This window comes from Manduca sexta, chromosome 7, assembly GCF_014839805.1.
Source record: "Manduca sexta isolate Smith_Timp_Sample1 chromosome 7, JHU_Msex_v1.0, whole genome shotgun sequence".
NCBI classification, from domain to species: domain Eukaryota; kingdom Metazoa; phylum Arthropoda; class Insecta; order Lepidoptera; family Sphingidae; genus Manduca; species Manduca sexta.
In genome coordinates, this window is record NC_051121.1 from 10,529,374 (window position 1) to 10,601,069 (window position 71,696).

The window sequence follows — 71,696 nt, forward strand, 5'->3', positions numbered from 1 at the left end:
TATGTCTCACTGTCGGAAAGCATAGTTAATATACACAGTGTAATAATATTAAAATAATATATAAATTAAAAATAGTAATATAATTAAATATAGTAATCTATAATATAAAAATGAATCGCTAAGTGTGTTGGTAAGCGCATAACTCAAGAACGCCTGGACCAATTTGGCCAATTCTTTTTTTTTAATATTCGTCGAAGCTCGAGGATGGTTTTTACGGCGACAAAATATCAAATAATTGCCGGAAAAACCCTAAAAACAGTCCTTTTCTTTATCCCATACAAACGTTTTCTAACTAATACGTAGTCAATTTGAGCTTTATTGCTATTGTATAAAGTTCACTGTTGCGTAAGCAATTTAGGTGTGTTCCTAACATCAAAGCAGTGTGCGTTGGAGCACAGAATATAATGTAATGTCGCGTTCTGAAACTCAACAAAAGTGATATCGCATTGTGACTAATAAAATAGATAGGAACAAAAAACTGTCATATTACAAATCTTTTTGACAGGACGAAGTCTGTCGGGTCCGCTAGTATATAAATAAAATTAATTAAATGATGCGGAGAAAAATATAAACTATAAATATTCTGAATACTCTGCACCACCTACCAGCTGACAAACACAAGTACAAAAACAAAAGTAATAATTTATAAAAAATCACAGATACTAAAGTAAATACGAGACAAATTTAGGAAGAAAAAACAAAAACAAAACATTATATATGTATATTGTATACATAGTTTCCGAAAGGAGCAAAACCAGAAGTGACAGCTGACAGTTGACACTAAAGAGATTATATAAGACTACGTTAGAAAAAAACGGCTGACGGTTGACGTTGGATAGATGTGTGATTGATATGTTATTAAATAATTATAGGAAAAAATATTGGAAAACCTTTAATATTTTTGGACATCAGGAATTTTGCTCAGGAAAGTTACGTGTTCTTATTTATTTGGCTATTAAAAAATAAAAATAAACATCGTCTGTACTGTTGGGCGGTGTCTTTCTTTAACCGCTGACCACGTTACGTAAGATACTCTCAATCCATCATTATAATAAAGATATGAGTTCCGTAGACCCTCCAGACGGAGGAGGAGGGAAACCCCCTGACTTAGCTGTGTTCATTGATTGCACATCGAATCCAAATAATACAAGTAATAGGTCAGTCCTGAAACGTTCGGCTGATCATGTTCACATTAGTGAAATAAAAAAAAATAGACAACCATCGGAATCAATTCAATCCCTTTTTTCTGTTCCCGGTTTTGATATCAATTCAAAACTCTTATATTCTGCTTCTGACAGAGGACCTTTTATGGTTTTCATATCAACGTCTATGTCGGATCCTTCTTCAGGAGTGTTGTTAAAAGCTCTTAAATTTGCACAATTCATGTATAGACATGATATTAAAGGTGTTATAGATGGTGGTATTAAGTCTCTTGGCCGTAATAAATTATCTGTCCAATTTAGTTCTGCGGAAGAAGCAAATAATTTTGTAGGGAATATCGTATTATCCGAAAATAATTTCGATGTTACTATCCCTCGTTTTCAAGTCACTCGCATGGGTGTCGTTAGAAACATTCCGACAGATTGGTCTTTGGAAGAATTCGTCTCAGATTTTGTAACTCCACCTTATTGTGGACAAATCCTCAGAGTTAGGAGACTAAACTTTAAAATTAAAAAAGATGACACAGTCACCCGGGCCCCTTCCTCTACGGTAGTTTTGACTTTCTCAGGGCAAGTTCTCCCGGAGAGGGCTTTTGCTATCACGCATCGCTTTCTATGTCCTGTTATCAGCTGCCAACTATTCAATGTCTGAATTGTTTGCGTGTTGGGCATGTCCGTGCTCAATGCAGATCAAATTCCCGATGCTTTCGGTGCTCCTGAGAGCCCCACCATGGCGATAATTGTGACGTTCCCGAGACTAATGCAACTTGCCATTTGTGCAGAGGTGGTAATCATAAGGCTACTGACCTGAAGTTCTCTGAACATGCTAGACAACAAATTATTAAGCAAGAAATGTCTCAGGATAACATCAGTTATCGTGAGGCTTCATCCAGATATCCCTCTTCCAAATTGTTTTATGCGGATGTCACATCAAACCACTCACAACTTTGAAATAGCCAGTTTTTCTCCACTCAAAAATCTCAAATCCTTCCTTCGTCTTCTGTCATTCATCATTCGCCTATAAACTCCTCCCATGTCAAAGCTGTTTTTTGCTCCAATAGAAATAAGGTGTAATCGGAAAATCGTTTGATGCAGTGGCTCATACTTCCATTGTGAACCCCCCTTCATCATCCCAACCTAACGGTTGCGCTATTCAAAATCCTCATAATGAAACAACTCCCTGTGACTCTCCGGATGATAACCTGATTCAAGAATGGTGTACCGCCCAAAGTCTTATTTTTATTAGAACAACTATTAAACTCTGTCTAACCATGGACCTCACAATTCTTCAATGGAATAGTTTTTTTTAATGTATGTACAACGATAGAGGACTATTCACTCATAGCGTCTATTAAATTTTCATTGTGGAAATAAACTCTAATTTTAAAAAATCCGTGTATTTGTTTTTTCATTTACAATTTCGCGTTAAAACACGGTGTCACGTGACATTATCCCTGAGTGACGTCATCCGCTCATACACAAACATTCGTGACAGTTGGGACTAGTGTGGCCAGGTCGAATTTGTTCGGGATCGAGAAAGAAGGTAAAATGAATGAGCTATCATATAAATATTGTTCGGTGCCGTTATGTAAAAACTCCACACTACATAATCCCGATAAATTATTTATTCATGTGCCAAAATCAAAAGATTTAAGAAAGAAGTGGTTGACTTTAGCACGAGATCCAAAATTACTTCGGATAAATCGACGATTTATTTTTGTGAAGATCATTTCAATGTAAGTGTAATATATTGTATTATAAATGTTGTTATTGTTTGAAGGTAGTTGGCAGGCCTTAACAGTTATCATCTAAAAATCAATGTTTTAATGTGTCAAATATAAAATGTGTTTTGAGGAGATGTTTTTTGTAACATCGGTTTTTTTAAATGATGAGTACATGCTATCTGTTGTTCTATGTTTAATGCAGTCGCTACTATAAATTTACCCCCTTATTCATAAACGTTTTTTATCTAAGGACGAAGTAAAGCTGTGATAACAAGCTTGTTTCTCAGTGCCCAATGGCACTGAGAAACAGACATAGGGCCGTTGTGATTGGCTATTATTGTTGTATCTCAATATTAGCCAATCACAACGGCTCTATGTCTACGCAATGAGAAGACTGCCATGCCGTCAGCACTGAGAAACAGACTTGTTATCACAGCTTTACTCGGTCGTTAGATAAAAAACGTCTATGAATAAGGGGGTTATTGTTTTAACACTTTTAACAGAGATAACATAACTTTGTTTCAGTTGCCTGAAGATATGGAAAACTACATGGAATATCACATTATGAGATTAGTAAGCAAGTCCGTTTGAAAGCAAACTGTTTGCCTTCTAAGTTTTCATGTCAACCAAATAGATTAAAGAGAGTACTCCAAAGTGTTTCAAGATCTGCCACTAACAAAAGACAATGTATAGCTCTAGTTCAGGAAGCAGAAACAGCATTAGAGAATACTTCTACTTTTACTCTTACTGGAAGTATTATAGATACAGCTAGTGAGTACTTTGTCAAAATATCAGATGCATCATACACTTCATCACCATCTGTTCAGTCACTACAGTTAAAATTAACATCAGATAGTGAACTAGAAAATAAACATGAAACAGATTTACATAAAAAACTTAGTATAATAAGAGAAAAAAAAGAAAAACAGGATTTTTGACAAGTATCACTTGAAAACACTTTAAGGCTAATCAAAACAAACCCTAGGTTTTATATTGGAATTCCTAAACAATGTTATAATCTAGTCAATATAATACAGACAAAACAGGGGTGCCCGAGGAACATATTTTATTATGTTTAAGTAAAATAAGACTTGACACACCGTTTTCCCAGCTTGAAGATCAATTTGATATATCTTTGTCATATGCTAGCAAAATATTTAAAAACAACATACCAATGATTGCCAAAAAATTATATCACTTTGGACGAATAAGTGATGTATTATTATTGGAAAATAGCAAGTTTTTGGACAGTTTACCACCTGGAGTTTCTATTCTGGCTGACAGAGGCTTCAAACACATCGTACAACTGTTATTGCAAAAAGGGTACAAACTGGTTAGGCCTCCTAGTATTCAATCCAATTCCAAGTTATCTAAGCCAGAGGCTCGAAAAACTAAAGAAATAGCCAGCTTAAGAATTCATATAGAGAGAGCTATACGACGCATAATGGAGTTTTCTATGTTGAGACATCACTCAGTTGTGAATGCTGGGGCTTTAAACATTTAGATGAGTGTATTATAATAGCTTGTGCATTAATAAATATACAGGATTCTTTGATTAAAAATAAATAATGTTAAAAAGCTGTTTTATTTTGTTCTTTTATACAATAAGGAATAAATATTGCTTTTCTAAAATGTTTTGAACATAATAATAGTCCTATTTGTTGTATCAATGTTTTATCAGTAGATTCTCATAATAATCTTTCTTTAATTTCTGTATTCCGCAATCCTCTTATAAATTGAACTCTGAGGTGCGTCTCAAATGTAGTAGTTTTACAATTTTTACATGTGAAATTACATTGACCGCCAATTTCCTTAAGTGCAGCTACATAGTTGGCAATGCTTTCACATTCCTGTTGCACTATTCGACAAAACTTATGATGCTGTTCCACTTCTCCGGGCTCCGGTGCAATATGGTTGCCAAGCAGACTTACTAATATGTCATAAGATTTTGACTCTGGTGTTTCCGGTGCAGTAATATTTCTTAATATTTGGTAATATTTTGGGCCAATACAGTTTAGAAATATTTGTACTTTTGTATATGAGTCTGTCACTCCTTTTAGGGTAATGTAATTTTGCAGCCTTTGTAAGTAGCTTGAAAATGATTCAGTGGCTTCATCATATTGTTGTAGCGTAATGCCACTCATCTTAATTGCACTTTGGCTAAGCAGTGCTTGTTGCAGATTTGCTTGTTGTTGCTGCATGCCCCGAATGATTTCTAACATTAGTGCAAACACTTGGGATATTTGTGCTTCCATTATAATTTTTGCTGTATATAAGATAAAGGAAGGTGTGAAGCGGGCTATCAACACAAGACAGGAGCCCCTGGATGAAGAGAAAATAGGTAGGACGCCACTTGGTCACGTATGCACTAATGGGTTGTACTGGTTGTAACCAGTTTCGCCTCGCGGTCCAGAAATCCAGTCCAGCGGAAATACAGTCTCGTCGCCAAACTGTTGTGTATGTACTTATTGTAGAAAATAAAGACCCTTATTATTAATGTGTTTATTTGGTACAAATGCTTTCAGACCTGTTGGATTAGACTTGCCCGGTATGTACTGCTTGATGCCGCACTTCTCTGTGAATGGTATAATCATCTCATCGAAAAATAAACATTTCTGTTTTACTTGCTTGCGGCAGCCGTTCATAATTTTTTCAAGCAAAGGGCGAACTTTCCACAGTTTGTCTTTGCCGCGGTTCTCTCCGCTAAACATCATCGTCATAAACAAACTTAAGTGAATTTCTTAACTGCAAAAATCTGTTTCTAGGCATATTATCTGCAATCAATGGGATTCGGTATTTGGTTTCCCAGTACATCCTTATTCTGGGATAGTTTATACTAGCCATAATCATTGTGATGCCTAGATAAACATATAGTTCAGACTCTATGAGATAGAGATTTTTCCCGAAATTTTTTAAGTGCGTTTGATTATATTTGGCAACAATGGTTTGAATTAAATCATGATCAACATACTATTAAAAATAATCAAAACCATCAGCGAAATTTACAGGCTCAAAATCTAGGTAAGCAGGCTGAGTAAACGGTACATCGGTTGGTATGAAAACATCTTCAATCCATTCTGGTCTTTCAGAGTTGGTCCTGATATTAGACTCGGCATGCTGAATGTCTACACGTCCCATACTCCGAGATGTTCCTCCACGAATGCGTATATGACCAAGGCCAGATATTCTTCCGCGGGTCCGCAGCCCTTTCCTTTTTAAATCGGATAAAGGAATTTCTTCTTCTGAACTGGTTTCTGACGAGATAATTTCTGCGTTATCACCGTTATCTGATACAAAATCTGCATTTTCTTCTCATTCGTCTTCAAATTCTGAGTTGTCGAGAGTACCATCGTTCAGAATAGATGTAATTTCATCATCCCACAAACCTATGAACAAAACATCTTATATGTATATGTTCCTAAAGCAATTCTAAACCAGGCTTTTAATATTGGATTGTTAGTAAAAAGCAAGTATTTTTTTTTATATAAATTATAAATATTTCACAAAACGACATAAAGCCACAAACAAAACTATTAAGATTATTCATACTAATTTCGACCCGACAACCTTTATAAAAGACATAATATTTCACATTTAGACATAAAATTTTGCGGTAAAAATGATAAATGATTTTGCGGAAATAATTGATTCCATTTAAGTGGTGTTTATTAATTAGCAACTTTTTGCATAAAAACATACTTGATAGTCACGGATTATAGTAAAAAAATACTATTTACTTACCACGTTGTCGTGAGATAGCCATACCGCCGTCCATTTTCTTAAAAATGACGTCTGCCAATGGTAGCATACCGGAAACTGTTTTCTAATATTTCGTTTAGAAATTAAATAAAACTATTTGTATCTCTCGCAAAAAATAAAAAATCTATACTGATTTTTTTAATATGGCTTTCTAAAAGACGCGTGGGCGGTAATTGATAATTTTTTTTAAAAAGTTCTTGGCTGTAGTCGCCATGTTTATTTTGGGTTATCAAAAGGCGCATAGGCGCTACGAGGTTAATGTCGTGGTTGTACACAATAGCTGTAAAACAACATTGTTTCAAAGTACTTTGATTGGTCGTTTCATCCATTATTATTGAATAAAAGCATCTTTTAGTATGCATCATTTGATTAGTGCTCTCCATGAAAGATTTTCCTAAGATATTTTTTAGAATGGCTGTAGCCTTCGTCCTATGCAAATTAATATTTCTGGCTATAGTCGAATCTGGAAGAATGTTCGCAGAGAGAGGGCCTAGAGTATATTGGTACGTTGCCTATATTGGTATGTTGTTTTCAACTAATGCCCTTCTAACAACAATTTTGTGTTGAGCGACATTGATAATCAATTTAACCGGGACTACGGGAAACCTATGCCCGAATTTAGAACGGTATTTCATATTAAAAAAACTTACATAAATTTAAGATCAAATAAAATTTAATATCGGAGACGTAGAAATATTTCAGATGGAAGCGGATTCAAGAGTCATGGACGATTTGAAGGAGCAGATAGAAAGAGGAAGGAGTAATTTTTAAAAGAGTCCGACGGATACAAAATACGGAATCTTACGTGTCAACGAGATTAGTAGGCTTAGAAGAATTAATCTCAAAATTTTAAAAAAATCACGAATATATGATGAGCTCATATAAAACTGAACAACTAGATACGTATATAAAACGTGAAACGTTTAATGACGGTTACGAAACATACACAACATTCGAGGTGGAATTGAGAGCCAATTTAGATTCAGTGAAGTCTTAGTTATCAATCGACGTTATAAGTGAAGATCACGTCATTAGTGCACACGAACTTACGAACGAACGAACGAACTTCCCTACTTTAGACAATGTCGAACGCTTGCATTACCTAAGTCCACGCTGTAGGGGAAAGCAGAATGACTGATCCGGCGTATTCCGACGACGGAAATTAATTATAAAAAGTGTAGGTGTCCAGCCACTGTGCAAAGACAGGACGCAGTGCCGCGACGGCTTGAAGCTCCGCTGACGTGGCCCCCAACGTGAGACGCGCAGACACCTCCACGGCGGCTCGCCGCAAGGAGGCCCTCGTGGTCTACAACTCCCTCAGTGCCGGACGCTGCCCGCGACTGAACGCCTCCTCCCTCCGGTTCAGTTTGATTTAGTTTATCAGATTCAAGTTGATTAATGAGCCGATGGGCCTCTTGTAGTAGCATTCTAATTCAGTGATGCGTTTGAGAGCTCACTCATACTCATCACTGCATTTCCCAAGCTTTAGCACAACAGATTACAACTTCTCACGACCGTATCTAGACCAGGTATAGCGTGCCAGTGGTGGCACGTGACAAAATAATTCAAAGTATATGTATCTCTTTTTATGCTTCACTTCGCTTAACATCAGGTGAGGAGAAGCCACTTTGCTGAGCCCCTTAAAATAAAGAAGAAGAAAAATATAGTTGGGTCTTAAAAATTCACGAAGAGGGGGACGGGCATTCGGATAGATAAGACCGGTCCTGGATGGCATGTTACAGGCCATTTTTTTAAAATAAATAATAACACGTTAAAGAATAAAGGATCGCCATCCTTGGTCTAGACATTCTTCTTGTTGTCAATGTAATTGAGAAGTCTCATTCTCAAGTTTAGTATTTCTGTCAGAGATCTCTTACAGTACCTTCTCATTGTCCTCGCTTTTTTATTTAAATCCTCATCCAACCAAATATTGAAGAACTTTTGGGTGAAGATGGCACACCATCAGCTAATAATGCCATAAGCATACGTGATGGATTGTCTAGGCGCTGGACTGCAATCATACAAAATGGTCTTGAGGAAGTCACAAGAACACGCATTTATTATATATTCTTCTTGACTTAAGTATACTTTCTTTTATTCCTTTTTGTATTCTATGTTAATTCCTAAATATTGTTTAATTCTTCTAAGGCCTTTCATACTAAATTTCTTACTTATATTAATTAATACAGTCAATATTTGAACCAACCAGAAGCAGATCATCAACATATAGTATTATGTATACGTTTTCATCTCTTATACGTCATGTATATAGACAGTAATCATGATTAGATCGCTTGAATTTTATTTCCTCCATAAATCATTTCTCTCTCTTTCTCATCACAAATTCCTTGTCTGGTAATTTATTGACTGTGTCCACTATTTGAGAAAAGGACTGCGGTACGCAAAGCAACAAGCAGTTTAGCTTGTCCTCTTGTATAACAATTTCTCCACTGCCGATTAGGTTATTTATGTGTGCCTCGAACTTGTTTAAAAACTCAACAGGATCATCATTTTCATTCATTTTTAAGTCGAGTAGGCGTCTTTTGCTCAAAAGTTTATTGGCTGAGCTTTTCGTCGCATATATGCTGTCGAATTTGTGGATCATTTCCTTCGCATTTGCTTCGTAAATTATAAGTTCGAGTTGTGAATTCGAAGCGATATTCACTATATAGTTTTTGCTTTAATTTCTTTCGCCTCCCAATTATGTTCAGTTATATTATCTGGCCTGTTCTGCAACTCGATCACTTCAGAACAGTCTTTCATTTCTAAGAATAGTTTGAGTCTGAACTTCCATTTGTCATACGCGGTGCCGTTAAAAACCTGCAATTTAAAATCTTTTTTTCGTCAATTTTGCTGACAACCACCAACTTCTGCAACTATGTTAGAATATTGACGGCAATAAAACAGGCTCTCTGATTGATTCACCTTTATATTTCTATTATAACTTGTACAGCTTATACAAAATAACTGATGGATGACTATCCATCTTGTACATTTTTAACAATTGAACATAGATATTTACCACAGCCAGCACCATCATTCCTAATAACATTTTTCATAGGAAATGCGGGATATACAAAATCACCATTTCAACACAAACTGTACCCTTAAACGTTTATTTAATCAACTACTATGATTTGTGAATCTGCTCACTTTTTAAAAGACACTATGTCCGGATGTATTCACGAATTATTAAATTTAGGTATAAAACACTACGGAGATTTAATTATGATTTACATTACACGTTACATGTTAGATGCTGAAACACGTAAGCAATGGGAACTAAACCTTAATAACTTTATACAGGAGTTGTCATCGCTTATATAGCTCAACGAGTTATTAGAGTCGCAATACTATGCGTTAGAATTTGTAAGCCCGACTTTGGCTTGCAACCAAATAGAGCACTAAATGGTGATCTTCTGTGGAAAGAAGTGTTTTTACTATCCATGAAGAAGCAGCCCATTGCCCATTTAGTAAAATTATTATATCGCATCCAGACACGCAGTATGATTTCTACGTCATAGTTAGTACGCTGAACACTGTACTGGGTCTGTGGATGTCCCGTAGTGCCATGAATTATTTTGCATTCAGGCCACATTTTCAATAATGTTGGCAATGAATTCTCTGCCGTTGTTACTTTGTAGTAAGTACGGTGCTCCGAATTGTAAAAATATGTTAAGCACCTCATTGAAAACCACGAAATACTTCATTTTGATTATGCTGGACTATTTATAGATCATTATTTCCTAATAGTTATGAACGCTTTTACAAAATGTTTAAAAGTGATACCCACAAAGTCAATGACGCTTAATTCAACGGTAAAAATTCTAAAAGAAACAATGCCACCTTCGGTGTGCTAATGACAATAGTGTCAGATAACGATAGACAATTGTTTAGAGGAAATCGAACAATCATATCGTGAAAAAGGATTTTTTTCAAGATATACTGAATCATTTCACCCTTCCACTTATGGTCATGCAGAACGATATGTTCAAACATTGAAAAATAAATTAAAAGCACTTGCAGGTTAAGAACTACCGATTGTTAACGAGCTTTTGGAAAACACGAAATAATGCAACTGGACTAAGCCTGGTTGAAATGATGTTTAAGAGATTATATAGAACTAGAATATACTTAGTTAAAACAAATGAACAATAAGAATAACGATTCAAAATTACAAAGAATATAATACCTATTAGTGAGTGCTGGTAAGAAGTTACGATGATTGATTCGATCAATGTGATTATTTATTACTTGCAAACAATATTAAAACATTATGTCTCTCAATCGAAAATTTCGTCGCGACGGATTACGCGAACTGTGAGAAATGGAAAAGATGGAATCAGAAATTTTAAATTTTACGTTAAAGCAAACGACTTAGAAAGAGTCACAGAAAAGAAAAAACTGGCTATATTTCTCAACGCAATCGGCGACACATGTCTCGAAATGTACAACTCATTCAACGTTGATAGAACTCAAGAAACTTTAAAATCCATCTTAGAAAAGTTCGTCTGTAAATTTAACACTTGTAAAAACGAAACCGTAGATCGCTATAACTTCTGCACAAGAACCTAAAGACTTAAGAACTTAATACGTGGCAAGTCTTAACAATTTGACATGCAATTGCAACTTTGATACTTTAAAGAAGTCACTCGTCAGATATGTGCATCGTTGGGATTACAAATGCAAACGTAAAAGAAAAATTATTACAAAGAAAAACAGCCGATGTCAATGAGGCAGTACAAATTGCAAATAGAACTGTCAAGAAAAATATCAAATAAAATAGGAACCGAAGACCAACACTAGGTCAAGATAACAACCAAAGAAAAAGTTAAGAAAAGTCCAATATCAAATAGACACAAATTTAAAAAAACAAGTTTATTTATAAGCAATAGTTAAGTCAAGTAAGTTCTGTTAATTGGTAGTCACTCGCCTGTCCCTCGCCTATCCAGATTATATAACCGAATTGTAGAAAAATCTAATTGTATTGACATGTTTAATGACTCGCTTTCTATCTTCAAAAAGAAAATATTGAACTCGCTTGTTGAAACCTAAATCTAGTTTTATATTCAGTCTTATATTTAGACTATACTGCACTTATGGTGCAGCCAATTGTTTACTGGTATGTAATAATATGTTCATGCTGTGAGAGGCTGCAGCAATTATTTACTGTAATGTTACAGTTATGTATGGTGTATGTTTTGTTGGTTGTCCAAATAAATAAATAAATAAATAGTCATGAGCGCAGCAACATTTCCTCTTCAGTTTACTTAAGAACATCACACAACTTCAACAAGAGTAGAACATCCTACAGAAGTTGCGGCCAAATATTCCGTTTCAAATGTCTAGCTTATGAAAAAATATGCACAACTTGTAAGAAGCCGAACCACTTTGCACAATACTGTTTTGTTTAAGAATAATCAAGTAAGTTCTGTTAATATTACCCTAATGTCTAATTCAAATATAAATGTAAATCATTGGGAACAAAACCACAGCGACTTCGTTATTAATTCTATTGATATTAAAAATAAGTCTAATCTCAAAAATAAATGGCAAATTAAATTGAAATGTCACAGTATTTATTTAAGCCGTAAAATTTATTTAGGGGCTGACATAAATGTAATATCCTTAAATACTTTGCAATATCTAGAGAACGTTTCCAATAGTAAAATACCTATTCAGAATTCACATAAAAATATTCACTTTTTAGAAGATGTAATTGTCAATCTACATAGTTAGTATAACACTGTAATGTTCTTTTGAAAATAAGAAACAAGTTAATATTCAATTAATGGTGGTAAAATGTGTTTGTTCGACTATACTAAGCTGGAAACCTTACGAAGGCCAGGGTATTGTCAAAAGATTATTTAAATTAACATCAAAACACAAAAGTCAATACAATTACTTCTTGATTCCTATTCAGATACATTTATAGAGTTAGGTTGTTTACCACATGAAGCGCACTTTTAGCAACGATATGGCGATTCAGACAACGAATCGATTCTTTATCAAAATACTCTCGCCAGAAGACTTATTAAAGAACAAAGAATATATTTGTCATCTTGTAATAGTTCAAGTTCCAGCTCCTCAAGTTCTAGCACCTTAAGTTCCAGTTCGTCCTCTTCATCTAACGCACAAAATGTGAAGCCTAACGAGATTACCTGATATGATTGCAGATGCTGCGAGTACCAGCCAATTAGTTACAAAGAGTGGTAGAGCTATCCCACAATCGAATCATTGCGAATCACCTGTTAATTCTTTTGAAAGTGACCCTGATTTAAGTGATAAAGACCCCACATTTGAAGACGCGAACGGAAATGCGACCCGTTATAGAAATTTGTCCTCTTCTTTAACCGATTTTACTGTACAACCTGAAACATCCCCACATAAAATAAAGCAACCTTAAACTACCAACGCCAATGAATCCACCACGACTCAAAGAAAGTCAAGAAAAAGGCATTGTAATCCCGCATCGAAGAAGCAAATATATAATTAAAGCATTGCGCAACGCTGGCAAATACAAGTCCCTAGCGAAATCTAGAAAAGAAATTTCTGTTACGCCATTTATCTTCAGATACTACTCCTAAGACGGCTTTAGTTGGCGATCTATTCTTTAAATAGATGGCAGTATTCATAGCTTCTGCCCAGAATTTGTTACTTAGGCCTGCATCAAGCAACATGCATCTTGTTTTCTCAACAATGGTTCTGTTGGCTCTTTCCGCTATACCATTTTGTTGCGGCGAATAGGCGACCGTTGTTTGATGCTCGATACCACAGTTTTTAAGGAATGCCTTTAATTTCAAGTTTATATATTATTCACCACCATTATTACTGCAGAAAATTATAATTTTATGATTAGTTTCATTTTCCACCATTGCCTTGAAATTTTTGAAGTGTTCGAACACTTCATCTTTTGTTTTCATAAAATATACAAAGGTTTTTCTTGTAAAATCATCAATAACGAAGAAATGTAGGTGCATTTACAGACAGGCAGATCTTAGCCAATGCTTTTAATGATTTCTTTTCGTAATCTTTGTCTTGCACGGCATCACACTCCTCAGTAATGCAATCCCATAGATCTTCGTGAATCAATGTTCATCTTCATCGTACATTTTCCATGTTGAGTAATTCTCGATACCTTTTAATTTCTCAAATTGAACAAGTGCGGAGCCGGCCGCGTGGTACATTTGAGTTTTACGTACCTTCTCAAAAAACGATGAAATATACTTTGACACTGTATATTCACTGCGTTATGGAATCGACTTGGGCCCTTAACCTGTTGGATTGCAGTGAAAAACAAAGTATAATTATAGAAAACTTTTTTTATTATACAGAAGACATAGTACCATTACAGTGGTCGGAAACAAGAAGGGAGACCAGACTTTTTCAAAATTGATTCATCTGAAACATTATTGCGCATTTAAATTTTTCGTAGCTTATACGCTTTAACGCAAGATAACTTAAGTGCCTTTTCAACTACGACATTTGTATTATGTCCAAAACAAGGTAAATGTTTTTTTCACCTGACGACATTCGTATGGCAACCAACATTGAATTGGCATTATCTGTTGCAGCGCAGGGGCTCTGAACTGTTCTGAAAAAAAAAAGATGGATTTATTCTGAGGATTTATTCATATGCACAAGTGTATTGAAAAGGTCATCAAAAGAGATCCAGTTTTCATACTGTCCGCTGTATATGGGTAATTGAATTTTCGGTAACATCCCACGGGTTTGCTGATTTCCACTAGATGTTGGCGATAGAGCATTATTTGTAACCCTTCTAGGTTGCAATATAAAGATTCATAAGAACCTTCTCCTGACAATAACAAACACAACAAAAAAATATATTGAAATTGGTCCAGCCGTTCACGCGTGATGGCGTGGCCAAAGGAAATAGGGATTCATTTTTATATATATACAAATATAGATTTGGCGGCGTTAAGGTAGACGCCACTGTAGAGGAACAGGTGGTTGCGTTTCTCTATGGAAGGGGAAGATTCCCAGTCAGGCAGATGTTGCGCCTGACCGGCCGCGGCCCCTCCGATAGTTCCTATTCGGAGGTGGTATATATACTGCATGTCGCGCAAATTGTGCAAGCGTGATTCAGGATCGATGTCGCCATCTATCGTGATTGCTGTGTGATTATCACTCCGGTTGTGTCACTGCATCGATCCTCTTGCAGTTCCGGCGATGTTGACAAGATGGCGGTACATGCACTAACTGTACCGCCACATAGATATTAATTTCTTCGTGTTCATAAAACTCGTTTTTTTTTCGATGTGGGGTATTTTTGCTCCCTTCTTCGTCGGCACGTTGCATATTATATCTTCATAAGCCTGCTCATATTTCTGCCAATATTCTTCCACACAGTTAAGGCGCGTTTTCACATAATTTCGATTTAATCTAGCCTTTGGAGACTTCTTTAGTTTCACTAAGGTATTCTTTTATATTATTATGTAGGTATTCTTTTATTATTTCTTCCAGATTTTAATAGATGAGGAATACCAAACGTTATAAAGATTTTTTCATTACCCAAGAGAAAATAATTTAAATTAGTTGTTTTACCACACCACTTCTTAAGTAAATTTAAACTGCTAATATTTGTAGGTCCTTGATCACAAACTACGGTGACCATAGGATAACCAATATCAGTAACAGCCTTTATAATATCTTTGATAAGAACAGCGAGTCTTTGTGATGATATAGTTTCTCTAACAAAGTAATATGCCATTGGTTATTTGTTTTTTGTAGAGGCCTTGAAGCATGAATACCATAGCACGGCCGGCTATTTCTCAGGATCTGTATTGGTTCTAACCTAAATCGACAAACCCTACTACTTTGTTCGTTCTGGAATTACAGACAAGATGTTTATTCAAAACTATCTCATCAAAAAGCAATGTAGACATCTGGTTCTTGGCATTTTATTTTGCAGCTTTCATTCTTAGATGATACATTATAGTTGGTCCAATTTCTGACTCCAATTCTATTCTACGAAGAAGAGTTTGTAGAGTTCTTATGCTTGGTAAAGCTATTAGTTGTAAATTTCTATATGTTCGAGGTGACTTTTTGTAAATAGCAATAGCTATAGATTTTTCTAGAGAGGTCCACCGTTTTCCTGTGGGTTCTGTCATGATTACGTAAATATGCCTTTATAAGAGTTCGAAGTACTAATGATTTGATGTGCGGCATTATATTTCCTACTTGCAAAAGCTTAATTTTGCACGTATCTATGTTTTTCATTAGTTTTCTTTTTCGAGATGTAACTTCTAAACAATATTTCAAATTCACGAAAAAATACATCTTTTACTTAAAGGGTATATCGTAGTTTGTTATAGTCATGAAAACATAATTTGGGCCTCCTAGTGTGGCACAATTGTTTTTCAATATCATTCAACTGTCTTCCTTTGAAGCAGTACGTGTCAATATTTCGTCAATGTTGACGTTGGTTTTTCGTGTCGCATTTCTGTCGACTGACGCATGTGGTCGGTTCACGAGTAGGGGGAGCTGTCACCGCGTACCTCGCTTTTGATGAGCACGAAGCACCTGAGGAGCGTTCACGCGTAGGTTGATGACAAGTCTGCTACCTCTGCCTTTCAGGGAACTTCTCCAAACGAGATATAAACATGCGAGCCCAGCCACCCTTGCCTTTATAACATTTGAGAGTCTCTCCTCTTGAAACAGATGTGTGGTCGACCATCGGAATTTAATTTTAGAGTAAATATTGCTTTTATGTAGTATAATTGCAACACCATTGTGTTTGTTACCACAATCATTCCTTTCAACATGGTAATTTTTTATTTGAATATTTTGTTCAGATTTTAACTAAGTTTCACTAATTATAGCAATACGAATATTGTGTCTATAAAGGCAATTAATGGATATATGTTTGTTACTACTCAGACTTTGGGCATTCCATTGTATAATATTTATAGTTTTTAAATTCATTATGAACATGAAGGGAATTTATTACTTGACGTTGCTTTTATTTCTTTAACCGAAATAGAATTAATAGGGGCATCTTCATTACCAATTATTTTAATAATTGTTTCAACTAATGTACTTATTAATATAATATAATTATATGTTTTTATTTTTCACATCTTAATTATCATTTCCTGGCCATCGTTGCATTTGATCAGCCGAACTGGAGGTCTTCATAGACCTCTCTATGGAGCTGTCCACCTTTTCTATGTCGTAGCGATCATTACGCTTACATTTTATAACTTTATATGGTCCCAAAAACTTCGGCTTAAATTTAAGTCCGGGGCCAAACTGGGTTCGCTTAATAGCCACTAAATCACCTTCTGCATATATCGAACTTTCCTTTCTATGTTTATTAAAATGTTTTCTGTTCTCATCCTGAATTTTTAAGATCTGTTCCTTTGCCTGTAACCTGGTGTTTTCTCTATTTTCATCATATTGGGATATCGTTTCATCCTTTAATAATTCCAAAATTTCAATATCTTCCTTATTCCGCATCTTGACGCCAATTAAAAGTTGAAAAGGAGTTGTGTTTATAGCACTTTGAAAGGTACGATTTATTGCTTGCTGCACCTTACTCACATGTTTGTACCATACAGTGGGATTCTCAACACACAACTTAGTCAGAACTGGAATAATGATTCGAAGTACTCGTTCTATTTACCCATTGCCCCGTGGTACACTGGTAGTGATTTTTACATGAGTAATATTTTCATATTTACAATATTGTTCAAATTCCTTACTTGTGAATGCGGTTCCTGTAGCGGCGTAAAGGTTAACGCCATTGTCACTTTGTCTGTTATCATTCTACGGGGTCAAAGTGAAGAGTATCAAATGGAATACTTTCCTTTTCTATTGGATGTAAAAATCCTTCTTACTGTCGTTATAACGCATAGATTTGCTTTTCATTTTCTCGTAAATTGCTAATTTCTCTTTCAATACACTGTACGTCGTCACGCCATATAAAGTATAGCCTTATTAGATTCGTAATCACTGATTCTATCGACTATGTATTGTATTGATATGTAATCGGGAAACTTAACTCTTTTCTTAATCCTTTCATGACCAGCGTATATTGATAGAACGATTCATCCTTACGCTTTTTTCGTGCAGCCATTATTTCGTGCATTTCTTTGCTGTTAACTGTATCAGGAAACTCTTTAATAATAGCCGTTTTAAGTTCTTCGAAGGTCTTAAACGCTTTTTCTGATCTAAGCCATAACTGTGCGGTACCCGTCAGCGTTCTCCGGGCTATTATTAGTTGTTGTTGTTCTGTCCATTTAAATATCTCGGCGTTGTCCTCGACGTCCTGGGCCCACTTAACAGACGAATAAGTTTTATTAACGCCGCTAAATTCTGCGATACTACGCATTCCATCCACGTAATTGCATTTTCCTCCGCCATTTCGTCGAAATACTATTGTCGTAAAATAATATGCTTCCTGAACTAAACTTGTAATTAGCCAGCACGTGGCACGCCGGTTTCCTCGTAAGTATGTGGCAATCAGCGTTCGTCGTGGAAAAACTACAGATTTGATATCCCGGACGAGCCCCCTACTCCCGCGCACGTTCCTTTTCCCACATACATTTTAAATAGGAAGCTGAATTTACAAGAAAAGTTGATTTCAACTCTGGAAAAAGAAGGTAAACGCTTTAAGAATGAAATGAGCAGAGAAAATGTATTAACAAGTCTTTAACAAAATAATGAGCCAAGAGCAGAATATAGTTAGAGAATTGAAAACAATACGAGGTAAGAAGGTAGCTTGTAATTATTTTTTTTTAAATGTTGATAATACTCGGCTTATGGCTGGCAAAAGAGATGCTATTACATGGAACAAGGTTAGAAAGCAGAAGAGGTGGCTAAATGATTCACTTAGAAATCTTACGCTACTTTTTGCAGACTAACGCCCGAATACTGAAACGCTACTCAACCAACCAACTTGTCTGAGGCCTACTTAAATTTAACAGGCTACTTAATTTAAATGGCATTCTCAAACGTACATTAAAAGATTTTACGGAAAACTCAGTTGAGGAGCAGTTAATTTGCTATAGATTATAAAAAGTATGTTTTCGTTTACATAATTTTAATAAAATGATATTTATGTGTCGTTTTACGCAGCATAATTTATGAAACAAAAAAAAAAATCAAATAATGTAATACGCAGTTTAATTAAAAATGATTTTTAATTATTAAATTCTCAACATTGATGTAGTAAATACATTCCAACTTATTTATACTTCCCATTTGGCAGCATGATCAGTATTGACATTAGTCACTTTAGAAAAAAAAACTTCTGCATCTGTCAAATTTTCGTCAGCAATTAAATCGTAGTCATTATTTTCTCTTTGTTAACAACATAATTCTTATTTCGTGTCTTACCACAGAAGTTTCTATTTTATAATTGTATAAATATAATCAATGGAGTCTGCAAATAACAAAACCCAAAAAAGGGGTTGAAATTATACCTAAATAGAAAAACAAGAACTGCTGGATATAGTGAAAAAGTAAGTATTGGATTTATTTGGAGGCCCATCGAATTAAGAAAAAAGGGCATTGCACGATGCGGGCTGCCGATGTCCGACATTCAATCTGGAAATTTTTGCGGGAGGCCTTTGTTCAGCAATGGATATCATGTGGCTGATAATGTTTTTTTTAAAAATATATTTGTTTTATTGGCAGCTCTCGTGAGGAACACAAGCAGTAAGCTGTGGGCGAGTAGCCGGCTGTGAAGTGAGAGGCCGTGGGTTCTCTTGTGTGATATATATAATCAATCAATCGATCAATAATTTATTCAAGAAATAGACTTCTGCAGGCATCTATATATATGTACTATGTGTAGCAAAATGTCTGTAATAAAATTTTATATGTCTGATATATAAGAATTACAATTAAAAAATATAATAATTACAATAAAGTTTCTTCTTGCTTCTCTAATAATTATTTCTTCATTCGGACATGTTGACTTTCAATAAAATTTATTTCCCTTAAAACTGTTACATACACACATAATAAAGCTAATCATCCTAGAAGGGGTAGGCAGAGGCACAACTAGTGCCATGATATGAGTAAACCATGATGTACCGTAGGTTCCTACACATGAGAAATATCCCAGATGACCCTTTGATAGGTGCCTGTGGTAAAGAAACGAAGGGCAATAAATATCTGGTATTTCTTTTTATGACCGGCTAGGCTGGATCAATATCCAGTTTAAATCAATATGATGAATGAACATTGCTGAAATGACAATTCCTGAATTAAAAAGCATAATTTAGGACAATTCCTGAATTAATCAACATAAATACTCTTCGAAAGTGTCTAATTTCTCTCGATTTCTTCGATTGACCCTATATTCTTCTTCAGACAGTGATGATAGTGAAGAAAAAGACATTTTATTAAATCGAAAGAGAATATAATAACAACTAACACAACAATAAATATTTTAGCGTAAAGATTTGAGAGTAGTCGCAAGCACTCTCAAATTAATCTCAATTAACAGCCATATAAGGCGGCCTTAAATAGCTGTCAAACTTTAAGCAGGGTTTGTGAATACCGTTTGAATCAATAAGCGGACCTTAAACCTTCGTCGCCTTAAATTTAAGGTTAGGAAATAAGTGACGTTTCAGTTTACCAATTTCAAAGATAACGAATGCTTAAATCCGTGAGGCCATCTTAAATATTTAAGTGGCGTTTGAGTATTCGGGCGTAAAACTATTTTGGGTTTTACAGGCTAGTGTTGTAAAACGTGAAACTTTTTCATGTGTTCATCATGAAAACTTGAATTTCATTGTCAAAAAGTTGCATTTTCTACGTATATTACAGAGCAACTCAATAGATGAAGTTGCTAAAGGATTGCTCTGTGATGTGAAATGTAAACTTTGTGTATTAAGACAGTGTTATGTTTGTCAACACTGAGTTACAACGATAAATACCTTTATTGAGTCTCAAACATACTACAATAAATGGGTCGTTAAAAAAGAACCAAGGGTGATAAATGGAATTGAAAAATTGGTTACAAGAACAGTTAAAGACCCTGTTGTATTATGCAAATATTATAATCTGTTACTGAATCATACGTGTTGCGCCATCTATTATATTTCAAAAGAAATAATTGTCTTTGCCCTCCTCCATGTTCTTCCTTTTGTCAATATGTCGTATAACAAATGTCGTTGAATTATATTCTTAATAATAAAATTGTGTTGTAACAAAAACTATCCACAAGTTTTCCTGCATTCCTGCATTAACTATTTAAACATAGTAGCAGAGCGTGGTTGGTATATGAAACTCAATGTAATATGTGAATTGCTAAAATTATTACGACAAAAAAATAAGTTTGACGTTAAAGTCACATGTGGGGCATTCCACGTGAAGCGGGCACGAAAAAAAACTCGATGTCTCAGATTTTCGTAATATTTGATTATGTTATACCTGTATATGTCCTCGATCCAGATACAAAATATTATTAAAGTGTAAAGCCTGGTAAGCGAGTTAAAGGACTTTGAAGTATTGACTGGCCGGCTGGTATACGCCACTTCGAATCCAATTATCAAGTTTTATATGTTACAATAAAATAAATAAAGCAATGAAATAAATACTTCATTTAATGAGCTTTTTTATTGTATTTTTGGAAATTGAAAAATGTTTTTTTTTCTTTGAAAAAAATATGTTTGAAAGTTTCAAACTTGAATTTCACAAAGTTGGCATATTTATATTTATTTTATTTTTTTCTAAAAATAGCTCCTATTGTATAGATAATTCCTGCGAAGTTTCATAATGGGCTGAGAAGTAGTTTAGGAGCTAGACCGATTACAGTGCCGAAGCGCGGTGGTCGCCAGAAAGAGCGAAGTAGTAAAAACTTTCAATTAAACTAAATACTTTCGATTAGACTATTTTATCATGTTTTGCATCGCTCTAACGATTCAATTACATCTGATTATAATATAAAAAAATATATTTATATTACTGACGGTGTACAACAACATTTGAAACTTGGCAAGGATAATCTATATACAATATTGGCTATTTTAGTAGAAAAACGTTATTATATAAATATGCCAACTTTGTGAAATACAAGTTTGAAACATTAAAATATATATGAATAATAATAATAAATAGTAGTAGTAATAATAAATATGAGTTTGTGGCATTGATGTTCTAGCCTATATGTATAAGCGGTCGGGTATCGTGAAGGCTTTTGTTTGATGCGTTATGTAAACTAGCCTGTGTCTCCAGGCGTTTTAGGTTACCACTGAGACCGTCAAATTGCCCTTCTGCCATGTGAAGTGGCACGAAAATGAAATTCTGCATCTTTACAACAATCCTGTTTGAAATATAACAAGTTAATACAATTAAATCTTTTTAAAATGTTGTTGTGCACCGTCAGTAATATAAATATATTTTTTTATATTATAATTAGATGTAATTGAATCGTTAGAGCGATGCAAAACATGATAAAATAGTCTAATCGAAAGTATTTAGTTTAATTGAAAGTTTTTACTACTTCGCTCTTTCTGGCGACCGCCGCGCTTCGGCACTGTAATCGGTCTAGCTCCTAAACTACTTCTCAGCCCATTATGAAACTTCGCAGAGATTATCTATACAATAGTAGCTATTTTTAGAAAATAAATAAAAAAATTACAAATATGCCGACTGTGTGATATTCAAGGTGGAATCTTTCAAACATATTTTTTTCAAAGAAAAAAAAACATTTTTCAATTTCCAAAAATACAATAAAAAAGCTCAATAAATGAAGTATTTATTTCATTGCTTTATTTATTTTATTGTAACATTTAAAAACTTGATAATTGGATTCGAAGTGGGCGTGTACCAGCCGGCCAGTCAAAACTTAAAAGTCCTTTAACTCGCTTACCAGGCTTTATACTTTAATAATATTTTGTATCTGGATCGAGGACATATACAGGTATAACATAATCAAATATTACGAAAATCTGAGACATCGAGTTTTTTTTCGTGCCCGCTTCACGTGGAATGCCCCATGTGCAAGAAGGAAAAATTAACAAAAAGAAACAGTAATGATAATTATTTTTTTAAAAAATAATTAAGCAAAAATTGAAGATGTTACGCTACTTATTTTCAATGGTGTAATCTATACGGGCTGGAAATTAAGGTTATTAACGTTATTAGAATATATAAGGAGTGTAACGAGCCCGCCATTATTATATCATATATTGGTTTTTCAAATTTTGTTTTGGCTCTCCTGTAAATAATGTTATTTGGGATTGCGTCCCTTTTGCATTTAATGAGCGAAATGCTTAATTTTTCGTAATAACCACGCTTAGAGCGAGGCCCCATTAGTGCGTTGCGCTGTGTTGCGTCGTCGCAGCGTCGTCGCTGCGTCGTTTTCCATACATTTTTTATGACATACCCCATTAGACCGTTGCGTCGTCGCGCGCGACGTTTCAACGGATCGACGGACAAGAGACGAAGCGGGGGGAGGGTGATGCGCTGCGTTGTCGGAGCTCCGCTGCGCCGACGGATAGTTATGCACTGCTAGAGGAGGAAGCTAGACGAGCGTAACGACATTTTTTATCTTACCATGAGTGAGCAGGATATTGATATAGATTTTCTCATATCCTTGGTCCAAGAAAGACCCATTATATGGGATAAATCACACGAACGTTACAGTGATAAATTTCGTAAAGCGAATGAATGGGTAGCTGTTTGTAAAAAAATATTTCAAGATTACGAGGAGTTTGAGGACCAAAAAAGAACAAGATTGGTGAGTTGTTATTTATTATATATATATATATATATATATATATATATATAATAAATAACAACTATATATATATATATATATATATATATACAAGCATTGCTCGTTTAAAGATATAAGATATTATTTGTAAATTCAATACATAAGTTAATTTATATCTTTTTCAACTGCCATGGTAAAGCCCCTTCTGGACTCATAATGTAATTAGCAAATTGATCTCTGATAAAATTTTCGGCTAATGATTCTTCATTGCTATGGGGTCTCAATTGTGGGAACCTACTTACTGCCATATTGTCTTGTTGTTTTAACCCATCATGTTGTATAACAAAATTGTGTAAAACACAACATGCTTTGGCAATATTAATAGTTAAATCATATGACGTATCAATTGGCCTATGTAAAATGCGCCATTTATTTGCCATGATTCCAAATGCACATTCCACGTATCTACGAGCTCTGCTGAGGCGATAATTATAAACTCTTTCTTTCACATTGAGATTGGATCCGCCGTATGGGCGCATAACATGCTTACTTAAACCAAAAGCTTCATCACCGACGAGTACATAAGGGATTGGTGGCTCGTTATTATGATCATTTCCAAGTGGTTGAGGATCAGGCAATGGTAATTCATTTCTTATTAAAATCTTGTACAGTGTCGTATTTCTAAAAATAGTAGAATCACTTTCCTTACCATATGCACCCACGTCGACAAAAACAAACTTATAATTTGAGTCAACAACCGCCAGCAAAACAATTGAAAAATAATTTTTATAATTATAAAACAGAGAGCCACTTTTGTCCGGTTTTATTAAACGTATATGTTTTCCATCAATTGCCCCGAAGCAAAGAGGAAATTAATATTTTAGGTACATACCTACTTATTCTATCCTTTGTTCTGTTACCACTAGGTAAAATGCAATCAGATTTTCGGATTTGGGTCTTACTGAAAGGTTTGAAGGGGTGTTTCAGATAAAAATGTGTTATGGAGAGGTGCGTCAGGAGCGGTATGATAAATTGAGATAATTAATCTAATGCCACACAAACGCGACGATGTTCACTTGTGAAGGCACTGCTAGTTCAAAAACTTAATTATAATTACTCCTTTTAGATTTGGTTTGTTGGCTTGCGATTGGGTGTAAAATCCAGAAGTAAAAGAAATCAGAAACCCAAAAGTGGCCCACTTTTAATTTCTTTGTTTATAAGCAAGCCCATTGGCTTCAAAATCAATATCTGGCCGTGCCCTTAAATATAAAAGACTGATTTGTTAGAACTAGTTTTTGCTCGCGGTTTCGCCCGCGTGAAGGAGTTTTCCGGGATAAAAGTCACGCTTTCCCAGGTCAACTAAACAATCCTACAGTACATCGTCTTTGTCTAATTCCAACGGTTTATGCAGCGTACGTTGATATGTATCATTACATTATGACCAAATTAGGCAAAATCATTATAAATTGTAGCCTATGTGTTATTCTGATGTATAACCAATATTACTGTAGTTTTATCCAAATCCGTTCAGTAGTTTTTTCATGAAAGAGGAACAAACATACATACATCCATCCTGACAAACTTCGCAATAATAATGTTATTAGTAGGATTGAGAAAAGTGGCCGCCATTTTGAATTTCTTTGTTTTGAGGCCAATTGGCTTTGAAGTTAATATCTGGCCGTGCCCTTACATACAGAGGACAGATCCAATATCAGAATTAAGAAAAGTAGCCGCCATTTTGAATTTCTTTATGACCAACCGACTTCAAAATCAATACCTGGCCGTGCCCTTAGGTACAAAGGACATATCCATGTTAGAATTGAGAAAAGTGGCCGACATCTTGAATTTGTTTTGAGGCCATTGGCTTAAAAACTAATATTTGGCCGTGCTCTTAGGTAGAAAGAACAGATCCATGTTAGAATGTAGAAGTGTAGCCGCCATCTTGAATTGGCTTAATAACTATTGGAACAGTTTCCTGCGGCACTCCGGGTGCTGCCTTCGGTGTTCGGGGCACTTCTGTTTGCCCGCTTCGGCGCGGCAGGCATCACAGGGGACGGGCACAGCTTCTTCCGGGGCGGTGGCCCCGACGGGTCACCATCCCCATCACCATCACCGTGCACCCTGTTAATTTCATGCTGTTAGTACATGCGCAAAGCAATGGACATTCGCGCGATTGTAAAGTACAATAATCCTGCAAATCCGGTGATCTATGACGGGTGATAATCAGCGTGGAGTGTTAGTAGCAGGGGGAGGCGGGAAGGGCGCGGGTCGCCATGCGCTACTCATCTATATTTGTTAGTCGTCAATCGCCTAATTTAGTTGTAATTTTTTACAGTATATTGTTTGTCCGTTATCCGGACGCTTGGATAAAGTTATTGCCCGTTCGGATTAGCGAGATCCTACTATAGCCCCATCCGTAGATCGTAAATCGTTGAATTGAATTGTGTATACATCAGACTACCAAATTTTAGTAAGTAAAATAAACATTTTATGTTATCATGATTGTAATCGTTAGAGATATCTTTATGCGACTTACCGTTTTCTTTCCATTTTCAAAATCTAGATAACTAGTTCGTTTCAATGACACCAGATAGAATGAAGTTGACAAGTAATGACAGCTATTAGTATAACGAATGATTTTGTATAGAGATGGGGCATTATCTCTATGTGTAAAATGATGTTTGTTACTATAGCATATACCAAATTGAAAATTATTTTTTATAAATTGTAAACAACAATACAAATTAGCTATAGTTTTTCTCTAGTTGTAAACATTTTTTTTAATTATAATGGTGAAAAGGTCGATATTCCCATTCTAAAAAAAAAAAATCTTGTTTCTGAACCATGGAGTTAATATGTACTACGTACACCTGGAGAGCTGACTGATGCCGGAAAAACGGTCTCGAAAGAGAATACTTTTTTGTAGCTGTGTCCTTGTCTAATATGGTGACAATGAAACAGTAAAATATAGGACAAAATTATTTATTGTTGTATAGATTAGACTTACCGTTTTAATTATAAACGCGATAAAATTTGCTTTTGAGTATTTCCGTAGGTAGAGGCCCAGGTAAAACGTATATACTAATAGTATTAACTTAGAGCAAAGAGTTACAGAGTAGCGCTCAATTTTGCGGCAGCGCAACATACACGACGGGTCGTCCACAGGACCGGTGAAACAAGATAAGTAGCAGTAGAAAATACGGAAGCTTTTTATCTATAAAAGATTTCTAAATCTATAACCAACATTTTAGGAAATAAAACACAATGGGTAACCAATATGTAATATTTATTACTTGATTCTTCTTTTTTGTTTTTTTTTTATTGGGCGGTTCACCAGAAATTTCTACATCATCCCGTTTACTAGAAGGTCCTCCTCGTTCATAAGAAGTTCCTACTACTGTGATATGACTAGAAGATGAAGTATGTACAAAAGATACTCCTTTCAACTTTTGAATACCCAGAACTGTAATTTTTTTGCTTTTTGGAACTATCTGTAACATAAAAAACATTAGATATGGAAAAATATTACGTACTATTTTCTTGAGAAGGTTGTACAAATTATGATTTTATAAGGTTTGACAAATGGATATAACAAAATTATAAGCATTCGGTTATAGAATTTGACTAAGATTAACTTAAGATTCATAATATAAAATGCATAGAAACATGATCCCTTGAGCTAAATTGTATGATGTACAGGACAGTAACTTGTGCATTCGCAACATATTAGATTTATAATATATCAAAGTTTTGGTTTATAATATATGTATGTTAACACAAAATACTACCTTAGGCAATACTGAAGGAACTGCTTGTGGCTTTAACTTTTTCTTAGCTACTGTTACATACGCATCATCAGTAAAATGTAAGCTACAAACACATGCAGTTTTGTCACATTAGTGTCAAGGTTCATGGCATCAACCCACAACGCCCTCCACTCTTTATTAACTGGAATCCTGAAAAAAGAACGCGCAATTTAGACTATAATATTATAACTAGTAATGATGCATGGTTTACACTTTGTGAGAAATTAATCCAGACAGCAAATGTTAATTAATTAATAAATATGGTGTTTACTGCATTTGCATCTTTAGATGACATAGCAATGCTATATATTTGTCTATAGCATGAATGGGCCGATAAGGTGAAGTGACAGTTTGCTGTTACAAAATTTCGTCATATTAAATTTTAAAGGCCGTAATATCCATGATTATTAATTATTTTTACGTTTTTCTTTCAACTGCGAGAACTAATCACTAACTAGACGTGAATTTAAATTCTTTACTTGCCAATACTTGTTTAGTTACCCAGATTAAAGGTGAAACAAAATGTATGAAAATGGACCTTGAGGTATCGCCTTAACAGCAAACTGTCACTTCACCTTATCGGCCCATTCATGCTATAGACAAATATATAGCATTGCTATGTCATCTAAAGGTGCAAATGCAGTAAACACCATATTTATTAATTAATTAACATTTGCTGTCTGGATTAATTTCTCACAAAGTGTAAACCATGCATCATTACTAGTTATAATATTATAGTCTAAATTGCGCGTTCTTTTTTCAGGATTCCAGTTAATAAAGAGTGGAGGGCGTTGTGGGTTGATGCCATGAACCTTGACACTAATGTGACAAAAACTGCATGTGTTTGTAGCTTACATTTTACTGATGATGCGTATGTAACAGTAGCTAAGAAAAAGTTAAAGCCACAAGCAGTTCCTTCAGTATTGCCTAAGGTAGTATTTTGTGTTAACATACATATATTATAAACCAAAACTTTGATATATTATAAATCTAATATGTTGCGAATGCACAAGTTACTGTCCTGTACATCATACAATTTAGCTCAAGGGATCATGTTTCTATGCATTTTATATTATGAATCTTAAGTTAATCTTAGTCAAATTCTATAACCGAATGCTTATAATTTTGTTATATCCATTTGTCAAACCTTATAAAATCATAATTTGTACAACCTTCTCAAGAAAATAGTACGTAATATTTTTCCATATCTAATGTTTTTTATGTTACAGATAGTTCCAAAAAGCAAAAAAATTACAGTTCTGGGTATTCAAAAGTTGAAAGGAGTATCTTTTGTACATACTTCATCTTCTAGTCATATCACAGTAGTAGGAACTTCTTATGAACGAGGAGGACCTTCTAGTAAACGGGATGATGTAGAAATTTCCGGTGAACCGCCCAATAAAAAAAAAACAAAAAAGAAGAATCAAGTAATAAATATTACATATTGGTTACCCATTGTGTTTTATTTCCTAAAATGTTGGTTATAGATTTAGAAATCTTTTATAGATAAAAAGCTTCCGTATTTTCTACTGCTACTTATCTTGTTTCACCGGTCCTGTGGACGACCCGTCGTGTATGTTGCGCTGCCGCAAAATTGAGCGCTACTCTGTAACTCTTTGCTCTAAGTTAATACTATTAGTATATACGTTTTACCTGGGCCTCTACCTACGGAAATACTCAAAAGCAAATTTTATCGCGTTTATAATTAAAACGGTAAGTCTAATCTATACAACAATAAATAATTTTGTCCTATATTTTACTGTTTCATTGTCACCATATTAGACAAGGACACAGCTACAAAAAAGTATTCTCTTTCGAGACCGTTTTTCCGGCATCAGTCAGCTCTCCAGGTGTACGTAGTACATATTAACTCCATGGTTCAGAAACAAGATTTTTTTTTTTTAGAATGGGAATATCGACCTTTTCACCATTATAATTAAAAAAAATGTTTACAACTAGAGAAAAACTATAGCTAATTTGTATTGTTGTTTACAATTTATAAAAAATAATTTTCAATTTGGTATATGCTATAGTAACAAACATCATTTTACACATAGAGATAATGCCCCATCTCTATACAAAATCATTCGTTATACTAATAGCTGTCATTACTTGTCAACTTCATTCTATCTGGTGTCATTGAAACGAACTAGTTATCTAGATTTTGAAAATGGAAAGAAAACGGTAAGTCGCATAAAGATATCTCTAACGATTACAATCATGATAACATAAAATGTTTATTTTACTTACTAAAATTTGGTAGTCTGATGTATACACAATTCAATTCAACGATTTACGATCTACGGATGGGGCTATAGTAGGATCTCGCTAATCCGAACGGGCAATAACTTTATCCAAGCGTCCGGATAACGGACAAACAATATACTGTAAAAAAATTACAACTAAATTAGGCGATTGACGACTAACAAATATAGATGAGTAGCGCATGGCGACCCGCGCCCTTCCCGCCTCCCCTGCTACTAACACTCCACGCTGATTATCACCCGTCATAGATCACCGGATTTGCAGGATTATTGTACTTTACAATCGCGCGAATGTCCATTGCTTTGCGCATGTACTAACAGCATGAAATTAACAGGGTGCACGGTGATGGTGATGGGGATGGTGACCCGTCGGGGCCACCGCCCCGGAAGAAGCTGTGCCCGTCCCCTGTGATGCCTGCCGCGCCGAAGCGGGCAAACAGAAGTGCCCCGAACACCGAAGGCAGCACCCGGAGTGCCGCAGGAAACTGTTCCAATAGTTATTAAGCCAATTCAAGATGGCGGCTACACTTCTACATTCTAACATGGATCTGTTCTTTCTACCTAAGAGCACGGCCAAATATTAGTTTTAAGCCAATGGCCTCAAAACAAATTCAAGATGTCGGCCACTTTTCTCAATTCTAACATGGATATGTCCTTTGTACCTAAGGGCACGGCCAGGTATTGATTTTGAAGTCGGTTGGTCATAAAGAAATTCAAAATGGCGGCTACTTTTCTTAATTCTGATATTGGATCTGTCCTCTGTATCACGTAATCACTGGGCACGGCCAGATATTAACTTCAAAGCCAATTGGCCTCAAAACAAAGAAATTCAAAATGGCGGCCACTTTTCTCAATCCTACTAATAACATTATTATTGCGAAGTTTGTCAGGATGGATGTATGTATGTTTGTTCCTCTTTCACGAAAAAACTACTGAACGGATTTGGATAAAACTACAGTAATATTGGTTATACATCAGAATAACACATAGGCTACAATTTATAATGATTTTGCCTAATTTGGTCATAATGTAATGATACATATCAACGTACGCTGCATAAACCGTTGGAATTAGACAAAGACGATGTACTGTAGGATTGTTTAGTTGACCTGGGAAAGCGTGACTTTTATCCCGGAAAACTCCTTCACGCGGGCGAAACCGCGAGCAAAAACTAGTTCTAACAAATCAGTCTTTTATATTTAAGGGCACGGCCAGATATTGATTTTGAAGCCAATGGGCTTGCTTATAAACAAAGAAATTAAAAGTGGGCCACTTTTGGGTTTCTGATTTCTTTTACTTCTGGATTTTACACCCAATCGCAAGCCAACAAACCAAATCTAAAAGGAGTAATTATAATAAAGTTTTTGAACTAGCAGTGCCTTCACAAGTGAACATCGTCGCGTTTGTGTGGCCTTAGATTAATTATCTCAATTTATCATACCGCTCCTGACGCACCTCTCCATAACACACTTTTATCTCAAACACCCCTTCAAACCTTTCAGTAAGACCCAAATCCGAAAATCTGAACGAACTATAGTAAAATTTTCGGAATTCCAAATGCTTGCATTTTACCTAGTGGTAACAGAACAAAGGATAGAGTAAGTAGGTATGTACCTAAAATATTAATGTTTCGCAATAAAGCACCTAACAAATGAAATATTTATATTATTTTATTTATTGTCATAATATAAAATTATTATTTACGTAAAAAAAGACGAAATTAATAACTATAAGTTTCCTAATTACAATTCACGATTTGCTAATCGATTCTGCATCATAAACTTTATAAAACCGAATGCAATAACTAAACGTTACTTTGACTCATCTTTAGTGTCTATTTCTGAACGCAATGTCGACGAACGGAGAAAAATAAAATTATAATATTATGCACACTGGCAACACTTACTCTATGTATGTATGTATGTTCTTTACCTACCGGCCGGTGCCGGCCGAACGCGCAAGGTCATTGGCGCCTCTTAAAGCCTTAAGGTGGTAGCTCAAGGTCCATTTTCATACATTTTGTTTCGGCTTTAATCTGGGTAACTAAACAAGTATTGGCAAGTAAAGAATTTAAATTCACGTCTAGTTAGTGATTAGTTCTCGCAGTTGTAAGAAAAATGTAAAAATAATTAATAATCATGGATATTTCTGCCTTTAAAATTTCGTCATATTAAATTTTAAAGGCCGAAATATCCATGATTATTAATTATTTTTACATTTTTATTCAACTGCGAGAACTAATCACTAACTAGACGTGAATTTAAATTCTTTACTTGCCAATACTTGTTTAGTTACCCAGATTAAAGCCGAAACAAAATGTATGAAAATGGACCTTGAGCTACCACCTTAACGGTCGGCAGCATTGAATGTCACTATTGTCGTTTGATCAGTCGCAGTGTATAGATCCGGAACGGTTTGTGAAAAAATATTAAAGTTATGTAAGTACTAGAGGTTTGTGCAATTTCAATAGCTCGAATAATTTCTAAAGTACCGCTTTGAGTATTGCAAACACATCACATACATATGATACACCGGATCAAAAGTTTATTCACTGGTCTCATCGACGTTAATTACAAATTTTAGCCTTGAAGCCGACTGATTTTTTGATACTAAATTTTGTACGGGGTGTCATTGATTATCTGTGCAGGTTTACTTTGATCATCGATCAATGTTACCCCATGAAGTTATTTCTTTTGCGTTACTTAAATTGATTAATGATTTTAATCTTCTAATTAACCTTAATGTTTATTTATTGTTTTAGCATCATGCCAAGAACCTATAAAAACCTTTTAGGGTCACGTGATTACCGGAACTACACCGAGGAGATTTTGAATAAAGCTATTACGGAAGTAATTGAAAATCGTTTGACTTAACGTGGAGCTTCTGCAAAGTATAATATTCCCTATGGAACAATATATAGCAAGTACCATGGTAAATTTGTAAAAATACCTGGGGCACAACCAGTTTTCTCCGAAGAAATTTCTCATTACTTAAGAAACACTCTTTTCTCATTACTTTAGAAACACAAGTTTGAATACTCTCAACGAATAGCTACGAATATAAAAAAAACAAGAGCTGATGTGTCTCGGAAATCACTTCAAGAAGCTGTTACAGTCCCCCCTGCAAATATCTTTAACTATGATGAATCCAATATGAGCGATGATCCGGGAAAGAAAATTGGCATCTTCTAGTATCCAGTGAAGGTAAGAAACTTTTCCAAAAGAGCAACAACATTTATAGTCTGTGGATCAGCTCTATATATTATTTATAAGTGTTCATTTATATGACACATAGAAGGAGAGAGCGCAGCTGCACCATAAAAGAAATTTTAAAATAATACCCAGAATTTGATCGCAGTGAATATGATGAATTTTTACCTATACCTGTAGAAAAAGAAGACTATGTTGAGTTTCCATTTGTTAATACTTGGTTCCGCCAGGATGACTTCACATTTTTATAAATTAAGTCGCAATTATTAGTTGGCAGTCTATTCCCTATTTCCTTCGTTTCCTATTTCCGCACCCTTCCCCCTCACACACGCACGCCTACCCTATCTGTCGCACGCGCCCCACGTCGAGCCATCCGCGCGGACGCCATATTAACATCGGTACTCGCCGCCGCCGCAGCCATTGCATTGGCTGTCGAAAATACGCAAAAATACGCATGAACTGTTCATAACGCTCGCTTTTAATCGCAAAATAACTTCTTTGTGACCGGATGCTTGTGCATTTATTTCTGGTGATGTGATTTAGAGTGTTTTCAAGCCCTTTTCGCGTGCGCGTCGTGTATCGATGGCGACGCCATCAGCGGGACCGCGTGCGCCGCCTGATGAAGCATCGTACAGGTAAAAATAAAAAAAATATAGAATTCTCAGCAACAGAAAAGCAAGACAAAAGAAAAAAAAAGGTAGAGAACAGAAAAAAACGACTGGGAGTGAAAAGAACACAGAAAACCAAACCTACTATGTCCACCGAAGTAAATAAAAATAAATGTATGAACAAAAATCATATACTCACCATAAGAAGATTGAGACGTGTGTACGAATCAGTGTTTAATAAAAATAAACTGATGCATGATAATATAAAAAAAATTAGAAAGAAATTATATCGTATAAAGGTAAAAAGTTCAAAGGAAATCTATAGGCTGAATGTCAAAACAACAAAAATGAAAGCAAGAGAAGAAGTTATTTAATGTGCTCTACGTTCAGTTTATAATAAATTGAATGCCGCTAGTGTCGAATAACATCGGCTCCGCCAAATTTTTTAATTGTTTATAAACAAAACTACATCTTAATCGCAGCTAACCGATGAGTTTTAAAGAACTTCATTCAAACATCAAATGGAAGTGTTATCTCTGAAATATTTTCTGTAAATTTGCCTAAAAATAGTTTAAAATAATGTGTGTACTGTGACCTTTTTCAAATTAGACCAAGTATAATTCAAGACATTAAACAACTCGAACGAACAGTTAAAGTGATTTCTGTGTTAATAATATCATAAAATAGACAATATAAAAACAATTGGGTATTTGACATAGTAAAGAAATAAATAAATTTGGTATTGAACATTATATAATTTAAGGTGTTAATTAAGAATATTTGACTTAAATTACAAATAAAAATTATTTAATATTTTATTTTCCTAAATAAAAATAAGAGTTTTGAATCTGTGCATCATTTACAAGAAACGTCTCAAGCGAGCAAGACTAGAGAACGTGACGTCACGATGTATTATATGTAATGTCTTGTCTATTGGTCTTGTAATTCCGAAAAAGATTTTGGCGCGTTTCGCAGGTTTCATTAATATTTATTTTATTATTTCGTGTCCAAAGTGCACTTCACCGAAAAACAAACATGGAAATTGGTTTTATTCAAGTGGACAGTGCAAATTTGCCAAAAATTGTGTCTTTTATGATCGCAAATTTCTTTGCCTCAAACTCGGACTTTTGTTCTGCAGAATTGAGGAACGTGAAAACTTCATTGTAAGTACAAAACTATCCTTTTCTGATATTTTGTTCAATTCACAATAGATTACAGTTTGATTTATGTACTTAGCCTTATTTTGTTTTGCTATAAAATAACCTTTGTGTCATGCATATGATAGGTACATGTTTACTTTGTAGACTATAAATACAAATAATACATTTATTACGTTACCAATAAAATCATAACTTATAAGAATCTTACTCTGGTTAGGTACCTGTTATTTGTGTAAAATCTTTTCAACGAAAAGTTTCTCGTATTGTGGCTATCTGTGATGCTTTATTTCTATTTTTACAGATCATCAAGACAGTTGTATGGTGATGATGCTAATTCATATGCTAACTCAAATCCTAAAACATCAAGCTGATTACAAAGTGCCCGACATTCTTCAGTTCTCGATGCATTATTAGAGCATCAAGCATAAGAAAGGAAGTGACTGTGAAACGTTTTTAGCCAAAATTAATGGTGTTTTTACACAAGAAAATATAAATTTTGTGGAAAGTCTGACTCGAGCACAACACGAAATTCAAGCATGGCATGAGTTAAGGTATTATTTATTTATAGGTATTTGATTGCATTTTAAATGTGATGTTGCCTTTTTAAATGTGATTTGATACTGTAAGTATTGAACTAATAAGATATTTAAAATCAATGTTCTAGAGCAAAATTCCCAACTTGGGGTCTGAGGACATATCTAGAGTCGGCTGATTTCAATGTTAAAGCTATATGAAGTTTCAGGTTGTGCTTAAGAGAAGCATTTTATTGTGATTTAAGGAGGTCTGTGGTGATCATCTTTGCTCATTTAGTGGTCCACAGTTAAGAAAGGTTGGAAAATGCTGTCTTAGATTAATATATATTGGAATTATATGTTTCCATGTGAGATGCAATCTCAAAATGTAAATTAGTCTTGTAGCTTTACTAGTCTTTGATGTTTGTGTTCACATTCATATGTGTTGGGCACCCATTCTACAGGGCATCCTAGTGGGGATATAAATGTATATGTGGCCACCAGGCAGTCACTAGTTTAACATTAAAAAAAAAATGAATTTTCTTTTCAGGAATAAAAGCATCAAAAGCATTTGATGTTTCACGATGCAAAATAACTGTTGGATCCTTGGTTGCCTTAATAATGGGAGCTAAAGTACCAGATACTCCAACCATGAAAAGAGGAAAATCATTTGAAGAAGTGGTAAGAAAGGAGTTGGAAAAAAATATGACAAGATTGCAGAATGTGGTTTTATTATTAGCCAAAAATTCCCAATGGTAGCTGCATTGCCAGATGGTATTTTAAAGGGTGACACAGTTATTGAAATTAAATGTCCAACAAGCCAAAAAAGTTTTATATACTATATATGTAACAACACAATCACAGAAAAGTTTGCAGTCTAAGTTCTTTTGCAAATGTATGTGAGTAATTTAACAAAAGGTTTATTTTGTGTGGCAGATTGGGAATTTGAAAAAAATAATAAAGTCCATGTAATACCAATAGAGTATGATGAGATCAAAGTAAATGATATTTTATTTAAAGTTGTAAAGTTTTGGAAGAATAATGTTTACAATCTATTGTAAAAACTTATTTTTATAACTTAATATAGGAAAATAAAACATTATATTCTAAATTTTGTTTTTATTCGTCAAATGTTTTTAATTAAGGAGCCTAGTAAATTAATTAAGGCACATGCAATAACAATGCAATCGTCCAAAAACTTAATTAAATTTGTATTGACAACTGAATGCAGTTTTAACATTAATAATAATAATAATTTTTATTGTAAATAACCGAATTTGTTTACAATTTCAATGGTCACAAATTACAAACTTATTATAAAAAACATTGAGAACTCCCTTAGACGTCGGATGACTCTTTCAATGTGTATCAGTAAACTTGCTATCTCCTTAGTTTTTGGAGCTTCAACTTTGGTTTAAGTAGACTTAACTGATACACTTGGCGGTCTCACTAAACTGCATCCCTTTTGTAATAACAGTTGCTCAATATGCTTGAATCCTCTATCAGCTAGTATAATCGCACCAGGTTCCCAATGATCTAAAAGTTGCAATTTTCAACCAAACATACATCGCTAATCCTGCCACCATAACCAGGAGAAATGTAGTTAATAATACCATCAGGTGTGCTACTTATAAGGTATTTTATTGTATTGGCCTTTTATAATCTTGAATAATAAACGAATCTCACGTATTGTTTACATTAAGACTATTACATCATGACGTCACGCCCTTTATTTGTCACGTGACTTAGCGTTTCAGCGGGAAACACAAAATGTAATTATTAAAACTGTCTTTTAGCTATTAAAATGGCTCTAAATATTAAAAAAACAATTGTCAAGCGTATCTTTAGTGACTCTAGAACATTTTAAAGTACTTTACGAAAATTTGTCAAATACCCAATTAGGACTGTTTGACCTACAATTCAAATGTTTTAACCGCTATACGCTTTCAATTAAATGTAACTTATTCAGAATGACAGATCAGTAATTTCAACAACATTGGGTGTATAGTAGGGACATACACACTTGCACAGCTGTGTAAGTGCACGTTCATAGTAGTGCGGGAATGCTGTCACACCATGCCTCCCATATATAAGCGACGTGCGCTTTTGTTAACTCAGTCTTTTCGTCTTTTTCACATACCGTTCTGAGCACCCGACTCGAGCGGTCCCTTTGGCTTTTACCGAGTACCTGCTCGGTAAAGCCATTGTCCCGTTTCCGAGTACCTGCTCGGAACGACCGCAGCGACCTCGCTGCACGCCACGGACAAAGGAAACAATAGGGCATTGTCCCTGTTGTTACCTGCGTCCTTTGTTTGGGTCCGGCCGCGTCCTTCTCAGGACAGGGTCTAACCCTTTTTTCTGTTTCTCGACAATTTTTGCCCCTTCAGGGTTAGCTCGGTGGTAAACCTAACGGTGATAACAAGCCGAGCTAGCGGTGACCCGGCCCGCGCTGCGCCCCCTCAGGGCTAAAGCGAAGCCGGACGGGTGCGGACAAGGAAGCTGTGGAGACACACCAGTTTCCCCCGCATATCTCCTTCCCAACCCTACCTTTCCTTTTCACTCCATCCCGTGTGACGGTTGAGTGTGCGGACCCCTAAAAAGGTCCAATACCGTTTACGTCGCACGGATTGTTAGGAACCCTTTCGCACATTAAGATTGGCAAAGGGAGACAAGCTTAGGGCACACCTAATTTTAAGTACATCCCCCCTCGCCTACACCCGGCGGGGAGGGTCACTCACGCACACAACCCCGGGCACACCCACCCGGGGACGTTTGTACGTACTTTTTAGAATCACGCGTTCGTTCACAGTGCGATAGCCGCCTGGTTTCTTGTGGATTCTTTCCCAGGCGGAACGCACCCGGGTCCCGAACCCACTCGCGGCCCTTTCAATATTCTATTTTTAAGTGCCCCTAGGCCCGGACTCGCCCGCAATGGCTGAATCTAGGCCTATGGACACTGACGAGCCCGCGGTGGAGGTCGGCAAGGCAAAAAACGCCTTGCTGACAACCCTCGCGGAGTACATCAGGAGTGATCCAATGTTTTGTTCATTGGTCCACTCCCTGGTGGTTGCCAATGCCCCCCGTGCGGTGCCTGACTCGCCGGAGTCGCCCGCTTCACCCGCGTCACCCGCGTCCTCTACTGACTCATCTGAGTCATCCGCTTCCTCGGACTCGTCGGAGTCGACCGAGTCCTCGGACGGACCTAGTCCGCCCGGGAGCCCGGCCGGCGCCGTCGATCCCGACCTCACCATGGATTCCGATCCAGGCGCACCCCAGGTTTCCGCTGTCTCCGTCGCTTGCGCGTCCAAGCGACCTGTTTCCCCTGACCCCAGCGAATCGCGGTCTGGGGCCGCGTCGTCGGACCTCGACGACGACGGCTTCACGACCGTGAGGAACGGGCGCAGGAAGAAGCAGCGTGGCTCAGACGCTCCTGCATCCCAAGCGCCTTCTGCGCCGTCCGCGCCTTCTGCGCCAAAACAAAAACCCGCGGCCTCCCAGCCCGCGCCCGCTAGCTCGACGGATTCGTCGCCACCGACCCAACCTAAGGGGCCTAAAAAGCCACCGAAGGTCAATCTCCAACTTCCCGAAGGGGCCTCCCTTCAGTCCTTTTTGATGCTCTCACCCGTGGGGGCATCAAAATCCCTCCCAACGCCTGGAACAGTGGCCAAAAACTGCTGTCCCTCCAGCCCGGGTCAATTAGCGACCACCGCGAGTTGACCAAATTCCTCGATAGCAAGCGCTATCATTATTATACCTTCGCGCTCCCGGACGAGCGCCGCTATAGGTATGTCATCCGCGGCATACCTCTCCAAATGTCGGCCGCCGAGGTCCAACAAGGCCTCCAGGCCAAGGGCATCGCAGCCCTAGAGGTGCACCGGATGCACCGTAAATCGCGTTTGTCACGACGTGGCATACAGTATGAGATGGTCCTCGCCATCTTAGCGACCCCCGCAGACGTTAAAGCTCTATACGAGCTACGCGATATCTCGGGCCTCGGCGGCTTCACCGTCGAGACCCCACATAAGACTAGTGAGGTTGCGCAGTGTCACAACTGCCAGAAGTATGGTCACAATTCGCGTGGCTGTCGCCTCCCCGCCAGGTGCGTCAAGTGCCTCGGCGAACACGGCACGTCAGAGTGCCCGCGCCCTAAAGATAGGACTCAGTGCACGGAGCCGCCTTCGTGCACTAACTGCCGGCAATCTGGCCATCCAGCCAATTACCGGGGGTGCCCACGGGCGCCCAAATACAAGTCCAATTATAGGGCCAATCAGGCCCCTAAGGCCAAGGCGCCTCAGGCCGAAAAATTCGTTTTGACCCCAGCCCCGACACGTAACCCGTGGTTTCCCACCGCGGTACGTGCCGACTCGCGTCCCCAGGCCCAGGGCGGTGGTTCTCCCGGAGGATCTCCCGCCACCCCGGCCACAACACCAGCAGCGGCGGCCACTGTTCCCGCTCCCGTCCCATCGCCCTCGACCTCCAAGGCTACCTCTTCCAAGGTAGTCAAGTCGAAGGCTCCCGCACCATCCAAACCCCAGGTGGCGGCGACTCCGGCGTCTAGCGGCGCGGCTTCTTCATTCTCTCTGGTTTCCCCAGAGATTATCGAACTCCACGCGCTGATCCACGACTGCTCGTCCAAAATGAAGGCACTGGGTCACTCTGACTCCGTCCTTTTCGCCCAAATTTATAACGCGCAACAGCGCATATTCCAGCTCACTATGGAATCCATTTTCTCTCCGTAATGGCTTCTCCAAACGGAAATAACCCATCGCGACTCAAGCCTCGCTCCCTCAGAGTGGGCTTTTTCAACCTTAATGGTTTACGCGGCCAACGAGCCGAACTCTCAGACTTTGCTCGCGATCATAAATTGGACGTCTTCCTCCTCCAGGAAACGTTCCTTAAACCCTCCCAACGCAGTCCCAAACTTCCCAATTTCAATCTCATGCGAAACGATCGCACCAATGGCCCTAAAGGTGGCACTCTCATATACTACAAAAGGTCCCTGCATTGCATACCTCTCGACCCCCCCGAAAGCGTGAGCAGCATTGAGGCTTCAGTGTGCAGGCTTTCTATGACAGGACACCCGCCGATCACTCTGATCTCGGCCTATCTCTCACCTAGTAAGGAGCTTCACTCCAACGAACTAATAACCCTACTCAGTATGGGGGAGTCCGTCCTTCTGGCGGGCGACCTTAACGCTAAGAACACTCTGGAACTGCAACTCTACCAACGGTAGGGGTGCGGTACTCGAGAGCTGTCTTGACGAAATTGACATGAGCATTCTGGTTCCTTCTGAACCCACGCACTATAGTTTCATGAACGATAGTTACAGACCCGATATCTTAGATATAGCACTCGTAAGGAACGTATGTCTCAACGTGCGTTCCCTGCGAGTGGTACACGAGTTAGATTCAGACCACAGACCTGTGATCCTAGAACTAGCCCCCCATAACGGTCCCTCAGACACAGGTCCTAATGACAGGGTGAAAGTGTCGACGAATTGGCGGCTCTTGAGCACCAAACTCGCCGACACCTCATCTGATGTTCTCTCCTCTATTCCGCCCAACATCGTGACTCGCGAGGAAACGACCGGCGCGATTCGCTCCTTCACCAACCATCTACACCACGTCTTGAGCGAAAGCTCCGAGAGGGTGCCCGAGACCGGCAACGGTCAAGGGCATCTTCCCGATGACGCGAGATGGGTGCTGAGGAGGCGAAACGCAGCACTAAGGGCCTGCGTGTCTGACCCCTCCCCGGATCGACGGCGTCTCGCGCGTTACCTCCAACGTGAGGCCAGACGTCGCGTAAAGGACGCCGTCGATTCGAGGTGGGAGGAGCACTTGTCGGAAATCCAACCGACCCACACGGCCTTTTGGAAGCTGGTCCGCTCTTTCAAGAGAAAGGATGTGGCCTCTTTTCCTCCGCTCAATCGTCCGAATCAACGCCCCGCGTTTGACGACGACGAGAAAGCGGAATTATTAGCCTCCACCCTGCAGTCTCAATGCTCGCTCGAAACAATTCCCGTAGACCACGATCATCTTGTTGCGGTAGACACTTTTGTCGAAAGTAGGAACGCGATCCCTTCGCCGCCTATTCCGCGTCCGTTTCAAACAATCGACCCGGACGTCGACGCGCCCCCCGACCCCCTCGCGCCGGTGAAGATCGAAGAAGTCGTCACTCTGATCAAGGCACTAAATAGGCGAAAAGCCCCCGGGGCTGACGGTATCCCCACTAGGTTACTGAAAATGCTGCCGGGGCATCTGGTCAAGATTCTTGCTGACATCCTCAATGCAGCATTCCAGAACTGCTACTTTCCTGAGGCCTGGAAAGAAGCAGTCGTGATAGGTATCCACAAGCCGGGTAAACCCGCGTCAGAACCGGCCTCTTATAGGCCCATTAGCCTTCTCAGTACGATAGGGAAACTTTATGAGCGGATCGTCCTCGACCGTCTCAAAATAGTAGCTCACTCCCACAATCTGCTCCCTCCGGAGCAGTTTGGTTTTCGAAATAGGCACAGTTGCGTGCATCAGATACTCCGCATCACGGAGCATGTCTATTCCAGATTTAAGTTAGGATTCTATACCGGTGCTCTCTTCTTCGATGTTGAGAAAGCATTCGACAAAGTGTGGCACAACGGCTTGTTGTACAAGCTGTACACTCTCAACGTGCCCACACAGCTCGTGCACATCATACGAGAGTTTTTGTCGAATCGCGGTTTCAAATATCGTGTCGAGGGCACCCTCTCCTCTCGTCATACCATCTCGGCCGGAGTCCCGCAAGGCTCCGCGCTATCACCTTTTCTATTCTCGCTATATACTAGCGATATTCCTAAATACAAAGACGCCCATCTGGCGCTCTTCGCGGACGACACGGCGATCTACGCTTCACGTAAAGAACCGGGACATGTGGTGCGCATTTTGCAGGCCGCCGCCGACCAGCTCGGCGAGTGGTTTCGCAAATGGCGCATCACTGTCAACCCCTCCAAAAGCCAAGCTATCCTATTCCATAGGAAGCTTCAGAAAGAAGCGCCTAACGCTTCAGTTCGATTGTCTGGCCAAATCATCCCTTGAACCCATAAGGTCAAATATCTAGGTGTGATCCTTGATCAGAGGTTGACCTTCGCCCCACACGTAAATGCGGTACGCGCGCGAGCCGCATTCGCGATGGGCCAGCTCCACTGGCTCTTAAACCGTAAAAGTAAGATGTCTATCCGCAACAAGATTAGGATCTTTACTACGTGCGTTAGACCGATCATGACGTACGCGTCCCCCGTATTCGCGCATGTACCGCCTGCTCGACTTAAGCGTCTGCAGGTGTTGCAAAACAAATTTCTCAGACGTGCACTCGATGCCCCGTGGTACGTTCGCAATCGCAACCTCCACGTGGACACCGATATGCCGATCATCAGACACTTTATGCACATGGCCAGCAGACGCTACTTCGATAAGGCGGTCAATCACCCGAACCCGTTAATCCGACTCAACTCGAAATACACTCCATTTGACCGCGCCAAATGGAGAAGACCGCGTTCAGTACTATCAGATCCAGAGGACGATATCACTCTGGCAATACGTAGAAAGCACGAGCTGCTTAAAAAGCTCAAACACTCCACACGACCGTTGCTCCGTCCTCGCCGCCGAGGACCTCGCCGCGTCCCCCGTCCTCCCGACCCTTCTGATAATTCCGGCCCGGACGCCGACGTAATCATGTTAGATTGTTAGGTCGTTTTCGCACCTTTCGCGTTCCCATAAACGTTGATGTCCCCAAAACACCTTCTCTCAGTGGCCGTCCTGAGCCGAGGTCGTGACCCTTTAGAGGGTCGCCCTCAGCATGGTCACTTAAGGGCTCGCAGTGCCTAAAGCACGCACCCGCAAGACCGGTGTGTTTGTATAAGCCGGCCCTTGCCAGGCTAACAAACGTAAGACAGTATCAAAAAAAAAAAAAAAAAAAATATTAACTCAGTACGTCCACTAAATTGTTACTATTACCATCTAAGTACTTCGCTGTGTATTAACTTACTCTGAACTTTGAATATATAATTATATAGTGCCATCCTTGAGTTTAATCTATAGACGCTAGGGCTGTGACTCCCATACTTCACATCAATAACAAATAAGAACCCTACATTGGTCACCCCCGACGCTGGACAACTGCAGCCACATGAGCGACCCCGACGCTCGACATAGCCGCATCTACATCGGTGACCCTGAATTCAAGATGGCAACCAAAGTTCCAAATACACAGCAACAAGGAGCGGAATCATTGAGAGTATCCGTTCCAGAAAAGTCTAGGCACTGAAGAAATTATTACAACATGGTGTGCAGGATGAATAAAGATAAATAAGCAAAATTGAAAAATGCAGGGTGACCGACCTACGCAGGCAACGAAAAGGAAAGAGAAGGAAACATCTTCCGTCTCGCTCACACACACCGCCTTCATGAAGTCACCACCCGCGCGCTCTCATTGGCCGAGCCGCGCCCACGCTTACAGCGCTCCGACTCCGAGGTGCGGGACTCAACGACTCAATATAAATGAGCGGATTCACCCCGACCAGCGCAGTTTGTTCGAGATCGCCGACAAGACAGCAAGTTCAGAAAATAAATAGAAAACTCAAGATAGTGCTTACTTAAGCAGTGTTAACGCCGCCGCGTTTTTAGAGTTTATAATATTGTAAATTGGTTTGAGCAATAAAGCTTTGATTTTCAACCTAGTCACTGGTTTTTCTAATTCACGCAATCCAGCATACTAATGTTAGACACCTCGGTGCCTAACACATGGGCATTCCAATAAATCAAATTCGAGTATAGTTATGACAATATGAAAATGTTTACAGACTGCCTTCAAACCATAATTGTTTAAGAATTATATGAATCAGAACATACATATATAACAGAGACATTCTTATTATTCTACAACTAATGCTTTCCAGTTAGAACGATAACTATTACCACTCACAAAACACCACGATGGGTCTCTCGTGGAATTAAAATATGTAGTAAAAAAGACGGGACTTTTATGGCGCTACCGATTTTCCCGAAATGAATAAGACAAAAAGATTTTTAGAGAAAAAGAGAAGAACGACAAGAGTTATAAACAATTTTTATTTCAAGATTTGAAAAAATTACTAAATGCAACACGTTTGCACCTTTCGGCGGTCCGAGGGGAAGAGGAAGAGGTGTTTTAGATTTCGAATTTTCACAAACTCAAAGTGACAACGATGCTGATAATATTTCTAACCCTAGTAGCCCTTTGATACTTTAAAGTATGACATCTGATTGATTCGATTCCCCAATTCCTGAAAATAGGGCCGTAAATGAAGATTTAACAGATTGTGATACCCCTGAAAAACACATAATGGTCCTACCTTCACCTTCTTAATATGACATGGGCTTACCTGATTTATCAAACAATATTTCGGAGCACGTTGACACAGTTACCATACAGCCAGCAGAGTCTAGCAGTAGATTCCTCGGAGTTTGATGACTCCGATGCCGATCCGGATTATGAAAATCAATCTTCTAAACATAGTGAAGTTTCTCGGAACCAGATGAATTTATTCATCTTAGCTCACCGAATCAGAGTGGGAACGAAGAAACGCCTAAAACTCACACAAGGAAGGCAAATCCCGCAAAGAGGGAAAGGAATGCATTAAAAGAATTACTTAATTCGGGTCAAGAATAGCGTCTATAAAAGATCTGCCTGGTTTTCCAGCGTTTTGTGATATTCAAACATATATTCGGCACGTTAGACGAAGAAGACGTAGATAATTATAATAAGGCCATTGAAAGCCCATATGCTAATTATAGGAAAATCATAGAATCTATCAACAAAAGCGTTATAATTTCCCAATCAGCTGTGTCCAGTATTAATTCCATGCAAGTGATGCATGACAATCAAGTATAACTAAACAACGCTATTAACAAAATGACCCTGCCTCTTAGCAATATAAGTAATATTATATAGTCAATAATTTTCAAATAAGACTTGAATTAGTTCTAAATATTTTACAATCCAACTAATTATCTCTCTCGTTCAAAATCGAAGATCTACTGAACTCTATCCTATTTGTTGTAAAGCCAACATCTTACACCCGTCTGTATTGAGACCTAGACTATTGTATAAAGATATTGTTAGTAACCTTAAGGTGGTTCCCAAGTACAAAGATTTTCCAGTGATCCCAGAATTAAGAAATATCCATGTTTTGCTTAATGTTGCCGATTTGGTGTGTTACTATTTTAATCGCTGAGTCTGTATTCAAGCTATTATTTTCAGAAACGACAGAGCAAGCAAAACAGTTGGATGCTACATTAAAATCCCCTGGTACAGTTCCAAGGCAAACGAACAGGTCCAATTATGAGGCGAAATCGGTGGAAAGTACTTTCGGAAATCAATTTACATACCTCTATTAGATTCTATTATTAATGATTTGGAAGAGAGATTGTCTCCGGAGGTACTCGACCTATTTCATTTGGGAGTTTTTCTACCTAAACCAAATGTTAGTGTTAGGGATATCGACATCGAGACAGTGAAAGTGAAAAAAATGGCCCAGATGTACCGCCTATTCATTAACGATGGTGAATCAACTGTTATAAATGAATACAGACTGAGATGACCAAATCGAAAACAATTTGGCCATACCAGACTCGGTAGCTCATCTCATTGAAGCTTACGGCCAAGATTTGTACCCTAACATATAAATTTTCTTACAAATACTAGTAACTCGTACATACTTTAGCTGTAACAAATGTTAGTTAGTAAAAGCTGAGTGCTCTGTAATAGAATGTTGGAACTCCGGACGCGCTCACAATAAATAATTGCATTAAAGACAAATAAATACTCCACATCATGTTAATATCAGAAATATCATTTTAGAAAAACTTGCACCATTGAAGGTATACATAATGAAAGATATTATTAATTTAATTAATATGGTGATTGACAAAACTAAATTGATAAATAATACCATAACAACAACCGTCCTGCACAATATTTAGATAATGTTTTATATAACAATGTAGATGATGAGGAAATAAATAATATGAACTGATAATATAGCAATTTCAAATTCAACCGGCTCTTTACCATCTGTGGCAAAAACGTCTCACTAATTCGATGCCCGATAGGCCCCTTGTTCCTTAAAAACAATTGAAACCCGTCCTCCGCTTCCGTTCAAACCGTTTAGACAAACCCTGAATTTCATGAAAATAATTAAATACTCCGAACGTACCAATGGTCCGTATATCGTACATATCACCAGAGTGGAACCAGATCCATTTGCTGGTTTAACCATACATCCATTAAAACTAGGTCAACCTTTATTTCAAAACGTCGTCGCCGGAATTACAATTAATGGTATTAAAGCTATTGGTCCTAATTGGGTCTCGTTAAAAACAATAGCCGATGCAAATAGCTTCTTAGTGAATTCCATATTAGACCCATATACAATTTCGGGTATAATTCCTGTGTTCCAGGAATATTTCAAATGCTTCTTTACCGATGATATTTTGGATATGATATTTGATGAAACCAACTTATATTCTACTCAAGTTACCGGAAAATCATTTAAAATTAGTTGCCATGATACTCAAGACTTCATAGCCATTAACTTATTCATGGGTATCGTCAATATCTCAACTTAAACCGATTGTTGGTCTCATGACTCCCTATGAACTAATCGCCCATGCAATGCCATTAAAAAAATTAAGCAAATACGGCGTTGTATTCATTTCAATAATAACTTTGAAGATGTGGGGGCGCATACTGGAATACCTTGCTGTTGGCAGTATGGTGGTCACCATAAAGACAACAATAACTATTATCTTGGTTGCAATCACAAGATGCACCAGTTGGCATATTTTTCACATCCCCTCAATCGGTTCGCACGAATAAGTGCCCAATAAAAAAATCCATATTCTTGTCGCTTAGGTTGCGCAAGTACTAAGGGATTAAAAATAATTCAAAATATAAATTACAAGCTTTTTGTTGTATTCTTTTGCATAACGCAATTACAGCTTTTGCATAACGCAATCGCAGCCCAACCGGAAGACGCCTCTATCGTCCTAAACGGGAAGTTGCGAAAGCTCTCTTGACCGCAATATAGAGAGAAGTTATATATGTGGGCCTCTTTTTTTTTAAAAGTTAAGTGTAAAAAATGGACCCATGAAGGCTGTACTGGTTGGGAACAGGATAAACTGAATGAGTTCCATTGTTTCCGTTGCTTCCGTTATTAAGGGGCAAAGTCGGGTATAAAATGGGGGTGTACCCGGTTTCGGACCAGGTATGGGGCAAAAGCGTAAAAAGTTAACTCTTTATTTTTTTTCTTACTTATAGTAATGAAACCTGTGATCTCCAAATATGTGATTAATAATTTTAACTAAACGAAGTCTAATACAGATCATTTATAATGTTTATTTTTTTTTTAATTTAATATTTCTCTTACCGTCCCGATTTTATCCCACATTCCCTTATTTGACAATGCTCCAGGCCACCCAAATTAACAAGAACTTAAATCAAGTGATAGTAATATCCAAACGACCTTCCCACTACCAAACTGTACACCTGTAATGCAGCCGATGGATCAAAATGTTATCTAAAAAGTAATTTCCTAGTATAAAAATAAATTGCTGATCCATATATTATGTATCTCAGGATGGTGACATAACGCAGAGACTTAAATGATCGAATTTGAAGGATGTTGAATTCTTTCTCGCTCACGCTTGTGAGTCTGTTTCATCTGACTTAATCGAATCTTCACGGAAAAAGTTATGGAATGCAATGAATGCTGTATCACAAGAAACAAAAGAACGGGATCCTGTAAATAATCTACTTATTATCAATTGGTTGCAAAATCATTTGGAAAGAGGATTCACGACAAATGAAGAAAATTTTATTTCTCGGTTTATAGGGATCGAAGAAACAGGGCAAGTTGTGATAGATGAAGATGTATGTGAAGCATACAAGAAGAAGAAAGCCTTATAGAAATATTGGAGCCGCCAACTATTACAACTGTAAAAGTAAAACCTGATAAAGCATTTGTTTCAATACCTGCATAACATGGGCAAAAGAAAACGGCATACCTGCCATAGATACTATAATTCTAAGAAACATGCGAGAAAAGTTTTTAAGCAAGAACTACAAGTTACATAAAAGCAGACATCAATTAAGGATTATTTTTAAACTATGTAATTACATGTTAATTTTGAGATATGTTACAGTTACAATAAAGCCTGTCGAAGAAGAACACAAATATGTACATACATAAATTATATAAAATGCTTTATTTTATTTATTTATGTTTTTTTCTCTATAATCCAGCAATCCGAACATTCCAATAATCCGGCACCTTCTGGTTTTTAATAGTGACGGCTTAGTGAGATTCTTCTGTACTAAAAAATATTTAATAAGCAACATCCCTGATGATATTGTAAATTACATATCACGAAGCTTTCTTGGAAGAATAAGTGATGTGTTATTGATGGAAAATTGTTGGGAATTGATGGAAAGTGTTTGGACAGTTTACTACCTGGAGTTTCCATTCTAGCTCACAGAAGATTCAAAGTTGTCGGAAAACTATTACTGAGAAAAAGAGTATAAACTGGTAAGTCCTCCTAGTATACAATCTAAATCCAAGTTGACTAAGCTAGAGGCTCGCAAAACTAACGAAATAGCAAGCTTAAGAACACATATCAAGAGGGTTATACGATTCTTATTTGGTCTACTGCGATACGGGCCTGGAGCCTAGTGCAGTGACCATCGTGAACTATGTAATATGTTCTTGTATCTTGTTTAATAAATAAATACTATAATTTAATTTCAGCTTGAACGTTATTAAATCACTTCGTGAAGTTTAGGGAAACAAATCCGGGGGAACCATGAGGTTGAAAGCGGGGAGGATTTTTTGACGCAGGTTAGGGAGTTACAGAAACAACTAACCAAGCTTCAGACACCAGCAGTTTTCAATGATGCAGACCCATGCCTGTTTGCTCAGGCCGAGGCCCAATTTGAAATAGCTGGAATAACCCAAGATTCCACAAGTATGGTCACATCCTTTCTAAATTGGATACTTGGAATGTTACAGAGCTCTAAGATCTTATTGAGAATACTCCGAGTAAAGATAAATATAACAATTTTAAATCTAAAGTCATAAAACGATTTGGAAATTCCTGAGACCAGCGTGTTCGCCAACTACTGAGTGATGAGCCACTGGGCGACTGCAAGAGCGTTGATAACTTATTGAGTGCACTGTGGATGCGAAGGCTGCCATCGAATGTCGCATATACAAATGGCTCAAATGGACTTGCTACTGAAGAAGTTAGCCGACAATGTTGATGCTAAGGGATATTTCAGAATGTTTTTCGACACTCCCCTTTTACACGAACACTTAACTATTTTCAATGATCATACATCGTTAAATCTATCAAGAAAAACAATAAAATTATATACTGTTACTTTCCTTTAGTAATAAAGCAAACTAATTTCACTGGATGAAGTATTGTATATTATTCGAAAATCCAACATCGCTGTGCAAATATCTTAGGTTTTTGACTGAGCTTCAATATTATCTGCATTCCTTAATTCTCTGGCCAGATTTTTGTTATCAATGTGTGACTTATGCATTTATCGTCATTGGTTGGCGAGGTATAATATGAATAATTTGAAATGAAAATATCTAATATATCGTCAAAATTAGCCGAAAAATGGACAGCATCAAATATGTTAATAGATCGCTTTCTAAATAATAATGAAAAGTTGTTAGAAGGAGACAACATAAATTTTATATTAAATGATCTCTTTGGACATCAGCAGTCTAAACTTCAATGACTTCGAGCTAGCTGATCCCAACTTTAATGAGCCTGCATCCGTTCAGATGCTCAATGCAGTACGAGTACTAATTTATTTTATAAGCTTTAGAATGATTGCGTGATAGTTCCGGTATCCGGCCGAATATGATTTAGGCCACCGCATAGGCCGAATACTGGATAGTTACCGTATATCCATTTCATTTCTAATATCTTATATCCGCAACTAAAACCGCTCCTTAGAAAAGGTGTTAAATCCCACCATAATAGCCCACGTAAGTGTGTCGCGTACCGCGTTGAGCCTGTGAATATCCGGTTCCAACAGGCCGGCAAAATTGTATAGACCGCCGAAGGGTAATCATCACTCGTCAGTCGACATTTTATTGAACCCACCCTTAAAATCAGGGGCAGTGAGGTCACTTTGCAGTAATCGTATAAAAAAAAGTATCTACAAAAATTCAAGTCTAATACAAGGTAAGACAAGGTAAAAAGGAAAATGGATTATTCATTGTTAATTTTAAGAACACTTTTAAAGAAGTCACTATTAAAAAAAAGAAAATAAAAACAACTTCAAAATGGCACAGAAGACTCGACCGTTGGAAAAAGAGTATTAAAGACAGTTTCAAAGGCAATGGAAAGTATAAAAGCAATAGGAACAGAAACTTTAGAATTCAAGACATGTATACAGGCAAAACAACACAGACTACATTTTAACACAATTAGAATCAGAGCGAGGAGACTTAGAAATTATACATACTGATGTCAGTGGACTCTGAAACACCTTCAGATGACGGATATAATTATCTAATCAGATGAACGACTACAGCCATTAAACTATACTTATTAAGACATAAAAGTGAGGTAAAGAATATTAAAACTAAATATTCAGTAGTAATGTATTTATGTAATACTAGATGACCCGGTGAACTTCGTATCACCTACATACATTTATTATTATTATTCATCGTGGAACGCAATTTTGCCATACCAATACGTATGTTATCATTATCTGTCTCCCGTTAGTCAACAGTACGGCTTGCACGTGAAGAAGCTCGTCGCACATTTGATAAACTTCGACGATCTAAGTCATCTTCTCCGTGGCATTTTGCGACAATAACATTAAATAAAGTTCTCACGCACTGACAAATTGATGATAGATTTTAATAATAGTCTTGAAATTTATTTATTTATTTTCTATTTTTAAGAACCCACTGACACTTTTACACTTTATTTATTTCTGAAATGTTTTGTATTTGAACAAAATAAACCAAAGAAATCGGACCTCATAGTACAACTATGAAACAGACAAATTTCTGAACGCACCTATATATATGTGACAGCCAGGCCAATTCTTTATTTCTAAAAAAGACAAAAGACATCGAATGTTTCATGGCTAGGAACATTTTGTATTGAAAACTTATATTGTCGTTTTTAGTATTTTCCGTTATTTATTATTTATGTTCGTCACCGTTTAATCCATCCCTGGACTTCCACAATTAATTCAAAACCAAAATTAGCCAAATTGGTTCAGCCGTTCTCGAGTTTTAGCGAGACTAACGAACAGCAATTGATTTTTATATATATAGATTCTGTGATAAATCGTTATAAAGATTATGGGACACGGATGTTCCTGTCGGCGTAAAGGGATACTTTTTATACGGAATTTCTTAACTTTTTGGCCTGGTGATTTATACCAAAATGCTATCATTTTCATATTCATATTGTTGCAGAATATGTTTCGTAAGGGAAGTGGACTTTTTGAACTTCGAGAAAATGAAATTCGTCAAATTTTTATGGGTGACAATAGCGATGAGGAAGATGACTTAGTGCTTGATGAAGAAGACCAAGGACTTCTAACATAGGATGGTGACCAAGGGGTATTTGATGTCGAGATTGAAGGAACGACGACTCTTCAACGGCAAGGATCACCTGAACTTTCAACATCTCGAGAGGAAATCGTCACTGAAGCACATTCCAACCATCAACCGGTTTTCAATTGGAATCCGAGAACATACCACCCAAATGTTTTTCCTGACGTGGAATATGAATTCGGAAAGGTGAGAATCTGTCAAGAAGTTGAAGCCGATACATTGACTCCTTTTGACATTTTCCGTTTAGTAATTAATTTCAACATTTTAGTTGAACGTATAGTATCTGAGTCAGTACAATACGCTCACCAAAATGGACGGGAGTTCACTATTGAAATCGATGAAATGAAAGCATTTCTTGGTGTGAATCTGGTTATGGGCTATCATATCTTGCCAACATTGAGAGATTACTGGTCTACAGAACCAGACATGGCGGTACCATTCATTTCAAATGTTATGCCAAGAACGCGATTCGAAGAAATACGCAGAAATCTACATTTCTGTAACAATGACGACGTAAGAGACATAAACAGCCCTAACTATGATCGAGCATACAAAATCCAGCCAGTTATGGTTCACTTGAATACTTCATTACAAAATGCTCTCAATAACACGAAAATACAATCTATCGACGAGCATATGATCAAATTCAAGGGCCACAACGTAATGAAGCAATACATAAAAAATAAACAAGTAAGATGGGGATTCAAATTATGGTGCACATGTGATGCAGCAACGGGTTATTTATTTGAATTTGATTTATATACCGGTAAACGAACTTCAGGGACTGAGTATGGATTAGGTGAATCAGTAGTGCTGAAACTTACGACAAAGCTGGAAGGTTTGGGATGTGAAATTTACATTGATAATTTCTTCAACTCACCTTTGTTGCAGTACAGACTGATTGACCAGAATATCAAGGCATGTGGAACTGTTCGAACTTACCGAAAACATCTTCCGAAAACTACACCATTGGATAAAAAAATGAAGCGTGGAGACATTTACACCACAAGTTTTCAAGGCATATCGTATGTGAAATGGATGGATAATAAAGCGGTACATTTGTTGACCAACTTTCTGTCACCTGTAGAAACTGATACCGTAAAACGGCGGCAGGCTGGCTCAGCAGATAAAATTTACGTGAGATGTCCTAAAATTGTATCACACTATAACAAAAATATGGGCGGAGTGGACCTAATGGACCAACTAAAAGTGTGCTATGAAATAGATCGGAGATCAAAAATAAAGTATTATCTTCGCCTATTTTTTGATCTGTTAGATAAATAATCAGTTTCATTGACAAAAAAAAAATGAAGGATCTCTGTTGTCGATTTTGCAATTCAGACAAGTTGTTGCTCGGAGTTTGATAAATTGTTTTACCAACAGGCAAAGAGGCCTTCCAACTGCAAGAAGTAGTGTAGTACGCAAAGCAGTGAAACGACAATTACCATCGCACCCAATGGAAAAGTCGAATGCCAGAAAGAGGTGCGTACATTGTGCCACAATGTACGGTTCAAAAGTTGCTGTAATTGGCATAGCATTGCAGAAAGTGGAGAGGCGGCAAGTGCAGATAAAAAGGCTGCATCTCTCTATCCAGAGAAACTCAAAGCTATGATAGATGAAGGTGGCTATACCAACCAAACCATTTTCAACGTAGATAAAACTGGCCTGTTTTAGAAGAAGATGCCTAAAAGAACTTTTATTGCGCGTGAAGAGAAAACTTTTCCAGGTTTTAAGGCCGCCAAATATGGATTGACAGTGATGCTTGGCGCGAATGCAGCTGGTGACTTTAAATTAAAACCTCTCTTAGTTTATCGCTCAGAAAATCCAAGAGCATTGAAAAACAAATCTAAAGCTAGTTTGCCCGTGATTTGGAAGTCGAATCGTAAAGCTTAGGTGACGGCCTTCCTTTTTGACGACTGGTTTGGTCATCACTTCATACCTGAAGTCGAACGTTATTGCCAGTCTAAACAAATCCCTTTTAAAGTGATGCTATTAATCGACAACGCGCCTGGTCATCCTTCTGCTATTTTAACTAGTTTCGACCCACGTGTGAAAGTTGATTTTTTGCCACCAAATACAACCAGCTTGCTTCAACCGATGGACCAGGGAGTTATCAAAACATTCAAAGCTTATTACACGAGACGATCGTTTGCACATCTGCATAAAGCTATGAGACAAAACAACGAGCTCTCTGTTAAAGAATTTTGGAAACAATTCAACGTTTTAGAAGCAGTGAGAATCATTGGAGAATCTTGGGATGAAATTTCACAAAAAACTTTAAATGGCGTCTGAAAAAAACTCTGTCCATTTTTTTTCTCCACTGAGACTTAGGCGGAATCAGTGCCAGGGCCTGATGAAATTTGCAATGTGATCGAAGACGTTGTCGAACTTGATAGACAAATAAATTTATATGTGGATAGTGATGATGTTCGAGAGCTGTTGGATTCACACAATGAGGAGCTTACAATTGATGAGCTCATTAATGCGTCAACAAGAGGAAGAAATTCATAATCATGATTCTTTGGATCCAGTTCAATTAGATCAAATGACAGTTGGAAACTTAACAGAAGCCCTCAGTTCGATTGAAAAAAGGTTAACAATTTTGGAAAGCATAGACTCCAATGAAGAGCGCATTTTTGTTACAAAAAATGGAATAAAAAAATTACTAGGATGCTACGAGGAGATATTGCGGGAGAAGAAAAAATCATTGACTCGTCAGACGACTTTGTTACAATTTATAAAACCTCCTACATCAAAATAAATTTGGATTGTGTTTATACATTTTATTAATATTGTTTGTCATATTATCTAGAATTAGATACTAATTATTTCCTAAATTAGTGTTTTATTTAGTATCCAGTCCCAATTAAACATACTTTGTATGTCTTTATATGCAAAATTGTACCCCGACTTACGCGCATTCGACTTACACGGATAGCGCTCAGTCCCACCTATCGCGTAAGTCCGGGGTAGTACTGTATTATTTTTTTATGTGTTTTGAGGAAAAGGGCATTGAATGTGAGTGCGCTGAGTGTGAACTTGGCATGAGTGTGAGAGTGGTCTTTTTTTTCAGGAAGTGATGCAACCATGTTTTTCTAGAGCAAAAAGAATTTGTGCTCTAGTACGAAAACCACGTATAAAAATTAGATGATGATGAATTTGAATCTGAAGATGAACTTCAGCGGATTTCAATTGGCTTGAGTCATGTCCATAACCATGTGAATGATTCCGATTCTTCACCCGCGCCATCTTTACATTCTGATTTACCTTGAATTTACTGTCCGATGAAGAAATAGTAGTCGTACAAGACGCTGTTACTCACTCTCCTTTGATGCCTTCGCCTGTGCTACCTTCATCTCGGCCGCTTCCAGTGTGACTACCATTTACATTGACGCAAAATGGCTTTCGTTCTTTGCCACTATCTCCATTAAATGCCTCTAACAGCCAACTAAGAAGACCTACAACATCCGGAAGGACTGCTAGAGTAGTACACACCGACATAATTTTCAAAAGCCTCTAAATTTGAGTGGACTAAAAATAAATTCAAATTTTTCGCCCAGATCTAAATCTTCCGCAACTTAAAATAACTAAAACTCCTTAAGAGTATTTAACAGAGGAAATTTTTGATTACATTACCGATCAATCTAACCTGTTCTATATGCAAAAAAAAGGAAAACAAAAAGCCTGTCAATACCATACTACGTTATGACAAAGTTGAGAAAAGAAGAACAGCGGTACTTTGCCCGGACATTAACATACTTTATAACGCCCTATGGGAGGCGTAAACTTAGAAAACATGTTGATCGCCCTGTATAGAACAGACTTCAGAGGCCTTCAATAGTATTTCCTATTAGTGTCGCAACTTAGATATTTGCATAAATAATAGCTGGGTTTTATACAGACGACATAATGCGGGAAAGACAATGCCTCTTAAAATGTTCAGGTACCACGTAGTACAGAGCCTCCTGCAAAAGGGCCAAGGAGATACCGACAACAACTGTGAAATTTCTGGACCAACTCCTTCGAAAATAATACAGGCACCTGTAGCACTACAACCTCCACCAGATGTAAGGTATGATAGGGTTGACCATTTTCCAATGTTTTGTTCGAAAGGGCGATGTATATTTTGTATTAAGGGCCAAACTACGGTAGGTAATGTGTCCCAAGTGCTTGTGACGCTTGTGTTCTAATCCAGAAAAAAATTGTTTTGTGAAATTCTATACTGATAAAGTCATTTCTTTAATCTAATAGTACACCTCAAATATTTCAATACTGAATTTTATTCCTTTTATTTTAATGAGTACATAAGTTGAATTTGGTTTTATAACTATAATTGTTATTTACATGCAAATTTTCTATACATAATTTTAAGAAAATGTTGTGTATTTTATTTCTTTAAACCTAGCAAAAAATCCTCAAAGATGCTTACCCATTAGTAAACATTTTTTTTATATTGCTAAGCTGGCAATTTACTAGGGGAGATTGTGACAACCAAGGTTACTAATTATGCCTTTGTCAATATTATGCAAACCAAGCAACAAAAAATAGTTTGGCAACATATAGACACTAGTAACAACTCCTCAAACTCCTTTGGGGACAGTAATTACCACAAGATATCCTCTCAAATATTGGGAACATTGCGCTCCATTCAAAATTCCATTACTGAGCCAGTTCATGTATCATTAGTTGGCCAATTCTCCAACAGAGCAAGAATATCCCGACTGGCACATTCAGCATCTTCTGTTCTCATACAATTCAGCCGTTCCGTGATGTGTTTGCCAAAGAACCAGTAACTTTGATCTTCATTGTCATTGTTAGTGTTAGTAATCAAAGGTCTCATGGCAATCCGGAGATCATCTAATACTTTTTGGCAGTCGATATCCTTGATGTTTGGGTGGAATTTCATTTTGCGTCGAGGCCTGTCTGTTCTCTGGCCACGTTGCCTGATTGTTAGCAACTCTTTATCTTCTTCAAACTGTATTTCTTGTTTTAAGGGCATCTCACTAACCTCCGGGCCTGAGTTTGGTTCATATGTCTGCAAATAAAAATACATGTTATATACTGATTGACAGCAACTATTTGTGTTTCAATTTTAAAATACAGTGCCTTTCTTATTATTAGTTGACAACAGAAAACATTTTTTGAAACAATCCTGCTTGCCTGTCTTACTGAATATACACTGGCTGTATTCACATGATGACTATTTGGAAAAAAAATTTAATTAGTTAACTTTTACTGCATACAAAACATATTAACTACCTTACTACTAAAACAATGAATGCCTCACAATACTGTATTTTAATAGGAAATAACTTGGTTTTGCTCTTGGCACTGCTACATTCCAATAGTGGAGGATGTTGCTTACTATTAGACAACCAGCTTGTTTGTATTGCATACTAAGACAAAAACCATTTTATAGCAGATTGTCAGACATAAACATTCTTACTTATAAACTTGTTTAAGCATTACGAGGTGAATAAGACTTGTTTAAATAGCTGTCAAAAACATCACCAGATCCTAGTTTAAACCTTATTAAGAAGCAAAATGGCAGGTTTTGACTTACAGCTGATCAAGTAAATTTGTGTCTTAACTAAGCATAGCTTTGTGAAATTTTTATAAGTCTGAAAGTATAAGCATTAGTCAACCTACCACTACACCAGAATCTTCTCGAACCGACACATCCCTCAAGAACTGCAGCGGCTTCCACAGCGGCCAGCAAGGGACGTACACGTCGGCGGGCGACGCTGCAGTCTCTTTGGACTTGTCCACTCGCCGCACGTTGTGGTTAAACGTGCTTCGGATGTTCACCCATCTGTCGCGAACGGAACGGGCTGGGGCAAAGTGTAATATAACATTAAGCAATTGTAAATGTGTAAAAGATATATATATATATATACTTACCCCCTTATTCATAAACGCTTTTTATCTAAGGACGAAGTAAAGCTGTGATAACAAGCCTGTTTCTCAGTGCCCAACGGCACTGAGAAATAGACATAGGGCCATTGTGATTGGTTATTACTGTTGTATTTCAATATAAGCCAATCACAACGGCCCTACGTCTACGCACTGCGAAGACTGCCATGCCGTCAGCACTGAGAAACAGACTTGTTATCACAGCCTTACTCGGTCGTTAGATAAAAAACGTCTATGAATAAGGGGGTTAGTCTATTGCCTTTATAATCTATTGATAATTTTACCTAAAGCATACTTCGTCTCGTAGTAGTTCTTAGGGAAAAGCAATTGCGTCTTCACCTAACCTTGATAGCCACTTTTTACTGATTATCAAGCACATTTCCCGCTACTATAAGAAAAAGATACCTGGGGCGAAGCGGCCATGTTTTTTTATTTCTAAATACAATTGGCAGTCAGCACTTACCAGTAAATCCTCGGCCTAAATTAGCGGCGAACTCTGCATAGGCTTTATATTTTTGCTGTATGTGATGGTTTGTGTTTCCCAATGGTTTCCATATAAACTCTCTTTGGCGGACAAATTCCACTAACTGTAGTTCTAATTTACGGGTCCAGTAAATTGTTTTACGTGGCATTTTAATTCATTCGTATATTTATCGAATCTTTACAAAACAACAAATTTCGTCAATAACAAAATGAATGCAAATTTGATATTACAAAATATAAAAATGGCAATTGGCAGCTGTCAGGAATAGTGGTGTGCTATGAGAATTATGTATCTATAATAGTCGATATTAATCAATATTGTTATCGATGTTAACAATATCGATCGTAACTATAATTCAAAAAATACTATTCTTATAAAGTGTATACTTTATAGGAGACATATGGATAATAAATATGCTAGAATTATATATTTCGCTTGACTTCACTATTCTAAATAATTTACCTCATGGCATGGGAGCGAGCCCGGGTTGCTGCTGTCGACAGCATTGAATAAAACAAATAGAAAGTTAATGGGGACCATTTATTAATTTTAAGTTTGTGCTACATTTTACTTTTATCTAATATACCACCGTATACGTGTTGAGTTGTCATGTGTAGTCATGGTCATTGTAAAGGACGTTTAAATTATTGGTAGCCGTGTTTATCGCAATTTATTATCAAGTATAACGTTACTACGTGAAGTTCCATTACAACTGAGAAACACACATTTAGTTTGAGCAAGATCACATCTTTGTAAACTCTTTGACAAGCCACTTGTAAATATCCTTGCAAGTCTTTTAGAAAACTACTTAAAACACCCGCCAACTGCAACAAAAGTTATCATTTACTATATACTCATAAAAAAAGGGCATAGCCGGCTTTAAGTTTCAGGACGAGGGCCGAATTTGTAATTTGGATCCAGAGACAAGGGGACAACGCGAAAATTTCATGTAGGTAATTTTTTATACGTACTTATGTTCAATTTAAAAGGGTAAACGCCGCATCCATGAATTACGTATAGCTTGTAATATGGCTGCTCAAAAGTCAGCTTTATGTAAAAATAATAAGAAAATATCTAACTTCTTTATGCAGGGTCCGGGGTCTTTCAGTTGCTCGTCGGGTAGATACGTGCACTGTGTCTCGGGGAATCCCAACAGCTCGGCCAACATGTTGATATCCTTGTACGACGGACGCGCACGCAGCATCTAGCGAACCAAAAACTCAAACAGAGATACGATAGCAATCAATGTTGATAAAGTAATCTTTACCAAGTATGAGTGTACAGTTAGTTATTTCTTTTTCTTTCTAATGGTTTTATCTACGTTCTTGGCAGTATGGCCTTTGACCGTATCCGGTTAAATAATTAATAAAAAAAAACCGTCACATTTAATTGCGCACCTCTGTGACAACCTCCTTCCGGTCCTCTATGGGCGGTAAATTCCAGAACACCATCCCGACCACGATCTCGTCGCGCAGGTAGAACAGAATGCCGCGCTTGTACCTGTTCTGATACTCTTCAGACCTGTGTTGGGACAATAAATACCCACTGTGAACCTGCCCATGAGTGTCGTCGTCCAAGGTTCCTTGTGTACAGGAGTTTTGTAGAAAGGGGGGGGGGGGTGTCATTTGGAATCCCAGCGACCGCCACTGCCTAAGAAGGTCTATCCGGTTTAGAAAGACCGGCGTAATCGTGTGGGTTATTATAATAAACACTAATTAACTTACCATCAGGTCCACATTGCAATAGCATCACTTTGTTGTGCTTATGTTGTAAAAAAAAAACATTATTGATCGGCGCACAACAAAGCCGTCTTTATCTTACACCGCCGCGGCGCGTCGTCGCGTTTACACGTTACTGTTACTTTTGTCTCAATTATGTGCTGTGGCTTTTATTTTAGCTACTTTTACTATCTATCCTATATAATATATTATATCCTATTTATTTTATGTCCAATATAAAACGTCTTTAGTTATATAAGCGACGTTATTTAAGTAATAATTGAATATTCTCATGTATCTTGAAACTATGTTCGCCTACGTGATGAATAAAGCATTAATTTATTTGTTGTTTATTTTATTACAATAAGCATAGTGTGTAGAGCGCTGTGTGATCTGTTGAAAAGTAGGACACTAACTTCTTGTAGCAGGGCCTGTCTCCGGAGGCGGCGTCCACCGCCTGCGCCTTCATGGCGGGCTCGTCTTCGCACTGCTTGAACAGCGCCACCGTGGGCAGGCACGCCCCCACCTCGCCCACCACCTGCAACATGCATCTCTAACTGGAGGCCTATACTCAGAGGCGGTCTTTGGGGGAGGCGAACCGGGGCCTCGCGCTTACAGAGGCCTCGCGTGGTGCCTCGCAGGACCTTTTTTTACGTTCTTACCGACGAAACTGTTAAAACAGGGGAACGTTTTTACTCTGCCCGGGGCCTTACGTCTGTTTCTTTTTGCTTTCGTCTAGGACCTCGCGTCGTTTAGAGCCGCCACTGCCTATACTCCCGAAGCCAAACGGTCACTTCCACTGTGCCTTAGGTACCTTACTTACGTACTTTATCCGTAGTAGTGACCTTGTGTATCCGCTCGGATGGCGACCACCCCAAGATATAAAACCCGCGATAGTGGACCTCGTAAAAGTGTCGCGTTCCAGGATCAGCGCCTGTGTATATCCGGTCTCAAACAAGCCGGCATAACTGTGTTGACTGGCAAGTGGTAATCTTCTCTCGTCGGTCGATACCATATCGAGACTCCACTCCACTTACCATCAGGTGCAGTAAAGACGCTCTGTCATGCTCGTATAAAAAACTGGTCGAACAATATCAAACTATATCTACAGCTCAAATCTCAATTATCATTTATATATTATCATTTAAAATTGGTTCACTGTTGGAGTTGTGAGCCAAAGTGTAAAATGTGAATGTAGCTCCTAAAACTCTAGATAATCAATTACTTGTAGCTGTGAGCCAAAGTGTAAAATGTCAATAGAGCGCCTAGACAATCAATTACCATATCTATGGTACAGTATAGCCAGTAGTAATACTTGCTCCCGTTATACAAACCGCTGCACTAGAAAGATATGGCGTAATAGAGAATATTTTCCTCTTTACGCGATATCATCATGGTGCATACTACCCACTACATAGCCATCTAAACCTTCCATCAGCTACTTGCAGGATAAACAGCGCCAACCTGCATCTCGAGCTCATGCCCGAGCCGGAGCCAGTAGTGCGGCTCCATGTTGCAGGGCAGCCAGTAGCCGGTCATGTTGGCGCCGGCGACGTAGCCCTGCTCCTCCGCGTTGTCGTAGTGCTCGATGCGCAGGCGCGTGTCGTGCCACTGCGAGTGGAAGCTCGCCGCGTCGCCCGCCTATGCACGCTTGTTCATTTAAGATGCAATCAGCCAATTTCAATAAACGAATCTTAATCCCAATCTTAATCTTTGTTTCGATTCAAAGAATAAACCAATCAAAAATAGTCATTCGTGAGGATGGCAAAAATAACTGTTCTGATTGGTTCATTTTCGCCATAGATCGAAAAAAGATATTGAGATTTTATTTGAAAGAGGAGCTCATTAAAGTAGGCTGGAAATAAATATTGCTTTAATAGTAGATTTATATTTGTAGTAAATTGGAACAGGAGAGGATCAAATCAATTATTTCATATACTTAGGTTAGGTAGTCCTAATAATTAAATACAAACAGTTGCAACAGGAAACATACACAACCCAAATTGAACAGCTGCCGTCCCAAGCACAACTTTCCACCACCTTATAAAATACCAGCCATAGTGACGCGACAGTCGTACCGAACAAGTATTTACAATATCTACCAAACCCAGATAACACTGACTACGTATAGATGCGTCCTGGCCTCCAGTTCTGTGTTGACCTTGAACCCGCCGTTTATGTGGTCCTGCTCCAGGAACGACGGCTCGGCTATCTCCACACGCGGCTCCGCGCCGATAGCCACCAGCACCTGAGGTTGTGGGTTTGGGACTTTTACTTTGCCAATTTCTACAGATGATGGTGACCACTTACCAACATTTTATTCATCATCATTAGCTTTACTCGTCTGCCTTCGAAAACAATCAAAAAGTCTTTGTGCAGTACTGTCTTTCGGGTAAAAGTATACACGCGTCAAATTGATCGCGCCACCATCTTTGATTCCATTAAAATTTCATTAAAAATTCTGCAAGCTATTAATGTATCAAAATACTACTAGTTCTTGCTCATGGTTAAGCAGGCGCGGCTGAATCGAAAAATAAAGTCCCACTATTTCATTACCAAAGTAATTTAAAGTCAATTATGGTCTACTGCATGTCAACTCTCATTCAAATTCGGCTAGCGGTCGCTGGAGTTATGTAGCTATGCAGAGTTATGTAGGCCGAAGTAAGGGTGTAATGGCACTCCCATGAGCGTAGCTATTATATTTCTCTAGGGAGTGGGCAGCTGGCGAAAGGAGCAAAAAAACGTTGCCGATTGAAAGCCCTGCATCACACCAGGCCTTTGTAATCCCAAGGCTTTTTCTAGGATGGGCACTGACCACCCTAGCTCCCGTAGAGCTACGCCCATCGACACCTCTACATTTTTCATATAGCGTATAAACTATTTTGATAGCAAGAGGTCATACGTAATCTGTAATGAGCGAGCTCCCGTCGGACAGCGTCAACTCCAGCTTCCCATCAGGCGTCTCGAACGCATCGTACACTTGCGCTGCAGGAAGTCATTAATGATAAATTCACTGACACTTATACAATACTTGCTTATTTGAATATAAAGATTATAATTTGTTTATGGACAGGACCCAGATATGCTTAAAAAATAAGTTTTGTTTTGAGAGGTACTTACTTAGGGGATTTAAAAGAGAATGTCGACTAGCTAGCTGAGAATTGAAGACCGCTGAATTGTATATCGCAATTTATTCCATATGCCCAGTGTTGGGACTAATGGACGCAGTTTCATAGTAAATGTATAGCACGCAAATTAATGTGCCTCGACGAGTCAAATTGATGCTAGCCACAAGAACTTTAATTCCTCTGCTTGTTTTTTGTAAGTAAAATTATAAATCAAGTTCTCTCAAGCTCACTCTTAGGCATGACGGTGACACCCTCGCACTTGATCTTCTCGGCTGCCCACTCGCCGAGGTACTCCGGCAGCACGCCCGCCATCAGACCCTTGTCTTTGAACATGTGCACGAACTGGATCGGCTCCTCGTCAGGAGCCCGCTCCACCAATTGGTCTGGACACATCATTACTGGCATTACCCCATGCAATTTTAAAATGTAGACAAAAATACACTAATCGAACGTCCTTTAGACCGGTACAAAATAGTGCTTGCTCAATAGATAATAGATATATGTATTATTAGGCGTTAGACATAGATATGATGATGATATTTATCCCACCGATTGTTGGCATATAAAAAAAGTAATATCTACGTACACCCAAGAAATAAAATTTAAATTTGAAAACCCCCATACGAGCAAATAATTATAATGAGATAGAAATTCATTTATTTTGTCTCTGGGGCAAACAACTACACCCTTTCCCCCACCACACCCCTCTACCCCTGTAACGTGACCATAGCTCCACGCACTGCAACAGCTAGCCTCTAACTATTCGTCATCCTGTGTTGGTATTCCTTCTCTCCACCACACCCGTCTCCCCCCATAACTTCGAGCCCTGCATCAGCTACCTCTCTCTTCATCAACCCGTGTTGGTATCGACGGCGCGTGGACTCACTCATCTTGCCGAGGTGCCAGGCGAGCTCGCAGCCGAGCGTGCCGCCGCCGATGATCACCACGTGCTTGGCCGCCTTCACCTTCCGGTACGCGATCTCCAGGTCGCGTATCGTCCGTATGGTGCTCACTTTGTCGCGCACACCCTTCGGCGCTGACTTGAACACGCTGTGGACCTTCGCCTTCGACCCTGAGGGGTTTCATCAGTGTCAGTTCATTGGTCAAGGACTAACGTTTAGGTCCCAGATAAATAAAAAACTCCATTTGTCTTAGTTTATTTTTCGACAATAATTATGATGATGACTACCGTGTTGAGAGATATATGCGGGTCGGGTAAAGAGATATTGGGTTTTTCTGGTTTAGAATTGTGCCCAGTAAATTCCATGAGACCTATCATAGCTGGTAGAACAGTGTGACAACTTATAACCCTTCTGCCTACTCCTGAAAAGGTGAAAAGCTGTGATCCGAGACTGATGTAATTTTGACCTGTCAACTAGCATGTGCTAGTTATCCCTAAATTTCACTTCTTCAGCCTTTGGAAGCCCAATCCTACTACAAGCCTCCCGTAATTTTCCAAACAAACCTGCTACAATCAGCCTGCATCCAGCGAGTTCCTGCAATCTTTACGAGACCGTCTGTCCACTTTATAGGTGGTCGCACGCTGCGTTTACCAGCCATAGTATAAAAGCTATTTATGAAAAAGCATCAGAGACTTTCCCGCCCTCACACCCACCACTACAACTCCTGTAACCCAGGATCAGCAGTGGCACGCATTTTATGACACCGAGCGATGAAGCTGGGCCAGTCTCAGGGAAGACTAATTTGTCATTATCCCGCGACGACATTAATCAAATAGAAAGATAGGGAAGCGTTGGAAATGTTAATTAAAACAGCATCAGTAACCTGGCGCAAGCAAACACCGTTCGTAGTAGACGGGCTGCTCGCCGCACATGGTCTTCACGTAGACCACGTGCTCGTCCGCGTCGACGCGCAGCACGCACCAGCCGGTCGCGATGGACACCGCCGGCCCGGTCTTCTTGCGGTAGAACTTCACCGGGTCCATGAACTTCGCGCACTCCGACAGGTACATGCTGGCCAAATAGTGTTAATAAAACTATTTCCGAATCAAATGCCTTAGACAAGATATATTTTTGCAATCGTTACACAAGCGATAAGTATAGCGTCACGATATTATTATTTTTTTTGCTCTTATTACCGCTAAAGAATGTAGGCATACGTGTTGTCTATTGGCACAATTATGTGATAGAAAAAATACAAACATACAATATAATCATGTGGTAGTTAGTATAGCTTCATGAATTTCCTTCATAAAAGACAATATACTTTTTTTTGTTTACGGTCAGAATTGTTAATTATTTTTTTAAAACATGCAACTCATATTTATTTCCACTCGCATTATGGGTAGCTCTGAGGATGTAACCTAACACCGGATGAACAGATTCCTGTTTCTGCCATCTTAAACACTCTAGAAGTATCTAAGTCCTTAGGTTTTGAAGACTCACGTTTTCCTCCTGCCTTCCTCAATATAGTTAAGCGTCTTGAGGTCTGGAGGGTCTGGGTTCCACCACATGAATTTGGACATCGGCGGGCGCATGTACGGCAGACAGTCCTCCTTGGATATGAAGAACACCTGGAAATAAGTCAGGGCTTACAAACCTTGCAATATCTTTATAAGGCGAAAATAGTGTACAATTGTTGGTTCATATATGCACACAGTACAGTAACATAATAATAATAATATCACCCCTGTATTACATAATGTCCCACTGCAGGGCACAGGCCTCCTCTGCTACTGAGAGGGATTATTCCTTAGTCCACCACGCTGGCCTAGTCCGGATTGGTAGACTTCACACACGTTCGAAGATTCCTATAGAGAATTTCTCAGGTATGCAGGTTTCCTCACGTTGTTTTCCTTCACCGTTAAAGCAAGCGAGAATTCACATTTTTTTTGCATTCTAAATATTAATTAACTGAAGCCCGAAAAGTAACAAAAAAGACTTTCATAATCGGAGTCGTGCCCAAAAACAAGTTGACTACTATCTATGACATAAGGCTGGTTCATCCGCATGAATAGAAATCCACCAATCATTTTGTAGGCTAAATTCAAAATATGTTCCATAATACTTCTCTTTACCGAATGTTATACGTCTCATAGTTACCTTCGCCTTCTTGTCATGGTGCATGATGGCCCTGTAAGCGGCCCAACCAGCCGCCCCAGCGCCCACTATCAAGTACTGCACGCACGCGGGAAGATCCTTGTCATGGTATGGACGTTTCGTCTTACGACGGGGACGCCCTGAGAATTGAATTCCTTATTAATAAAAGATCAGTCTCGACTGCAAGAAGGGCCGACGACTTGAAAAAGGCGTTGAAAAGTGGATACTTACGGGCTGCTAAGATCAGAATGGTTGATGCTAACATAGAGAGCCTAGGCTCAGCACGCTACGGCGATAGGCCTGAGTCCTTCGAGGCAATCCTTAGTGGTAAAGAATTCAAAAACTACTTAATCGCCTCAATATTCTCATGGAAAGCTACATTGATCAATTAAGGTTTCTGATATTAAAACAGTAAGGTCCTAAACTGAGTTGCATGAAAATTTTTCTCAATGAGCAGCTCATATAAAGGCAGGATAATCTGATAGTATTGAACAAACTGGTTACGAATTATCTCCACAGTCAAAAGACACTATAGCAATTAACAAATATTTACAAATCCAATATAACATACATATAGGTCTGTATTCTCCAAGCTTCTCCTTTTCTTCTTTCCAAACGTACAACTTATATATCTAGAAATTGAATTGTGAAGAGAATTAAGTATCAGGCAGTTTAGCAGAAATCCGTTAAAAGATGATTTTGTGTATATTATGATTTAGGATCGGTGCAACCAGTAAGTTAATTTGACTTCGAATATGTCGAGAGCATTACGTGTCGTGCATGGACGCTGGGAGAAGGGTGCAAGTAGGTGCACGTGCGTCCCCTTGCCCAGAAGTAAATCACAACAAATATAAATCGGCAAAAACAGGAACAATGGACCAGAGGTTTTATTATGACAAAGAATTTCCAAAAAATCAAGCGATTTAAATTTGAAAAAAAAATGTAATGCGTGCGTAGTATAGTGCGTGCGTAAGTGCGTAGGCGCAGATGCACCTGCCTAAAACTAATCTTGGCAGCGTCCATGGTTTGCGTGCGTGTAGAGATGCCGTCTTACTAATACAATGTCCTTCCTTCTATTATAGATTCGAAAATAAATATTTGAGACATCATAATTACATCTTGATGAGAGGATCAAAGTCGTGGTCTCCTGTTCCACAAATGGTTAACGACTAATAATTTTCCGCGTAGGCACTAGGCACAACTAACTACTAACTATGAGAAAATATTTCTGATAATTCCTTCATGAACAGTAAGTCAAAGTTACTATTAGTTTTATCAAAATTAGTTTAGACTGTGTCAAGTGAAGTCAGCTTGGGGTTTAATTAGCAAAAAAGCTTACAAAATCTTACTTTTACAGCAACCGATTTTCAGCGTGCAAACTTAGCATTAAGCTATTAATTTCGCTATTTTTAAAATTCGTGAAGAAACTGATTGACAGTAAACTAGAATATTTATATAATTACATACTTACAACGCCAACTGAACAAGAGGTTTATGTACTTACAACACCAACGATGGAACAAAAAGATGCAAGCAGCCACACATATATCCAGGGAAACGGCTTAGGAGGAGGGATTGGGCACGGCGGCGGCGGAGGCGCGGGCTTCCCTGAGCACGGGCCGCGGGTGCGCGCGCACTCCAGCATCGGCTGTCATGGACGAGAATGACCAGATTTACGGCGCGAAGGTATTGGCCAATAGCCAATGGTTTACTTTGGCAGTAAATCTGTGATATTGCAATCTTTTTGAGGGTTTCCAAACTGGCAAGATCCGAAAGTCAATATTGTTGGGACCCTTGCTTCAATAATACCGTGAAAGTAGCTTTTGAGGCGCTGCCCCAAGAATCTACCTTCTTTGAGGGTACCTTCTTTAAACCACTATGGGTTTGATTGCGGTAAATAATGCAATAAAATATAAAAGATAATTTATTTACCAAATAAACCATGCGACAGTAACTCAACAAAAATCATGTAATAAATAATTCAGAAATCAGAGCCCTAAATGCGTTCATTTCTCAGTTTTGACGGCGGCTGCCCTTTCCTCCACAGTGTCCAGCTCTCGCTTGGCAGCCTGCTCCAGTAGCGTCATGCGGTCCAACGGCTTCCAAGGCTCGTGGAAAGCGTATTTGTACTTGCTACGGCCATGGTAACCAAGTTTGGGCAACGATTCCTTCGGCTCTTCCACATTATTCAACTTTCTCTCGGTCTTATCCTTCCAGTAATCGGGGTGCACTATCGGAGAATTATGGAACAAGTCCTGGACCCCATGAGCCGGCTCGCCATAATGGACCTCCGGATTCCTGAACAACTCCCGCGCGTCCTCGTTGGGTATTTCCTGTCAAAAAACATCATAGTCACCGGAAGGAGGGGCAGAGTGTGTTAGTGCGTTGGACGAAATGCAGTGTCGAGTATGAGCGTCATGCGTTTTTTCTCGTGTAACTCTTCGGTTATCGGGAGCGCGAGTGGGAGCGCTCGTCCGGTGATCATGGCGTCACCGTCTCCCTTCGATTTGCCCTTGAGCCGGTCGAAGAGTCCTCTGAGCAGTCCCATGAAGCCCTCGTGTTTGGTGTCGGCCGGCGGCGCGGGCTGCTGGTAGTGCTCCGAGTCGTCGTCGTCGTGGTCGGGGTGCGCGGGCGCGGCGCGGGGCGCGGCGTGCGGGCCGGCCGGCGCCCCGGCTCGCGACCCTTGCTCAGTGCTCGTCAACACCACCCCGCTCCGCTGATGAACAAAGCACATGCTGGATTTCATTAGATATTTAATTTTCACGACGCTCGGTGGGCTCTGATTTCGTCAAACGCACTTTACAACACAATTACATTTCATGTCGCTAGGTTTATGTGATAAATTAAGAGCAACAGATATAAGTACAACATTTGACAAAAATTTTATATCAAACATTTCTGTAACGTTGACGCCGACGAACCACTGTTTAAAGTTAAATTTAAACAATAGGTAATATTTCTATCTCTAACGATTCTTCTAAGAGACTAACTTTAAATCCCTCTCACCTTCACATTACTGGGCGGTAGGGGCGGCACTACCACATCGGGCACTTTGATCCTGTAGGGGTCGTAGTTGGGGGGTTGGGGGTCCTTAGGACATTCTGCGCGCCAAGCCGGCGGCGGAGGGTCCGCCTTAGGCCACGGCTCTATCTTCTTACCCTCGGTTTGAGACACATCTTTGCAGCATGACCCTTTATCTTTGGAATATGATTTGCACCCTGGAATTCAAGCACCAATTAGGTCTCTCGTATGTGAGTCCATGTGGGTGCTGGGTTTGCATTATATCTAGCAAGTTATTTATGAGCTGTCGTCACGCACATTATCAAGCCAAAATGACTCTTTAATTTAATTGTATAAAATGCTCAAAGTTTCTAATTACAGCAAAATAATAATATTAAATAGGTGACTAAGAGGTGGTGGGTTTCTTGTATGTGAGAACCCGGCTGAGTAGATACCGACACAATGTTTGTTTTTACAGCCAAGCAAAAGTGTGTTATATCTTCTTGTGTGAAGGCAAGTAGCCAGTAATAAGAAATTCACTCACCAGGGCTGATACCACCGTGGCCCAAAGCGAAAAAACCTTGGTTCACAAATTTAATGTTTTTGTAACATCGCAGCGGGGCGAACATCATGACGACAGACATAATTCCTTATACACAACAAATTTTTATAAAATTTTATTATACCTACATTGTTTTTTTACGTACAAAAATTTCGTTTGGTGTCGTGAGGAGAAAATATTCTGACAGGAATTCAAAAAAAGAACGGCAATGTTTTTAAATTGTGACAGAGGATTTATTTGAAGTGGTAAGAAGGCTTTATTACAAAGACGTTTCGATCCATTGTTTTATTGGAACTAAAATCCAAAGCCAGCAATTATTTTACGCAGCATTTTCAGCCTTTATCAAAGAGAATACAAATACTACGTAAGAAGAGACGGGACCTCCATATATAAAAATAAATGTAAGAAACGTTAAACAGGGCTAAGTTAGCATAGGCAAAGTAACGACAATAACGAGCATCATAAAGTGCTACCAACATAAGATTAAAAACGAAATAGTGTTGTGCAGTTAGTAGGAACATCGAAATCGATAATAATCTGCATATCCAGAATATCCAACAGAATGAAAACAAAATATATTTTATTGTCGTCGCGAAACCGCCTATGACAGTACTGTTGTCATTGACGGATTCGAGACGGTTAATCTAGGTTATGGTAAAATAAAGAAGTGAGTACAAATAAACATATTTATTCAGTCAAACTTAACAATAAAAAAAACAATTGTATTTTTTTTTCTCCTCTCTTTCATGTACTATATGTAGTCTTTCCAAATACAGTATACATCATAAGTTATGGCTAGAGTTAAGAAAGAAAGTCAAATCCATTCACTTTTTAAAATCTGATAGTCGACTAAGATTAAGAAAAATGCTATGTAAATAGGTACTATACAACTATATGTTCTCTACAAGATATTTGGAACTAGGTACAATCAATTGGATTTAAATTCCTTAATTTGCGCCAACTCAATCAAGATTCTTTGGAGAATCTTTTCGGTTTAATTAAGCAACATTCTCCAACAAACCAAAATCCGACATGCCACCATTTTGCCGCTACACTCAAAACCACTATATTAACGAATCTTAGTACTCCTATAAGGGGAGCTAATTGTGACCCTGATGATAACCAATCGATGTTAGATTTTCATGATTTGGTATTTAGTAAAAAATCAGAATCAGAAGATTTAATTGGTGTAGAGCAATAAATAATAGGACTTAATAAATAAACAATAAACAATACCTTGGACTAGGTAAGGGTAACAAATGTCTTAAATACCTATATAATTTCGGTGATTTTTTATACATTGCTATGGCTAAAGCTTTTTCATCTTCAGACCATCGTTTGCCCTGAACAGAACGATTTTGATTTCTAATTGCTGAAAACATCATCGTCTTAAGAAATTTTGATTTAATATTATCGAACATTTTTGCCTTTTTTTTAAATATTCTCATTTTCGATTTTAAATGTTCAACCTTTTTCATTAGTTTCTTTTTCGTGGAGAGACATTTTGATCGTACATTTTCTCTGGTCGCCTACTCTTTATATGCGCAGCTGCAAAAAAAAGCTTTTATTTGGTTAAACCAGAAACATTGAAAGTTAGAGAAAATTGAAAGATGAGGCAGACATTTGTCCTGAACAATGCAAGTTCAAGTGTCTACGAGCAATATATGAAACAAGATAACAATAAAGCACTGTATTAAAAAATCTAAAAACCCGATCATTAATGAAAATCTGGATCTAAATTAAATTTAAGGCGACATTATACATAAAATAAAAAGAAATTATTTAGCTTACTAACCTTTTTTGCTGCCATCTAATGTAAGTTCTGTTGATTTTATTGGTAAAAAATCCATTGAAGATGTTGATGGAACATCTGAAATGATAATCAGAAATTAAATAAGATAATCAAAAAAAGAGTTGTCATGGGGTAATTACATTGTCATTATAACAAATATTTAAGTTTTCTCTAGTTTTGGTACTAGCCTTCACTTACTTTTCATTAAAGTAGATAATCTGCTTTACAGACATAATTTAAAAAAATATTGTATTTGTAAATAAAGTCAATCTGGCAATAAAATAAGTTTTTCAATGGGCAAATAAGCTAGATCCTCATTTCCTGCCATTTTTACCCATTCTTTACACCTGAAAGTAAAAATATCGACAATGTAAATATTCTGTTTCCCAACACTATTTCCCTGATTTAAAACTTTCAAAAACTAATTTATTAGAGAAAAAAACTAAGATTAAGAATGAAAATCAAAACAAAGATCT

At 38.1% G+C, this 71,696-nt stretch overlaps 3 protein-coding genes and 2 long non-coding RNA genes across 5 annotated transcripts; 2 read left to right on the top strand and 3 right to left on the bottom strand.

Annotated features, from left to right (window-relative positions):
- Positions 1 to 515: 515 nt before the first annotated feature.
- LOC119193844 lies at positions 516 to 5,828 on the top strand. Its single transcript, XR_005114082.1, has 2 exons — positions 516 to 2,896; positions 3,410 to 5,828. It is a non-coding gene; the product is annotated as an uncharacterized LOC119193844 (long non-coding RNA).
- Positions 5,829 to 26,660: 20,832 nt separating this feature from the next.
- On the bottom strand, positions 26,661 to 27,405 carry LOC119193864. The gene is made up of 2 exons (XR_005114095.1): positions 27,128 to 27,405; positions 26,661 to 26,830 (listed from the first exon to the last, which is right to left on the bottom strand). It is a non-coding gene; the product is annotated as an uncharacterized LOC119193864 (long non-coding RNA).
- Positions 27,406 to 37,829: 10,424 nt separating this feature from the next.
- Positions 37,830 to 38,615, top strand: LOC119188599 (vegetative cell wall protein gp1-like). The gene has a single exon (XM_037436322.1). It carries the CDS (start codon positions 37,830 to 37,832, stop codon positions 38,613 to 38,615), a length of 786 nt encoding a protein of 261 aa, XP_037292219.1.
- Positions 38,616 to 55,826: 17,211 nt separating this feature from the next.
- Positions 55,827 to 58,207, bottom strand: LOC115442427. The gene is made up of 3 exons (XM_030167453.2): positions 57,941 to 58,207; positions 57,214 to 57,395; positions 55,827 to 56,599 (listed from the first exon to the last, which is right to left on the bottom strand). The coding sequence occupies exons 1-3, from the start codon at positions 58,107 to 58,109 to the stop codon at positions 56,237 to 56,239; spliced, it is 714 nt and encodes a 237-aa protein (XP_030023313.1). The 5' UTR covers positions 58,110 to 58,207; the 3' UTR covers positions 55,827 to 56,236.
- A 407-nt stretch (positions 58,208 to 58,614) lies between these two features.
- Positions 58,615 to 70,606, bottom strand: LOC115442465 (apoptosis-inducing factor 1, mitochondrial). Its single transcript, XM_030167505.2, has 16 exons — positions 69,411 to 70,606; positions 68,873 to 69,084; positions 67,371 to 67,514; positions 66,438 to 66,498; positions 65,870 to 66,006; positions 65,213 to 65,340; positions 64,593 to 64,780; positions 63,694 to 63,879; positions 63,038 to 63,190; positions 62,582 to 62,664; positions 61,802 to 61,927; positions 61,144 to 61,320; positions 60,096 to 60,217; positions 59,359 to 59,482; positions 59,041 to 59,165; positions 58,615 to 58,785 (listed from the first exon to the last, which is right to left on the bottom strand). The coding sequence occupies exons 1-16, from the start codon at positions 69,508 to 69,510 to the stop codon at positions 58,770 to 58,772; spliced, it is 2,082 nt and encodes a 693-aa protein (XP_030023365.2). The 5' UTR covers positions 69,511 to 70,606; the 3' UTR covers positions 58,615 to 58,769.
- Positions 70,607 to 71,696: the final 1,090 nt, after the last annotated feature.

What these genes read in the sequence shown, in the direction of transcription:
- LOC115442465 (XM_030167505.2), bottom strand. Translation starts at nt 69,510, where the DNA reads ATGTCTGTCGTCATGATGTTCGCCCCGCTGCGATGTTACAAAAACATT. An exon ending in ACCATGACAAGAAGGCGAAG is followed by an intron (nt 65,341 to 65,869) that starts GTAACTATGAGA and finishes ACTTATTTCCAG; the next exon opens with GTGTTCTTCATATCCAAGGA. An exon ending in ACGGTGTTTGCTTGCGCCAG is followed by an intron (nt 63,880 to 64,592) that starts GTTACTGATGCT and finishes GAAACCCCTCAG; the next exon opens with GGTCGAAGGCGAAGGTCCAC.
- LOC119188599 (XM_037436322.1), top strand. Translation starts at nt 37,830, where the DNA reads ATGGCTGAATCTAGGCCTATGGACACTGACGAGCCCGCGGTGGAGGTC.
- LOC115442427 (XM_030167453.2), bottom strand. Translation starts at nt 58,109, where the DNA reads ATGCCACGTAAAACAATTTACTGGACCCGTAAATTAGAACTACAGTTA. An exon ending in TTTAGGCCGAGGATTTACTG is followed by an intron (nt 57,396 to 57,940) that starts GTAAGTGCTGAC and finishes ACTTTGCCCCAG; the next exon opens with CCCGTTCCGTTCGCGACAGA. An exon ending in GAGAAGATTCTGGTGTAGTG is followed by an intron (nt 56,600 to 57,213) that starts GTAGGTTGACTA and finishes TTTTATTTGCAG; the next exon opens with ACATATGAACCAAACTCAGG.